Raw genomic sequence first — 72,089 nt, forward strand, 5'->3', positions numbered from 1 at the left:
TTGACCTGTGTCGGGAGAAACATCCTATAGTTGAATAATAAATTATTTGTCTTTCAGGTTCTTTGTGCTGCATTAGAGGATGATTTTATTTCAAATATTTGAAAATATATCTAATTTATTTTTGTTAGACCACAATATGAAAGGCCCAAACCCACGAAAAATATAGGCCCAATGAAATTATTTTATATAAAATAACTCAGGCATGTTCTTTATAAGAACGACCAAGATATTAACAATTCTAACTAAAGTGTTTAAATACAAGACACGATAAAAAAACCAAAAGCGTGATTCAACAAAGAATGACCTAGGTCCATTTTTTACAAAGAACGACCTAGGTTCATTTCTCGCAAAGAACGATTTAGGTCTATTCCTCTCAAAGAACGACCTATGTCCATTCCTCGCAAAGAACAACTTAGGTCCATTTCTCACAAAGAACAACCTAGGTCCATTCCTCGCAATGGATGACCTAGGTCCATTCCTCACAAAAAATGACATAGGCACTTAGAAAATATTTCTAAGTAAAACGCTCAAAGGGCGAGTCTTCGAAAAAGTGGCAAAGACATGATTTAACAAAGAACGACCTAGGTCTATTCTTTATAAAGAACGACCTAGGTCCATTCCTCGCAAAGAACGACTTAGGTCCATTCCTCGCAAAGAAGGACCTAGACACTTAGAAAATATTTCTTAATGCGCCTAAAGGGCAAGGCTTTGGCAAAATGTCAAAGGCATGATTTAATAACGAACGACCTAGGTCCATTCCTCATAAAGAACGACCTAGGTCCATTCATCACAAAAAATGACCTAGATACTTCGAAAATATTTCTAAATAAGAGCACATGAGCTACTTGAAATGGGCCTACGGGCAAATGCGGAATGGGCTTACGGGCAAATACACATTCTACGGAATGCGCATCCGGGCAAATACACATTCTACGGAATGGGCCTACGGGCAAATATACATTCTACGAAGTGCGCATATGGACAAATATATGCATTTTACGGGATGCGCCTACGGGCAGAATGCACTTACAAGCAAAATGTTGCAAAATCAATCCTTTTTATAAGGAACTAATATAAGTGCCGAATTTAAGTTAAAGTCCATTAAAGGTTAACAGCCCAAAAACATGACAAATGTCCAAAGATTACTTGTCATGAACAAGCTTGACACATAATGACATGTGTCTTTATGCATGAGTTTTACAGACACTTGTCACTAAGACAATGCCACGTGTTATGATGGCACCTCTACCTCATGGATCAAATTGCCTATATAAAGATCAAGACTCCCCATTTGAAGGTAAGAGAAGAAGGGTAAGGAAATGTTGTCCTTCTCTCTTTAAATTCTCTCTTTACAATCAAATTTAAAAGGCTAACTTGAGCGTCGGAAGGTTATTGCCGGCAACCCTGGCACCTTTTGATAATTGTTTCTTTTTGCAGAACAATTAACGACAAGGAGACATGTAATTTGAGACACTCGCCTCAAGGAAAAAATAAGCCATAGAACTCGATTTAGAAGAAAGCCCGAAACACAAATCAATCGATGTACATTGAGCAAAAATTTTGCATCAACAGTTGGCGCCGTCTGTGGGGACTTGAACAAAAAGCCAAATTGGCTTATCTTGGGCGTTAATGATAATTACAACTACTTTGATCTTGTGGCTAATGATGAAAGTTTAATGGAGGTGAAGATCCCTTTCCAACAAAAACGATTCTTGGTTGAGTCGGGTAGTGAATCGACAGTTGTATTGCAATTTCCCCCCACCAGCAAAACTTGAATCTTTCTACACAACATGAAAAGTACAGTTATGTAGCCAAACTTCAACGACAAAGAGAGAGGTTGGCCACAAATTATAAAAAAAGTGTACAACGAATTTTGATATTCACCCGATTAAAGAAGAAAAAAAACTTTTGTTGTAACTGTACCGGTGGCCAACAAGCGGCTTCATCGTTGAAATAGAGTATCTTGACAAAACGCTTAAGAGTGTGTCTTATTGCATCACCGAAATGGCATGTCGTCGACAAACGCCGAGGGCGTAACTTAAAAAAAAAAGGTGACCTAGGTCAAATTTCACGAAAATGACCTAAGTCCTTAGAAGAAAGTTCTAAGTAAGACGCCCCAAAGGCGAGTCTTCGACAAAATGTCGAGGGCGCAAAAAAAAAAAAAAGGGTGACCTAGGTCAAATTTCACGAAAATGACTTAGGTCCTTAGAACAAACTTCTAATTAAGGCGCCCCAAAGGTGATTTTTCGACAAAATGTAGAGGGCGCGAATAAAAACAAAGGGTGACCTAGGTCAAATTTCAGGAAAATGACCTAGATCCTTAGAAGAAAGTTCTAAGTAAGACATCTCAAAGGCGAGTCTTCGACAAAATGCCGAGGGCGCAAATTAAAAAAAAAAAAGGGTGACCTAGATCAAATTTCACTAAAATGACATAGGTCTTTAGAAGAAAGTTCTAATTAAGGCGCCCCAAAGGTGATTCTTCGACAAACGCCGAGGGCGTCACTTAAAAAAATTTTACCTAGCTCAGTTTTCACGAAAGTGACCTAGGTCCTTTGAAGAAATTTCTAAATAAAGTGCTCAAAAGGTGAATTTTCGATAAAACGCCAATGGCGCGAGTAAAAAAAAAAAAGTGACCTTGGTCAAATTTCACGAAAATGACCTAGGTCCTTAGAAGAAAGTTCTAAGTAAGACACCCCAAAGGCGATTTTTCGACAAAACGCCGAGGGCACGAATAAAAAAAAAAATGTGACCTGGGTTAAATTTCACGAAAATTGTTAACATATATGTTTCCATAATATTGATTTTGATGATAACAAACAAAGTTAAGAATGATTAATCTTTTAAGCTCAAATTATTTAATATTCTTTTAAATAAATCATTATTTTCACATTATAAATGTTTTGTATTTAATGGAAAAATGATTTTATGAAATTGATTGTTTTTATTCTTTTTAAATAAATCATTAGTTTCACATTATAAATGTTTCATTCTTAATGGAAAAATGATTTTATGAAATTGGTTGTTTTTCAAAGTTTATGGTTTAATTGAAAGCATTTTGAAAACTTTGAAACAAACAAGTATTGCTTGAAATTTTGGTGAAGGACTTATTTGAAAAGTGTCATAGCATTTTGGGCTATAACATAATTTCAGAAAGTTTTGGGATTAACAAAGCATTACTTAGAAATTCTGAAATTGGACATATTTGTAAAGTTTCATAACGTTTTGGGCTATAGTACAGTTTTGTAAAGTTTTGGGGTCAAACTGTAATTTTGGAAAATAGTGCACTGTGCAGGTTACTGTAGCAATCACTGTAGCAAACGGCTAACCGTTTATTTAAAAACGGCTAACCGATAATTTCCAGAAAGCATGTTCTGCAAAGTATTGTTAAAATGATGATTCTGGAAACTAACGGTGAACCGTTTAATGAAAACGGTTAACCGATTATTTCCAGATTGCTAACCTTGAACCGTTTAGTAAGAACGGTTAAACCAAATTTGTTTCGCAGGTCTCTGGAAATTAACGGCGAAAGGGTAAGCCTAAACGGCTAACCGTTTATTTGAAAATTGGCCCAACGGTAACTTTGACCAGCCTAAACGGTTAACCGTTAATGGTTAACGGCGAACCGTTTTCGTGCAGACAATCTATAACGGCTAGTTTTTCAGCTCCAACTATAAATAAGCTCAATCCAATTCAAACAAGAAGAATTCGAACGATCATCATTGAGCAAAATATTGAGAATACAACTTTCATTGAGCTTTAAATCTTTGTATTCATCTCATTCATTCACACATTGAGCTTTCACTTGTGATCAAACACATTGTGTGTGAGAGATTCATTTGTAATCTTTTTTGTAAAATCAAGTTAAAAGATTGTAAGTGTTGGGATACACTTGGGTTAAGAGATTGGGGATAATCTCTTGTTGTAAAGGTCCATTGACACCTTGGAAGTCAATTGTAAGCGTTTGAAGCCTTGGGAGGCTAGCTTAGTGAAATCCTCAAGCCCGGTGTGCTTGGAGGCGTGGACGTAGGCGGGGATTGCCGAACCACGTAAAAATCCTTGAGTTTGCTTTCTCTTCCCTTACTCATTTATTATTGTGCTTTTATTGAATTTATTGTTTTCGAATTTATTAAGGCATTAGATTAAATTGTTGTGTGGTTTGCCTAGGATAATTTTTAAAATCCCAATTCACCCCCCTCTTGGGTTGCCTAGTTAGTATTTCAAAAATGACCTAGGTCCTTAGAAGAAAGTCATAAGTAAGACGCCCCAAAGGCGAGTTTTCGACAAAATGCCGAGAGTGCAAATAAAAAAAAAAAAGGTGACCTGGGTCAAATTTCACGAAAATGACCTAGGTCCTTAGAAGAAAGTTCTAAGTAAGACGCCCCAAAGGCGAGTTTTCGACAAAACGTCGAGAGTGCGAATAAAAAAAAAAAAAAGGTGACCTAGGTCAAATTTCACGAAAATGACCTAGGTCCTTAGAAAAAAGTTCTAAGTAAGACGCCCCAAAGGCGAGTCTTCGACAAACGCCGATGGCGTAACTTTAAAAAGAAAAAAGTGACCTAGGTCAATTTTTACAAAACAGACCTAGGTCCTTAGAAGAATTTTCTAAGTAAAACGCCTAAATGGTAAGTCATAGATAAAACACCAAGGCATAATTCATGAATGACCTAGGTCCATTTTCACAGAAGTGACCTAGGTCCTTAGAAGAAAATTCTATGTAAAACTCCCAAATGGCGAGTTGTCGACAAAACGTCGGGGCATAATTCATTACACATGAATGACCTAGCTCTAATTACTTAAAATTAATTTCTTAAAGAAAGCACCTACGGGTGGATTATGAAAAAAAAAAAAGACCTTTGTCCAATTACTTAGAATTAATTTTATAAGGAAAACGCCTACAGACAGATTATGATAAAAATACCTAGGTTCTTTCTTTCAAAGAATGACCTAGGTCCAACTACTTAGAATTAATTTTCTAAGGGAAGCGCCTATGGTTTCAAAGAATGATCTAGGTCCAACTACTTAGAATTAATTTTCTAAGGGAAGTGCCTATGGGCAGATTATGATAAAAGACAATTAGGTCTTTTCTTTTATAAAGAGACCTAGGTCATTTCTTTTAAAAAGAGATCTAAGCTCAATTACTTAGAATCAATTTTCTAAGAAATGTGCCAACATGCGAATTATAATAAAAAAACCTAGGTCTATTCTTGTAAAAAATGACTTAGGTCTAATTCTTAGAAAAATTATTCAAAGAGAACGCCTAGGGGCGAAGTTCTATGAAACTGCCCACGAGCGGATTATGATAAAAGGACCTAAGTCCTTTCTTTTAAAGGATGACCTAGGTCCAATTACTTCAAATTAGTTTTCGAAGAAAACCGCCCATAAGCGAATTATAATAAAAGAGCTGAGGGCATTTGGTGCTTGGAAAATATTCTAAGTGAAAAATTAAAAGGCAAATGATTGTCTGAAATGCCTAATGACATGTTTTAGATAAAAACATCCTAGAGTTAGTATTGATGAGAAGCGCCTTAAAGCCAATGTCAAAAAGTTAGGGGCAACTGTTGACTAAATCTCCTAAGGGCATATGTTGACTAAAACACCTAAGGATGAGTGTTTAAAGTTTTCGTTGATCTCAACCAAAATGCCTAAGGGCAAGTATCTATGAGAATTGACTAGGGTCACTATCTACAAAATTATTTACCATTGAAGCAACTCGGTTTCAAAAGATGACCTTTCAGGAAAAGATTTGAAATTTTTTTCTCGGATCGATGAGCACTCGAAGAGCTTCAACAGTAGCTCGCCAAAGAACTGTCAGAAAATTCTCACATGCCATTTAGAAAGTCAAGTATCTCTTTTAAAAAGGTACTTTTACTAAACTCCCTACTTTTATAATTTTCAATAATTATTAAATTTTCAATAATTGTTAAATTAAGATAGATTGTAGAGAGCTACAAAGCATTCAATGACGTATGTGAGATTGGTTATAGAATAATTTTAATGGAATAGGTGCTTTAGAGAAATTTCAACCATTGAAATTTAATTTGTAATAAGAAAAGCCCAAGAAAAGCCTAATAAAAAGTACCCTAAAAAAAAGTCTCACTTCTCAAAATTGAAAAGTAAGACTTGGGGGGCCTCTGTTAGACCAAAATATGAAAGGCCCAAACCCATGAAAAATATAGGCCCAATGAAATTATTTTATATAAAATAACTCAGGCATGTTCTCTATAAGAATGGCCAAGATACTAATAATTCTAACTAAAGTGTCTAAATGCAAGACATGACAAAAAAACTAAAAGCGTGATTCAACAAAGAACGACCTAGGTCCATTCCTCGCAAAGAACGACCTAGGTCCATTCCTCGCAAAGAACGACCTAGGTCCATTCCTCGCAAAGAACGACCTAGGTCCATTCCTCGCAAAGAACGACCTAGGTCCATTCCTCGCAAAGAACGACCTAGGTCCATTCCTCGCAAAGAACAACTTAGGTCCATTCCCCACAAAGAATGACTTAGGTCCATTCCTCGCAACGAACGACCTAGGTCCATTCCTCACAAAAAACGACATAGGCACTTAGAAAATATTTCTAAGTAAAACGCTCAAAGGGCGAGTCTTCGAAAAAGTGGCAAAGACATGATTTAACAAAAAATGACCTAGGTTCATTCCTCACAAAGAACGACCTAGGTCCATTCCTCACAAAGAACGACTTAGGTCCATTCCTCGCAAAGAATGACCTAGGCACTTAGAAAATATTTCTTAATACGCCTAAAGGGCAAGGCTTTGGCAAAATGTCAAAGGCATGATTTAACAAATAACGACCTAGGTCCATTCCTCCTGAAGAACGACCTAGGTCCATTCCTCCTGAAGAACGACCTAGGTCCATTCCTCGTGAAGAACGACCTAGGTCCATTCATCACAAAAAAATGACCTACATACTTCGAAAATGTTTCTAAATAAGAGCACACGAGCTACTTGAAATGGGCCTACGGGCAAATACGGAATGAGCTTACGGGTAAATACACATTCTACGGAATGCGCGTACGGGCAAATACACGTTATACGAAATGCGCCTACGGATAAATACACATTCTAAGAAATGCGCCTACGGGCAAATATACATTCTACAAAATGCGTATATGGGCAAATATATGCATTTTGCGGAATGCGCCTACGGGCAGAATGCACTTACAGGCAAAATATTACAAAATCAATCCTCTTTGTAAGGAAGCAATATAAGTGCTTAATTTAAATTAAAGTCCATTAAAGGTTAACAGCCCAAAAACATGAAAAATGTCCAAAGATTACTTGTCATGAACAAGCTTGACACATAATGACATGTGTCTTTATGCATGAGTTTTGCAGACACTTGTCACTAAGACAATGTCACGTGTCATGATGGCACCTCCACCTCATGGATCAAATTGCCTATATAAAGATCAAGACTTCTCATTTGAAGGTAAGAGAAAAAGGGTAAGGAAATGTTGTCCTTCTCTCTCTAAATTCTCTCTTTACAATCAAATTTAAAAGGCTGACTTGAGCGTCGGAGGGTTATTGCCGGCAACCCCGGCACCCTTTGATAATTGTTTCTTTTTGCAGAACAATTAATGACAAGGAGACATGTAATTTTAGACACTCGCCTCAAAAAAAAAATAAGCCATAGAACTCGATTTAGAAGAAAGTCCGAAACACAAATCAATCGTTGTACATTGAGCAAAAATTTTGCATCAACAATTTTAAATTTGACTATTTGAATTACATCGTAACAAGGTTGATCTATGAGATTCCCATAAATTTTTAACTTTTAATTATCAATAAGTTTGTAATGTACTATAAATTATAAAAAAAAAGGTTCTTGTTCGCCTTGAATAAGACTAATTAGTGCTATTTGATACAGTTTCTAACTTAGTACAGTTCTCCAATAAAATTAACAACTTTTAGCTACATTGTTGACTCTTGCCAAAGGGGAAGAGTCGAAATTGGCATGAATATTTGAATTTTATTTATACAACATTAGAAGTTGATTTTATTTCAAATATTTAAGAATATATCTAACTTATGTTTAGATCTAAATTTTCGGATTATGGTACAACAAGGTTGAACAATGAGATTCTCATATATTTTTAATTTTTTTAAATCAATAATTTTGTAATGTAATATATATATATATATGTAAAAAAGGTTAATGTGATTCTTGAATAAAGTTAATTAGTGCTATTTGATGCAGTTTCTAACTTAGTACTGTTCCTAATAAAATTGACAACTTTTAGCTAAATTATTGACTCTTACCAGTGGGGAAGAGTCAAAATTAGCATGAGTATTTGATTTTTATTTATGCAGCATTAGAGGCTGATTTTATTTCAAATATTTGAAAGTATATCTGACTTATTTTTAGATCCAAATATTCGGATTATTGTATAATAAGGTTGATCCATGAGATTCTTATAAATTTTTAATTTTTAAATATCAATAAATTTGTAATGTAATATCAGAAAAAAAAGTTAATTTGATTCTTGAATAAAATTAATTAGTGCTATTTGATGCAATTTCTAACTTAGTGCAGTTCCTAATAAAATAACAACTTCTAGCTAAATTGTTGATTGTTGCCAGTGGGGAAGAATCAAAATTGGCATGAATATTTTATTTTTATTTATGTAACATTAGAGGCTGATTTTATTTCAAATATTTGAAAGTATATATGTCTTATTTTTAGATCTAAATATTCGAATTATGGTATAACATGATTGATCCATGAGATTCTCATATATTTTTAATTTTTAAATATCAATAAATTTGTAATGTAATATTAGGATAAAAAAGGTTAATGTGATTATTGAATAAAATTAATTAATGCTATTTGATGCAGTTTCTAATATAGTGCAGTTCCTAATAAAATTAACAACATTTAGCTAAATTGTTGACTCGTGGGGAAGTGTCAAAATTGGAATGAATATGTGATTTTTATTTATGCAACATTAGGGTCAGATTTTATTTCAAATATTTGAAAGTGTATCTGACTTATTTTTAAATCGAAATATTCGAATTATGGTATTATAAGGTTTATCCATGAGATTCTCATATATTTTTAATTGTTAAATATCAATGGATTTGTAATGTAATATAAAAAAAAAGGTCAATGTGATTTTTGAATAAAATTAATTAGTGTTATTTGATACAGTTTCTAACTCAGTTCAGTTCCTAATAAAACTAACAACTTTTAGCTAAATTGTTGACTCTTGCCAGTAGAAAAGAGTTAAATTGGCATGAATATTTGATTTTTATTTATACAACATTAGAGGTTGATTTTATTTCAAATATTTGAAAGTATATCTGACTTATTTTTGGATCTAAATATTCAGATTTTGGTATAACAAGGTTGATCCATGAGATTCTCATATACTTTTAATTTTTAAATAGTAATTAGTTTATAACTTAATTAAAAAAAAAGGTTAATGTGTGTCTTGAATAAGGTTAATTGGTGCTATTTGATGCAGTTTCTAACTTAGCGCAATTCCTAATAAAATTACCAACTTTTAGCTAAATTGTACACTCTTGCCAGTGGGGAAGAGTCGCAATTGTAATGAATAATTAATTTTTATTTATGCAACATTAGAGGTTGATTTTTTTTTTCAAATATTTGAAAGTATCTCTAACTTATTTTTAGATCTTAATATTCAAATTATAACGTAACAAGGTTGATCCATGAGATTCCCATATATTTTAAATTTTTAAATATCAATAAATTTGTAATGTAATGTTATAAAAAATAAAAAGGTTAATCTGTTTCTTGAATAAGGATAATTAATGTTATTTGATGTGGTTTCTAACTTAGTAAGTTCCTAAGAAAAATAGAAACTAACTTCTAGCTAAACTATTGACTTCTGCCAGTGGAGAGCAGTCAAAATTGCCACGAACATTTGATTTTTTATTTATGATCTTTGTTGTTGTTAATAAGTTATCAGTAATTTTGTGCCCGTTTTATTTTTTGGTCTTTGATTAATTTGGTGGATGGATATGGTTTTGCTCTGTTCTTGTTTTGCATTTTGCCGAGGAGCAAGTGCCAAGTGGTCGTCCGTGATTGTTGCTGCGTTATCCCTTCTTGGCGGCATCTACCTAGTGGCAATGCCATTGAAAGTCTTCAAAATTCTTCCTACTCTCTTCAATACCATTATAAGTTGTCAAATTAATTATGGGATTTAAAATTTTTAAAATTGAACAATTTTAGCTCTCTCTCTTTTGGCCATCTGCATTTTGTACTACCATTTTATTATTATTATTTTTTTCTCAAGAGTCTATTATGCGAATATTACAACAATATTTCAATGATCGAATTAATTAGAGATACAAAATATATATATTGATGTGGTTTAAGATATGTATATATAATCCTGATTAAAACCCACATGACGATCTAATATGTATACGTACAAAGATAATAAAATATACCATATAAAATAAAAAAATAAATTTATATTCTTTGTTGGATTTTTTGGGGTAGGTTCTTTGTAACCCGTGAGTTGTAATCTCTTTTGATTTTTATTTAATATTATTTTCCTTGCTTTATCAGGGTTTATCCCCCCTCCCCCCGAAAAAAAAAGTAGGAGATAAATTTTGTATCCTGCATTAGCTACAATGTATTATTCATGGCCATAAAAGACATATTATTTCTAAAGTTGTGATTATGATACTTTTGGATACTATATCTTATAACTTGGGCATTTTAGATATTTAAGTTTTAATAATTTTGTTAACTATCATATCACCTTACAGTGCCCAGACTAGGGCATTGTACTATAGTGGTTGATTAGGCGTATTTCTCGTCAACATATTTCTTTTATAAGCATATGAAATTTTGAAAAGATGATAGCCACCCATGTTTGCTGTAAAACAAAAAGAGTAGTTTTATTTACCTTTTTGAACCTTTTAACTAAAGGCAATCCCTAAGTTACATTTCATTATTTGCTAAAAACTTATGGTTTACATATTATAATGGAAAAGGAGAAATTATAACGGTCAATAGATGAATTAATATCTTTTTTTAGTTTTTAAAGACCTTACACTCCTTGTCTAATCTATTATTGATATACAATCTATGACTAAAACTTAATTTTTTTATAAATTCTTATTTAATAACTACCTCTCGCTCTATTTGTATTTTGCTTACGAAAAATTCAGTTAAGAAGAGAATTCTCAATAATTTTTGATCTATCAGTTTCAGGTAAAAGTTTTTGATAATTTTATAAAGTTTCTTACCAAATATTAAGAAGCTGTATGATCAGTTCAAATTCGAGTTAAGAAATTAACTTATTCTAGTATGGAGTTATTTTTTATGTTACTTAATAAAAAAGTATTCAAAGAAATTAGTATTTAATATGAGTACAAGAAAAGTAAATAATCAAAATTAGTTTTACAAGTAAAATAGATATATATATATATATATATATAACTAGAAAAAAAGTAAAAAAAAAAAAAAAGGATGAAGAAACTAAAGCATGATGTCATATGATTGGTGTTGCAAGAAAGATCCAAACATCCCACAGCAACAACCACAAATGCAGATTCTGGTAAGAATTCTGTCAGCACCGTCCAACATAAAATTAGCAAATCAAGTGAGAGAAAGCGATCAAAAGAGGGGTTACCAACTGAGGGAGCTGATATTGTGCATCAAATCAAAATTCTGTTAGCTAAAGAATTGTTAAAAATAATAATAATAATAATAATTAAAAAAAAGTCTAAAGAAATTAATTTATTATTATTATTATTATTTCCGGAAGAGCACTAGATGTAATTGTACGGACATTTCTATTTACTGATGACTTTTGTGATCTTAACTCTTGAAAGAACATCCGTCCAAAAAATAAAAAATAAAAAAATAAGAAAAACCTCTAGAAGAGCAGACAATAACGACTGTTTCAGGACCTCAGCCCAATAGAAAATCGACAACGCATTTGACGAAACCACCTGGTTTTACAACACCACCTTTTTCTAAATCAAACCCAAATGTAGTGGTTTTTTTAATTTTTTTCTTTCAATCCTCCTCCCTCTTTCTATAAATATGGCCCTCCTTTCTATTTTTACATAAATAGCAAAAGTTCTGCAGCACACTACTCACTACCTGCTCTAATCTCTTTTTCTATAAAAGTACAGAGATTAGAGAGATACCCAGAAGAAGCCTGCAAGTTTCTTTGTAAAGGATCTCTTTCTAGCTTCTTGATTCTTTGATTATTTTTCATTTTTGTTTTTTTGTTATATATATAAACACACACACACACACACATGTTAATTCTTGATGGTGCGTTTTGTTTGATTGTTTGGTTTTTTTTTTTTTCCCAAAAAAAGATAGCTAATTAAGGGTGTTCTAACTAGAGTGGAGAATTGCTGGTGATAATTATTAATAGATAGTTAATATGGGGAGAGGAAGGGTGCAGCTGAAGAGGATAGAGAACAAGATCAATAGACAAGTGACTTTCTCTAAGAGAAGGTCTGGTTTATTGAAAAAAGCCCATGAGATCTCTGTGCTTTGTGACGCTGAAGTTGCTTTGATCGTCTTCTCCACTAAAGGCAAGCTCTTTGAATACTCTACTGATTCATGGTAAGTGCTTCCTTTTATTTTTTTATTGTTTCAATAAGAATAATGACTCTATATATTTCATGAGTATTTATAGTGTAATAGAAATAAGGATTTACAGTATATATATATATAAAGTTTATTTTGTGTGACTTAATTTCGTCTTAAATTTAATGCATATAACAATTATCATATAAGTACAGCTGGTAGCTTGCTGTGAGGCAGCTTGTGAGACGACGGTGGGAGAGAAGAAAAATCTCAATCCCTAGGAGAGTACGATGTAGTAATAGTAGTACTAGTTTTAATTTTTTTTTTTTTTAATTTTTAACAAAAATTAGGGTATTCTATCTGGTGTTTCTTTCTATATTCATTCATTCATACATAAGAAAAGACTTGTTTGGTTTTGCCAAATAATAGCATAACTATTGTTTCTATTAGTTTACTCCATTTGAGGCTTTAAGATTGATTGCCCATAATAGGCTAGCTTTTTGGGATTTGAGTTGTGTTCTCTTCAGTCTTCTCTCTCCTTTTGTCCTTATGTCTCATGGTCATCATGCATCAAACAGACGGGGAATATGTGTGTGCGTGTGTGTATGCGTGGGTCGGTGGGTGGGTGGGGGGGAGGGGGTTTGTGTGTGTGTGTGTGTGTGTGTGTTACATCACATGCATATGGGTTTTTGATTAAATTTGATTATATTCTTTAGGTCATTTATTCTTGAGCACACTCGTTTCTCAAATGGATAAAGATTCTATTCTTGAGCACACTCGTTAAATGAATGGTTAAAATTGAGTTTTAAATTTTGATATTGATAATTAAGTAGATTTTTTTTTAATTTTATTTACATTTAAACTAATTTTTTTAATCAAATTTGAAAAATTAAAAAAAAACAAGAAAGAAAAAAACAAAGGAGAGAATTCTAACCTTTTGAAAAAATCAAAAATTTAAGACTCAATGTGTAGTCAATTTTTCTTTTCTTTTTAATTGAATGAAATAGAGAAGAATTTACCTATAAACCCACACAATTCTAGGATCAAAGTTTTGGTCGTTTCCTTGTTAACTAAAAGCTTTAATGAGTATTCTTAATGATCTGCCTTGAGCTGTAACAAGAGGCCCGATGAGCACTATCTTTGGTCACTGTTTTTTTTTTTCTTTTTGGATGAACAAGTTCAGCATTATTAGATGCTTCACATCTCTTCTCGGGGGCCAAAAAAAAGTTGCTTTAAATCTGAAGCAAATACAGTTCTAGCTTAATATTAGCATCAAGAGCTAGAAGTTTTACACTTAGTTTTTTATATTAAAAGTACACTTGGTTTTACATTTGAAAGGTTTACTTTCATATCAAAATAATAATAATAATAATAATAGTTAATTCTTAAACACAGCAAGTCTCATCTTGCTCTCAATAAATTTCCATATAATTTTAGTAGTAAGTGGATAAATAATTTTGTTAACTTCAACAATATCATATTCTAAAAAGATGACCAGTAATTTTTTTTGTGTTTTATACTTTTATTTGTGATATGACACCAGTTGGTTAGATTCATGCAAATATGTGTAGTTTTTTTCTCTAAATATCGAAAGAATTAATGTAGAAGATGAACATAGCATTAGTTTTACCTCCACTATGATTTCCTTTTTTTTTTGTTTTCAAATCAATTGCATTTTCAATCTCTTTACATTTCTTGGAATTCTTAACAGAAAAAGAACAGTAAAATATACTAAAAGCAATCGAGTGAAGTAACAAATTGAAGGGGGGAAAAATTATTCTTTCATTCATTTGTAGTTCACACCTCTTCTGAGAGCTTTGCACATATTACAGGGAAAATATTTGCAATAATCAAAAAATGTTTATATATGCATGTGTATTATAGTTTGATAAATTATTAAAAGTCATCTATTGATATCTTTATCACAAATAGTTTCATTCAAAATTAGTGTTTTTATCTTTCTTATCAAATATAATTTTTATAAGAAATTTCTCTTTTGAAATAGTGGATTCTCATGATATTGAGTACGCTGCAAGTTGCAATGAAAACCTTTATCCATGGATTGATTTGATTTTGAGTGACATCTAATCTGCTAAACTTAAATTCTAGATTTTTCAGAACCTATTATTCCTCTATATTTATTGTATTCATTATTTATTTATCTAATTCATAATGGTCAGTGGTTACACATTATCATGTATCTTCCAATGCTCAAATTTATATACTCATTTTGTCTTTAATTATTATTTCTCGTGCGTATATTTATCTATTTTTACTTAAATATACCTAGGTATCTTTTATTCGTTGTAAGTGTAGTTAAATTTCATGAATACGCCTTCAGATTTTATAATATTTCATAAAAGAATAGATTTTTTTATTTGATTTTCAATTATGTCTGCAATTCAACTGTAATTTTCTTCAATCAGAGTTAAAGATTTATTTTATAAAATGATTAATTGAAATAATTAGGAAATAAAAGTTTGTTAGTACTTAAACTTATTACAAAAATATTATGATTTGATCTACTTGAAAGAAAAGTACATCAATATTTTGTAACATCATCATTAGTGTTAAAAAGTTATAAAATACAATAGAGTAACAATTAGCAATATTTTCATAATTTCATGATTTTTTTAAATTTACGATCATACTTACTCTTTTTCTTTTCATTATATTAATTATTCAAATATTTCACATTCTCTAACGATGAAATTAAAAGAAATTTCATAGATAAATTCTAAGTAATGATAGATATCTCAAATTTTTTTATTCTAAATTTTATCCCAAATGATATAGTATTTATTGCATGGTTGGTAACTTTACAAGATCCAAGTGAATGAATGAATCCCAAATCATTGTATTATCTCATCGAACAATTAATGAATGCCACATCATTTAAGGTAATTTTTTGAGATAAAAAAATTGGGATATTTAGCATTACTTATAAATTTTTACAGTGTAATTTTTTTAATAATTTATATTAAGCCCGAGCCCAGCCCTAGCATGTCTTTTGTTAGGCTGACCCAAAAAACATGAATTTTACATTCTATTTTCTTTTAATTTTTTTTCACTATGTTTGATAAATTTACTTTTATGAAAAACTATTTTTGTTAGAATATACTTTAAAAGTTGTGTTTAAAGAACTTAAAACTTTAAATATACATTATGGGTGGGTTAAATGCATGTAAAAAAGTGTACTTTTATTAAAATAGTATATATATTTTTTATTTTTTTAAGCATATGTCGGGCTGCCCTATGTTTAGAAAACATGCTCAACTCGAGCCAAGCCAAAATACTTGGTTTTGCATTGACCTCGAGTTGCGTATGGTTCTTTTCCCATCCTTATTTTTTTGAAAAGTTCTGATTTCATGTCACTTATATATGTGTTTTTTCACTCCTTTATATGCACTAATATTTAACATTACTATAACCCTATAAATTAGCCCATACTCATTAAAAAGCATAGGTTCGTCCTTGAATCTCAAACTAATTGTAATGAAATTTTAGATCTCTCAATAATTGAAAATATTATTTCACCTCCTTTACTTGTGGTTAAGTTTGAGATATACTTGGTCATTGAAAAAAAAAATGATGATAATTTATATTTTCAAAAAAGGAGGGAATTTATAATTATTGTTTCCAAAAAAATCCATAAGGATTTAAGTGTTATTTTGGTTGTAACACTTCTTGCCATGAAAACTTTTACTATGAAGGGTGGCTAATTAAATATCAAGCACAAAACATTATTCCGTAGCAGTGAGCTGGTATTCATTAAACTTCTTATAAACTGTGCATGAAAAGATATAGGTAATATTTTAGTACAAGATCAAAATAAGGGAGATCCACAGTTTTCCTACTGAAATTATTATTAATCATTAATGCTCTTATTGTTTTCACATTGTGTGATAATCCCATCATCATAGTTTTATGTTACTACCCTTATTAAAGCAATGTGGAAAGAGAAACAATGGTACTTCTCAAGTTCGGATTGAGTACAATAATTTTTTAAGTTATTGACTTACAGATTTATGTTATTAAGCCAGTTAAATCCTGATTATTTAATTTAGTTCTCTAATTGCAATTGATTTGATAAAGTTCTTCAAGGTGAGGCCATTAGTTTGCTTTATCTTAAAAAATAGAAAAATTGAACTCAACTTACGTTCTTTGCATGCGGGTTTTATTATTACTATTGTAAGCGTTATTCTTTTTCTCTACCGAAGTATTTTCTCACGAGATAATTTAACATGCACACTGACCTTCTCTTACACGCCCGTATGAAAAGAAATCGAGTCCTGATTTTGGGATATGATTGACACACTTCCCAGAACAATATTTACTAATCGTCTAATTTTTCATTGATTTTGCAGATTTTGAGTTTTGTTCATTCTTACCAATTTTATTGTGATTTTTATCGTCCTTAGCCTCCTTGAGGCGTGTTTCCACTTCATATTGGCTTTCTTTTAGTGCGTTTCATTATTCACTCCCACGGCCCCTTCCATGATGATGTGATTCACATATTCATCACTATTGATGATACCACCATTACTTCCTCCTTTCATCCTCCTTTGCATTGTTACAGCCTTGCGATGGGTTGATGATAGCCATACTGTTTTATTCATCACGAGTCAAAAGCTCATGGATTTATTATGTACTACGTCTGTTCTGTCTAAAATTTTCTCCTCCTTAAAACAATAACAACAAAGTGATCAGGCAACCTATCTGCTTTTTGGTTCATTAATTTCAAAATCATCTAGTGTCATTTGTAATCCCTGGAATGAAGTTGATGATCGTCACCGTTTATTCCCAAATTGGTGTCACAATTTGGTTTGTCCGGAATTGATGGTTAGATTTTTCATGATTTCATTTTTGTATTGTCTTCCGTCTGAATCTCAATTTTAGGCAGATCTTTCAGCTATGTGCACTATTGCCGACGTAGGTGTTTCAACATATAATATACTGTATACAAAATAGTGTATCATGCATTCTTGGAACAATATCAAACCGAATTTTATCATGCATTATTTTGTCTACAACAAGCTAGGCGCTTTGGGAGCAGTGTTAGTATATCGCATTTCAATCTATAAATTAGTCTCACCTGCTCACATGATATTGAAGTTAAGGTCTTTTATTTATTTATTTATTTATTTTTAAAGTTTCATGTGCCATTTCTATCTCAGTGAGTTTCTTGGTAATTTCTTCATTTGTCTTTGGTTGAATCCACGTATATTCTGATCATGTCAGACTGTAGTATTGTATTCATGTCGCTGCAGTCAATAGTTAAGCTTTTGGTCACACAGTTAATTAAGCGCAGAAGATATTTTAATTTACAGATTCTGTTTTAAGTTACAATAATTGGAACAAAATCAAGATTGTTCCCGACCTCAGATTTTCTTCTGTCTTGTTACAATTATGCTGTCCTGTACAGTGTTAGAAACTAAAAATTAAGTCTACAGATTATCAAAGGGCTGCTCCGAGGAACTGGAGTCCCTAATTGCCTAACAAATGATAAAAATGCCAATAGTAAAAAGACAAAGACAAGGGCACAGCATCGAGTAAAAGACGTGTATTATCTTGAATTTTTTTTTAGGTTAACTCTACAAGGCTTCGGCAATCTTCCACTTCAGAGTTAGGTTTTAAATATAATTTAAGCTTATGAGTTTCTATATGGTATCAAAGTCAAACCTATGCATGAATAAGTCCACACTACATTACCATATGAGAAGAATCTGGTCTGCACACAAACTAGTTTCACTTCTCCTAAAACTATTATCTTGCATGTTAATGAATTTGAATTGAAGTTATATGAATTTTTTAAGAGAGTCAAAGCAATAATGTACTACCATGCATACATTGTTCTTGTTAACTACTTTTATTCTAAACTCTTTCACATACTTTTATTTAGATCTCACTTCTCCTGGAATTAGTATCTTAAATGGTAATGATTTTGAATTGTGTTAACTAATATAATTCTAAACTTTTTTGCATACTTTGATTTAGATCTCACTTCTCCTGTGTTAGAAAATTAAGATTCCTTCCAAGATTACTCTAAGTAAATTTGTCAAGTAACAAATTAATAGAAAAATTAAGTGGAGAACAATACCAATATCACAATATAAGATTTACGTGGAAAACTTCAAGTTTGGAGAAAAACCATGTTCATTGTCAAAAGACAACAAAAAAAATATTTACTATGTAAAAAATTGTTACAACCACATTTTTAGAAATAATTTTCTCTCACCCAAACCCCAAATACATCCAAAATACTAAAGCTTCCTAATACTGACTTAATGCTTAACTTGCATTAGATTGTTCAGCTCTCTAGATTTTGAATGCTTCTCTGGATAACATGCTCTTCTTCTTCTCTTCCTTTTATATGCAAAACTTGCCTACAATCAAGGCAAATTATTCAAGGAAGGCACCGAATTTTGGCTGCCTTTCTTAACTTCTTCCTCTTTTTTTTTTTTTTCAATCACACTTTCAACAATCTCCACCATAATACTCAATATAAAGAATTATCATACTCCATCATAAAGAGTATGCTCACTTAGAATTAATTACCAATTCCAAGAATTTTACATCGGCACTTATCTAAATATCTCATTTAAATTTTTGATACAACTTCCATATTGGCTTTTCTGGAAGTTCATCAACCATCAACATAACTTCCACCACACTCCCTACATTAATACCAATCATACCGTAAGTGCAAATTTTTGCGGACCCATTAGTAGTAGTACATTCCCTCTCATGGTGCTAGTGGCATACTATGATAATGTCTTCATCATCTATTTTATAAGGGATCATCGTCTCCCATGACGATGAGTGACTTACCAGTTACCACTAGCAATCAGTCAGTATTTGATTTGGAGCCATTTTCCAACCCTGCTCTATTTCTCGTTTGATAATCTGTTTTTCGGTGTCTCGATTGTCCACACCCAGCTAAGTCTTTTGTCTTTAAGAGTTATCTTTCTTCCAATTTCCTATAATTGCCAAAGACGAGACATCTGTAGTTTTAACACTTTCACTATTCTTCTTTCTTCTGAGAGTAAAGTACAAGTAAGTTTTTCAAGACCTATCGTAGTAGCTTTTTCAATACATGTTGTCTCTTTTCTATATATTAAAGTAAGTAACAAGAGCTTGTAGGAAATTGAAAGTGACACAATAGCCTAAGCGCCTTGTCTTCATTTTTAATTTTAACTCCAATGGCTTCTAGTTCTGTCACAGAACGGTTGAGAATACTGAGGTGATAAAAAAAATTTGTACCTTCAGCCATTAGCAATGCGTGAAATTGCTCCTTCATGTACAACTGATTTGAAATGCTTTTTGTCTGATACAACTTTTCTGGTCTTTCCTAAAGCTCTTTCGCCGTCAAAACATTTCTTACATTTGTAAAATAGTTTTTGCTAGACATAGTCGTATGACTTGCAGCTGTATCATCCAACTCTTCCCAATCTTCATCGCTTATACTAGTTTTTCCAAGGTCACTACTAGAAGCAGGGGGTGGCTTCCCTTTCAATGCCTTGCGTAGCCCAAATTGAATTAATACATCATTGACTTAAATTTGCCACAAGCCAAAGTTGATTTTCTCATCAATTTTTTTATTTCGATTTTCAGTAGACTTGAAAACTTCAATCCCTACATATTTGCTTTGTACAACAATCTTTGATATTCACCAAAGACTATTTGGATAGGCTCCCACTACTTTATGTGAACAGTATTGTATACATCAATAGTAATATATATCCTGACACCAAACATTCAACTAATGGCTCTAATAACACTGTTACAAATTGAGATTCCTTCCAAGATTACTCTAAGCAAATTTTTCAAGTAACAAATTAATAGAAAAATTAAGTGGAAAACAATATGAAACTCAAAATTCAATATTTATGTAGAAAACTCTAAATTTATAGAAAAACCATGGTCATTGTCAAAAGACAACAAAAAACAATTACTATGTAAAAAATAGTTACAACCACATTTTCAGAAAAAAAATTTCTCACTCAGACCCTAATACACCAAAAATACTAAAGGTTCCTAATACTCACTCAATGCTTAACTCGCATTAGATTGTTCAGCTCTCTAAATTTTGAATGCTTCTCGATAACATGTTCTTCTTCCTCTCTTCCTTTTATATGCAAAACTTGTCTATAATCAGGGCAAATTATTCAAGGAAGGCACTGAATTTTGGCTGCTTTTCTTGACTTCTTGAAAGACACCAACTTTTGGCTGCCTTTCTTGCCTTCTTCCTTTCTATTTTTAATCACACTTTCAACATCGTGGAACTGTTATCTTGAATGTTAACGAATTTGAATTGAAGCTATATGATATTTTAAGAGTTTCAATGCATTAATGTACTGCCAGGCATATATTGCTCTAGTTAATTTATTTAATTCGGAACTCTTTCACATACTTTGACCTAGAATATTATACTTCTATGTTCTTACAAGCATAACATTATTTTTGTTTTGGTATCAGCATGGAAAGAATCCTTGAACGATATGAGAGGTATTGTTATGCGGAGAGGCAGCTTCAAGCAAATGAGATTGAACCAAATGTATGCCACCTATTTTATGGCCAAATTCGCAATTCATGAGTTCTTTTCTAAAAGCATCTCGAAACAGTATTGGCATATTGTACTTTATTGTTCGAGCTATATGTTAACAATGCCATATATAATATATATTGTCACAGGGAAACTGGACATTGGAATATTCCAAGCTTAAAGCTAGGATGGAGGTTTTACAAAGAAATCAAAAGTATGCACATGAACGCAAGTTTTCGAATAAATCAATTAAACTATTAATGACATATGTAGTCGTGATATATAATATCTCCAGGCATTTCATGGGAGAGGATCTTGCAGACTTAAGTCTCAAAGAGCTTCAAAGTGTAGAGCAGCAGATTGATTCTGGTCTTAAACTCATTCGATCAAGAAAGGTGATTTCACTATAAAGTATAAGCTTTCATTGTTTGGTCCATTAAACATGCAACTGATTAAATCAGCTTTCATTTGCAGAACCAACTCATGCTTCAATCCATTTCAGAGCTTCAGAAAAAGGTGAGGCCGAACCGCATAATCTTCTTTAATTTTTAATTGTTGTTCATGCAAAACATCTATACGCGTAGGATGTGTGGAGCCCAATTATAGTCTTGACACTGAAGCATTCATGCATGGACTTGAAATTTATTAGTAAGGGTATATTGGGGGTTTCCTTCATGCATTAGGATCCATGTTTGTGAGATTGTCTTGTAAACTCTTCTTATCTTGGTGAACATTGTTAAGGCAATAATCCCACATGATCTAAGATTGAGTATATTAAGTTTGGGCAACTTTGTTCTCTTAAAGGTAGCTTTTCGTATGAGCTAGTTTTATGGGATACTAAATTGTGCTGGAGTCAAACTCTTGCACAAATGGACTAATAATATCTTACCATGTGACATGAACTAGGAAAAAAGAGACTTGAGCAACCCTCAACTTTTGACCTAACTTTTAATTATAAGTTAAGCCGAGTTAGAGCCATGGGCTTCTGTAAAGTTTTGCAGCAGTAGCTTTTGTGGTTAAAGTGAACTCCTATAAAGGATTAGGGAGTTTAATCCTTAACAATATGTATAGGTGAGCTTTAGTTTTCAGCAAAGTTGTTTCATAGGTTTTTATAACTTCATTTACTTATATGTACAGGACAAGTTATTGAAAGAGCAAAACAACTTGCTTGCAAAGAAGGTACACTTTCGCAATTCTCAAATATCAGCCCTCTAGCTATATATATATATATATATATATATATAAAATATCCATTTTGTTTCTGACAAATCTTTGCGTACTTTATACATAATTTGATTAATTGAAACAAGGTAAAAGAAAAGGAGAAGCTACTGAGCCAAGAGGCGCAGTGCAGGGAACAGCAGCAGCAGCTAAATCATGACTGGAACTCATCCAATGTTCATCTAATGCAGACATTGACCAATAGGTCACTCTCTATGGCTCTCTCTTTAATTAATTTCTGCGCCATCAATCAATAATCACATTATTAGAGTACTAAAAATGTGGCAATATTTCTAATACGCTGCATGCATGCAGCTCTTACCAAATGGGAGGGGGCAGCGGAGAGGAGGATGAGGATACTCCGACAGGACATCGAGCTAACGCTCTGCTGCCTGCTTGGATGCTTCGTCACCTTCATTAATAATTTACAGATCATGAGTTCTTGATTACTATCAGTATGTGCGATTCATATTTTGCTTAATGAAATTAAGCAGAACAAGAAATTGATATATGCATATGGACGAGCACTCATCTTAACATGTTATATTATATGTCCAGAGCTGTAAAAAGGTTTGTTTTATGTACCATTGATACTTTGTATAAGGGTATGTACACCATTTCAATATCCACTTTCAGCTTGCATGTAATCTTCTATGTTATAATGGACTGAATCACCGAAGATTTATAGTATTGGATGGTTATTTGAATGATTAGAAATTCAATACATGCTAATTCTTAATGATGTATTAGACTATGTTGTGCGAGAATTTCCAGTCAAAGAAGAGGTTATTAGTTTTGGAGACTTCTTTCTTACTTTGTATTTTGTTTTGATTTGGCTTCTTGTCTGGAGTTTCATTATTTAGGCAAGGACGCAAGGTAGTCTTATTCGAGTAGTTTTTTTAGTCCATGTAGATAGCATAACATGGGTCCTTGGTATTTATTTGAGCTTTAGAGATTTGTTAATTGGATTATTATGAATAACTATAGGATTCAATTTTATTTTTGTTATTTTTCTGTATTCGTTCATCCAACGAGATCTAATATGCTAAATTCTGGCATTTTGTGAATCATCAGAAATTTAGTTTATTTATTTTTATTATTTTATAAAGAATGATAGTATTTAAACCCATCCAAATACCCTACGCACTCATTTTTTTAAATTATTTTTATTACTTAAAATTACTATCATGGACACTAGTACAGAACTAAATTATTTTTATACTGCTCCTTACACCCCCATTTTCAAACACTCTTGTAATCCAATTAAAACTAAAGTGCTTTCAACTCAAATATGTTTTACAGTATTGACAATTAAAGATAGAACAATGGGTTGGATGGCACGTGGCACTGTACGGGTATGTTTTGATGGGGCACGCAGCACGGCATGACACGAACGCGGGTTGGGCCGAGTTTAGAATTTTAGGCACGCGAGCCTTAAAAGCACAGTATGTGAAAAAATCCCACAATAAGCACGCTTCACTCTTTATTAAAAATAAATTTAAAATTTTATGATTTTACAAATAACTTGAAATTGAATCTTTTAAATTCATTTAATTCTTAAGTTTAAAAAAAATACTATAATTGATTTATGTTTATAATTTATTAAATAAATAATTGATATAATGATTTTAATAAATAAAATTATAAATATCATAATTTTATAAATATGTATTAATATTATTGTGAACTATGATATACGACTTTATGTAAGTCCAAGTTAACAATTAAGTTAACTTTTAAGAAAAATTTATTATTGTTGTTGTTATTAAGTATTAAAAAAGAATTCTAATACCATAAGGTCAAATTTAGTAATTAATATTATATTCTCTTACTACTATTAGTTATTATTATTGAATATGGACTTGAGTTTTAAATTTTCAATTCTATTAAATTTGAATAAAGGTACACGGTCCCAAAAAAAAGTATATAGGCTTGAAAAAGTATGCCGACAACTTGGCATGCACTCTTAAAAAAAATTTTAAAAAAATTATTAGGTTTTTTTTTCTTAGCCACAACACGTATGGGGACAACACATGTGTGGGGCTGGGCTTAAGCAAAAAAAATTGACACGGCATGGCACGAGTACGCATGAGCCTTCATTTAATGGCCGGGCCATTGGGCATATCTATTGATGATATAATGGAATTGCCGAAAATAAAATTAGTTACCACACCTTAATCTCAATTTCTACTAGCAATAAAACCCAAAAACAAATGTTCAATTTAGTTTAACTAAAGCAAGTAATCGTGAACCAGTGATTTTTAGTCTAGTGGAAGAACTATTGTACTGATAATATAAAAAAAAATTATTCAAGCCTCCATAAAATATTATGGATAGGGTTAGTTATATAGTACTATGAAAGCCTTAAATTAAAAAGTTCACACCGGATTGCTGACAGACATTGATTAGCTATGGAGTTCATTAATTGATTTATTTCTTATTTAGGCATGGAAATTAATAGATTAAGGACAAGTGAAAGATCAAGCTTCATGATTCTGACTTGTATCACACAACTGCAAATTCAAGCATAATTTATTAATTTGTACGGTTAAATCTATTCAATTCCAGCATGTGTTTATTGCATGAAATGGTGATATCAAACTTTTTACAGTTAAATGGAGCCGAATATATTAATTAAAATTAATTAGCTGCCAGCATTTAATTTTTTTTATCCTATTCATTCCAGTACTGCGCTTTCAATGGCTGTGCAAATAGATTTGATGGGGGTTTATTTAGTAAACAATGGCTAAAGAATTTAATTAAATGAGGACATATTTGTAATTGGAATTAGAGTAGGTGTACGGAGTAAAATTCCAAATTTTAAATCTAATAGTGAATTTATTAAATAAAGAGACACGACGGGTATTTTGATAGGTTCAAATATCACTAATTTTTTTAAAAATTACTGAAATATCAAAAATATCTCTTACTTACACATTATCATACATCAATCTACTATTTCACTTATTGAACGTCCTAATTAAGCGGATCCCTTATAAACAGCCCATGCGGCATAAGTAGTTGAATTTGCCATATGAAGTTGGTATTATTATTTCGCTCGCATAAGATTCAGTGACAAATAATCAACGTTCACGGCTGAAATAGTTAACAAAAATCCAATTCCAAACTGTGAACCACCATGCTTTGGCTCCATCCGTATCAGCATTAATTAAAGATTGCTGCAAAATATGTAAACGGCCAATCTTTGTATCCCAATGAGAGTCATCCAATCTTGACTAGGTATCTTTCCCCAAGTGTTTTTCAGCCTCCGCATTTTTGCAGTGCATGCCCATTATTCAAAAGGATAAGAAAAGGGGGCTAAGCTAAAAATGGCTCCGAAAAGGGTTTGTAGATTTGTGGGTTGCACGTAAAAGAAGTCGGAGAGAATTGAGGAATAAATGCAAGCCAGTCATGATCGCATACAAACATAAATTGAATTCGGCCGAAAATATTGGAGACAGTTGGATTAAATTAAAATTTCTTGATGGTCCAATTAAACAATGACAGAATCTTGATGTGGTGACACGTCTATCAGCAACACTTCATGCGGAAAAAAAAATTAAAAAAAAAAAAAACATGATAGATACCGCACATGATGCATGAAAAGTGAAAACTGATGTCATCTCCTTAATCAGTTTTCTATGTGTAGTTAATTATCAGTCTTATATTATTATTAATAGCACATGAATGCTGTTGTAGCAAGATTTGACAACTAATCCTGAAGGTTTGGAATAGCTCCACCGTAGTAGTCATTTCCAATTAATTAATTATGAATCCTTTTTCTTCTTCTTCTTCTTGTGTGCAATAATGGAACGCAAAAAGAATGATTCTTGACATAAAATAATCAATTTGTTATCATATACCAGCATTATAATTAGAGTCCATATAAAACTTAATTATCTCATTCCCTTTTCAAAAACCTTCACCACCTACCAGAGCAATAGCCTTGGCAAGAATGCTGGACCAATTTTTAAAATGATTTCAACATTCGTTCAAAAAGATCCCAGAGATTCATATGCTTGATCTTTCAAAAAAAATGAAACAGCAAGAGACCACTCCCTAAAACTATTCTAGAAAACGAGTCAAAATCATTAATTATTTCATTTTTAACAAATTGGCAAACTCCACGACTTAAAAGCAATAAGATTCAAGACGCCAACCTATGCACAGTTTCATTCATGGCCAGCACGTTCAATCAAGAAAAGCCCCACCACACAGAAATCAAAAGAAACAAACAAGAATAACGTTGACCAAACATATACATTAACACTTAAAAGTCAAACATATAATTGCAGCATTATTGAACATTCGTCTATATAAATTGCTAGCTAGCCAGCTACGTTCCCACACCAAATTAAAGAAAATTATGGCCAAGTCGCATAGCAGATCTCCCAGACTGTCCATCAGTCGTTCCATTTCTCGTGTTCGGGTGCATTCGCCGTCTCTTCAACGTAAAAAAGTGTCTAAAAATTCCGTTGAAACTGATCAAAACGTCGAGTTTTTGGGCGGCGGCAACGCTGAGGAGGTCGAGTATGTAGGCAATGAATCATCAGGAAGTGAGAGGTATGGCAACAAGGTGATGGTTGTGGCTGATTCGAGTCTTGATGCTAAGGGAGCTCTTGAATGGGCGTTATCACACACTGTTCAATGCCAAGATACCATCGTTCTTTTATATGTTATTGCCAAGTCTTCCAAACAAGGTTGTCAGCTTAATTGATTTCATTTTAATCACTTTAATTGCATTGCAAGAAGTAATTAAGTGCAAATTTATCTGATTAATTTGATGTGTTTCGGCTTCTGGGACAGTTAAGGAGACCAAAGGGAAGAAGCTTTACTTAAGGGCTTATGAAAAGCTTCATTCCATGAAAAGTACTTGCCAATTGAAGAAGCCTGGGGTAAGTGATTTTCAATGTAGACATTGGAAAATGCTAACAGAATTAAGTTTGTAGACAAGTCAACAATTATTATTATTATTATTATTTTTCTTGAAATGTCCTTGTCTGCCATTATAATTCTTTTCATACAAATCATTGCAACAAGTCAACAAATGGCCAAAATAATTGAATCCATATGCAGCATCAACCAAAAAATTAGTAAATTGCGAAACTCATTTTTAAGCCACATATGTTTATCCCATTGCATGTCAAAATTTTATACATTCAACTTTTGATTTTTTGATGTGCTTTATTGTTGTTGTTTCCCAACAGGTGCAAGTTGAGATAGCAATAACGGAAGGGAAAGAAAAAGGACCCATAATTGTAGAAGAAGCAAAGAGGCAGAATGTGTCACTGTTGGTTCTTGGGCAAAGGAGGAAATCAATTGTATGGACATTGATGAATAGATGGTCAAGCAAGAAGAAGGCTGTAGGTGACATTGCTGATTACTGCATCCAAAATTCTTCACGCATGACAATCGCCGTGAGGAGGAAGAGCAGCAAGCTTGGTGGCTACTTGATTACCACTAAGCGTCACAAGAATTTCTGGCTTTTGGCTTAGTAATGTTTAGTACAATTTGTTTACTGAATTTTTTTGCTTGCTGGAGTAATTGTGTGTACTTGGTACATCAAATTGTATGAGTGACGCATCAGCAGGCAATTCTCAAGGGATCTTTCCTTTATTTATTGTTTGATATCACATTCAGTCAAGTACCTCTCAGCTTTCCTAATGAATGAAAGCTAGAAAAATGCATACTGAGAATATACCTTCATAATAGGAATGACATACAGCTGATTCTTTTTCTTCCCTGTCACAAAGTTGAGAGAGATCCAGATGATTTACAGACTATGTTCATTGCTAACACCATGAAGGTTGGAAGCATTTGAATTTGTAGATTGAACCCGAAAATATGCAAAAAATTCAATGAATTTTAGGTTGTCTTTCTTATTGGCGAAAACAGAAAATACCACATCATAACCTAGAAGCTTCACCGAGGAAAATGATTTGCATAAAACTGAAAATTCTGAATTACAATTTACAAGTGAAATTTCCATTTTGGTAGATGCACATAGCCCAAAAATCAAATAAAGAACAAAAACCACAAACATTGACGGCTTTAAGATTTCAACAATTTCTTCATCCGCACTTATTATTTACTGTCCGTTTTACAAATAAAACAATTATTTATTGCAACTGTACAAATTGAGCACATGGAACCACTGATTCCCTCATAGGCATTCAGGGATGAAGGAATACCCCACTATATCAACATTTTCTTCCTCACCTTCCCTTGCCCCCACTTTCTGCGTATTTGCTTTTACTTGTACTTTTTAAGTCCCTAAATTTCTATCACTTTATGGCTTTGAATCAATCAACTAAGACCTACACTAGTTCACAAATTCCAAGTACAGAAGTCTTGTTACAGTACCTTTTGACGTGGCTCAAATATATAACCATGCCTATATGCAATTCGATGAAGCTGATCATACCCAGCAAGAACTCCAGCCCCGGCCACACCGAGAAGCATATTTGCAGTAACCCCTCGATACAGCGCTCTGAAACCCTCAAGTTTAATGATCTCACGTAACGCGTGTGCAGCACCGTCATACTTAATGGGTTGTCCAGAAGTAAGCATCATTCTCCGTCGCAGAGTGTCAAAGGGGTAGGCACAAACCCCAGAGACACTGGTGATGCTCCAACCCAACAGAAAACTAGCAAAGAAATTCCCCTGCAAACAAGTGAATAGCTTAACTTAGAGTACAAAAGGCTGGAATTGTTTGCCCGGTATGACCAAGAAACTGACAGCACAATCTCCTACCATGCATGCACTTATGCATAAGACTAAGAAATAAGTAACTTAAGATAACAAATTATCACAAGGACGATTATAGCAACAACTATATGATGAATCTTGTAAGAAGTCTAAAATGTGATGTTGAAAACCACTTGGCCGTTATTTTATTTATAATAGGATATAAACTGAGAGGGCCCACATGTTATCAGCCTGCAGCAGTATACATCTGTATAAACATCCATGTATATACATTAAAACCATGTTTCAGCTCAAAGTCTGAACTACATTCAACACTTCTTGAGCAGACAGCTACCATGAAATACATGGTTACAAGTTTAAGTTAATTAAGATGTAGAAAGTTACCTCTAAAGGCCCCACCAAAATGATGGGTTTCATTGTGTCATAGAGTCCAAAATACATGCCGCGATAAAAAGTGATTCCAATTATTGAAACCCCAAATCCCCTATAAAGGCCCCCTATTCCATCACTTGACAATGTTTTACTGTACACATCTAGTAGCCCTTTAAACTGACGTTGACCACTGATAAGGCACTCCCTCGCGTCAGTGCCTAAACGGGTACGTGCATAATCCAAGTGGTACAGAAATAATGAAGTTGTTGCTCCAGCCGCACTTCCTGATGCTACATTTCCAGCAAACCACTTTATGTAACCATCTTTCTCTTTTGAGCGGCCAAAAAGGATTTTGAAGTAACCCTTAAATGCAAAGTTAAAAGCCTACGGACAATCGAACATCTGTTCAGTGATAAAATTAGGGAGGTAGTACGGATATAAAAAGTGGGATGAAATCAATACAGACCAAAAGACAGTGTTTCTTAATCAATAAAAACTAGAAAGCTTTCTAGATCTCCTCCTAATTTGTTCTCTTTGACAGTTCAACATGTCATACTTTGCAAAGTTGCATAATCATTCGTAAAAGGAATCTCTTCTATTCTTGCACAACTGGAAGAGTTCAACAATCAAATGGCAATGGAATGAATTATCTTACGGTACACACAAAATATCTGCTATCAGTAATCTTGATTAAACAAGGTGCTTGCAAAAAGCTTGTACTCAGGTCAAGTAAAATCCATCCACATTTCAATGGATCTTATTAAACACTTTTAAAACGTGACTTTCTCATGGAGAAATTACAGAGTTCCACAGTGAACTAGCAAGCGGTGGAAGTCGAATGAATAAATAATTGTAGCCAAACTATTTTCATTGAAAAAGTATGCCTCTCAGATTTGCAAATTGTGAATTGATGTGAACAATGAATCAATGACAATGTCTTTCCACCCACATGCACAGAAACAGAAAGTTTTAGTTCATGCGTTTGATGAAATTACTGAAGAACTATTTAATTAAGCAATGCTTATAATTGCCGCCTCAATTACATGTTTAAGATCTCTGTCGAGAAAGCCAGTTGAAGGCAAGTGATGAATAATAGAAAGAAAATTATGTTAAATTGAAAAGAAGTTGTGGCAGAGCTCAAAGAAAAAACTCAACAAGCCGGAGATATCTGCGTAAACCTTGCTTGAACGTTTTCCAAACCAAAACAACCAAAATACATTCACCAGAAGGTACCAAAGACTTTCTCATGGAGAAATTACAGAGTTCCACAGTGAACTAGCAAGCGGTGGAAGTCGAATGAATAAATAATTGTAACCAAACTATTTTCATTGAAAAAGTATGCCTCTCAGATTTGCAAATTGTGAATTGATGTGAACAATGAATCAATGACAGCGTCTTTCCACCCACATGCACAGAAACAGAAAGTTTTAGTTCATGCGTTTGATGAAATTACTGAAGAACTATTTAATTAAGCAATGCTTATAATTGCCGCCTCAATTACATGTTTAAGATCTCTGTCGAGAAAGCCAGTTGAAGGCAAGTGATGAATAATAGAAAGAAAATTATGTTAAATTGAAAAGAAGTTGTGGCAGAGCTCAAAGAAAAAACTCAACAAGCCGGAGATACCTGCGTAAACCTTGCTTGAACATTTTCCAAACCAAAACAACCCAAAATACATTCACCAGAAGGTACCAAAGACAAAATGCTGTTAGCCATTTCATATGCTTAATAAGCTTGTACCAGTAAAGCCCATAAATATTGCCTATGTAGAGAAGCCTAGATTTGGATGCCTTAACTAGTTGCTATAGTGAGTTTTTGTAATTAGATTAGTGGGACAGTATCATTGGAAGTTGTTTAAATTTCTTTGGTTTTTAGTGGTATCATGATTCATATATGAAAAATGAATAACTTGCCAAGCTGATGACAACAGTGTGCATCACACAGTTGTGACAAAAAAAGGTTTGACAAATTTCCATCAATCTAACACGCAAAAGTTTTGACGGCAACTAATAAAAAAAGAATTCAATGGACATTGAACTAAATGACACCGTGTTGAAAATGAACACTTTTAGCCCAAAATATCGATATGAATTGCCGTACCTGTTGGTACCAAATGCCAGTTTGCAATCTATAGGAAAATAAAAAGATATGACAGCAAATTGCTAAAGAATAAAAGAATAATACACACAGTCATGTTCTACACACATCCATGTTCTACTCAGCTAAAATCATCACTTTAATATCAACATATTTAAATTAAATCGAATAAAATTTCTCCTATAAAAAACAGAATTTCCAAGATGCTGGTTATGAGAACCAGCTAGTCGACCCGGCAACCCCCATCAAGCTATTCTTAAAGTAAGCAGGTGGTCCCAAAAGAGAGGATACGAATTCAGTCGCTTTTATGAGAAAAATTGCACGTTTGTCTACAAATAAAGACTATCAATAAAACATTTTGGCTAACTAATTCTCATCAACATCTCCATGGAAAAATGGGGCACATACTTTCAAATCAAAATTCAAGATGCTAACCTAGGAAATCCACTCCTTAAGAAAAAAGATCAAACAGCAGGCTCATATAGAAGAGAAAATCACAATACCTGAGTGGGGAAATATCGTATGACATTGGCCTGGTTACCTCTCCAAAAGGACAGCAGACCATCCTCTCTCAAGACCCTCCTAAAGCAATCACCAACACCCATATAAGGCCTCCTGAGTTGACCTCTCTTAATCATCTCTCCTTGATTTTGTAACAAAAGCTTCACTCTCTCAATTGGCGCTGCAGCACTCTTCGCCATAATTGCTGCAGCGCCTCCCATTACAAAATCTGTAGAAAATCTCTCAGATGTTTTTGTCATTTCCAATTGCTCTCTATGCAGCCTGTGGTTATAAAGAAGGTTACAACTCAAAAAAAAAAGCATGGCAGTAAATACTAAGATAACAAATTTCCCAAAAATCTAAAAGGAAAATGCTGAAGACGTCCACAAAAGAATCTTTGCCCTCAATAAATTAAAAACTCATCACCAAAAATAAATTAAATAAACAGTAGTTCTCTACTTGTGGTTCATTCTCCAAAAAGGCTACTATCTATAAAATTAATGTGTGATCCAATATTCATAGAGAAGAAAAAAACTACAAAACTCACGCATCAACCAACCACCCTTGAGCGCACAAAGAAGAATAAGGACACTTAATTCAGACTTCAGTGACCAAGCAAGCCAACAAAATTTAACCAACTTTTTGCAAATTTGACTTGGTACAAATTTAGCAAGAACTTTGATTTAATCAAAATCATCCATATCTATGTTGAAGCTGGAAACTGCAACCTATACTATTGCAACTAGCTGCTAAATCATATTTCCTAACTAATCGATACATGCCATGAGTACTTCCAAGAACAAAATTTACTTTCATTACTTATTTGAGAGCCATGAATGCTGCAATACCCACAAGCTGAAAAAACTCAATCAATCTAGTGAATTCAATTTGCCAAGCTTCAACACACTGAAAAGCAAGCAAAGTTATGTTTTTTTCAGAGCTTTATATACAGTGGTTCATTCAAATCAACATGAAAGCTGTTACAAGGAAAAAAAAACATAAAAGGGCCACCATAATGCACCATTAAACTCAGTGAAGTAAAATCTAAGAAACTTCATTACTGAAAAACCCACCAAGATTCTCAAGTTTCTAAATTGAATCCCATGAAATAAAAACTCTATGCATTAATGCACAACCGCATTAAATTTAAAAGAAGCGATAAATGAAATTGAAAATAAAAATACAATAACATATAAAGAATAAGAGACGAAAATAACCAGGTTTGTAAATCTCTGTAATCGAGCAAAGCGAAGCGTGAGAGGTTGAGTTGGTAGTTAGAATCGAGAGCCAACTTGGCAAGTTTGAAACGCAGGGGTTTATTCGTGAAAATTGAGAAACAAAGAAGATAAATTTATAGTGGCTTCCGTAATATTTGTAAAATTGCAGATACTTCCCATAACATTTTTAATATTATTCTTTTTTATCTAAGAGTCTGTTTGACACGATGTATTATATTATATTTTATTATTTTAATATAGATATAGTACATTATATTGTATTGCATTAGTAATATAGTATGATAATATTGTATAATATTTGATACTATACTGTATTGTATTAATTTTTTGTGATTAATTTAAATTATGTATTTAGAAAATAATATTTAGCAGTACTTAAAAAAATACTAAATATATAAGTCTTAAATTTTAGGAATTTAACAATTTTTTCTTAGTGTAAATGTTAAAAAAATCATAATTCTTCATAAAGATCAAATGTTATATCCTTTAATTTTCAGAAGCAAAACATTTATTTTCAGTATTTTCTAAATATATAACCTGTTAAATATCGAAACAAATAATTTAATCAAATAATCTCTAAATAATATAACAACAAAAATAAATAATTAAAACCTACAAGATTAGTTCAAAAGTAATTTTTGAATGATAGAATAAAAGTTCATATACACCACAAAAATAATCACAAAATGATAAAGTGACACAATTGTTATAACATATTCAATAACAAAATAAATTGTGCTAAATAATCCAACTATCCAAGTAAGAGTTATGAAACATGTGTAATAATATTTTTATATTATTATTAATTTTAAATTAATATTATTAAAATTTATTCATATTTAAATATTTATTATTTTTATATTAAATTATTTAAAAATAATTAATTTTTATATATTAATTATATTACAATAATTAAATAATGTAATGTTATATTATATTTTATATACTATTTGAGTATTTATTATTAATCAAATTAAATTATAAATTTATTAATAAATTATAATGTAAAAGTAAAAAATAATATTATATTATAAATTAAAATATAATATAATATTATTGAATAATAAATTATTAATTTATAATAATAATTATAATGTAAAATAATAAATAAAATTAATATTATATTAAATTAAAAAATTATATTTATTATTATTGTAAAGTAAAAAAAAAAAAAAAAAAAAGACAAGCTACTGCGGCAACTACCACGTTAGCACACCCCCCAAGAGCAAGCACAATGAGTTTCAATCAATTCTCAAATGTGTGATATTGGACCCACACCTAATACTATGCAACATCACATACCAAACATATCCTAAAAGAAATCCATACAGATTATAGAATACCCAAAATTATACATATAATAAATTCCGTAAGAAGTATATAAAATTGTTTTCGTGCGTTTGAAACGAGTAGCACATTAGTACATTAAAACATCCATAATTGATTTATTTATAAGAGCGTAAACAACTAGTTAAATTACATTGAACTTAGTAATATAATATCCTTGGAGAAATAAGATACTTCATGATCGATATCTCCATCAACCGACAACGTGCATGAGAAGTAGATCTCCAACAACAATTTCTTTGTAACTCTTTTACATTATCTGGGTTGTCTCTTTCAGTTGGTCCTTCGATCTTCTGCGGTATGAAATTCTTCAAATATTAGTGTTAGAGACTTCAATACGTACAAAATGTAAAAACTAACCAAAAAAAAAAAAGAGAGTTGTTGATTGGGCCAGTTTTGTTTACGATACAAAGAGGAGCATATGAATAATATTCTCTCATTATGTTTTTTTGTATGTAGATTTGATTTACTGCATGTCTGAGATGACATTGTTTTTTTGTATATAAATTTGATTTTTGGTATGTCTAAGATACTCGTTTATCTATATATTTTAAGTTAAGTATCTATTTAGTTTTTATATTTAAAACAATACTTTAAGAAACTCCTATGGTTAAATATGTTACACTCTTATCGTTATTTTTTTACTTTCTTTTACAATAATACCCTTTCAACAATATTCTTAGGATATTTATTAAAAGAAAAAAATGATAATTTATCAAATTAACCTTAACAATAATATAAAAATTAATTTAAAAAATTAATTTTTTAAAAAATAATTATTAGTAAGATTGCTGCAATAATGTTAAACAATACTTTAAGTTGGCTGATATTAATTTATTTATAAATAATTGTTAGCAAAATTGTTGCATAAATACACAAAAATACTAGTTGTTACATAGTGATATTTATAGATTAATTTACTGGTAAATAGCTATTGGTTAATTTGCTAATCAACTTTTTTATAGATGAATTAATTAATCTCAAGAATCTTATTCGAAGGGTGTTATTGTAAAAAAAAAAACAAAAAATAAAGGAAAAAATGTAACATATTTGACTATATTGGTGTCTTGAGTTATTCTTTAAAATAAATGGACTAAATGAATACTTAAATTAAAATATAAAGATTAAACAAACATTTACCTTTTTAATCAGGGGAAAAATATCAATCCAATACATTTGGCTGAAAGTGAAGCATATATACCTCCTAGCAAGTTCTCTTCGTAGCGATGCACAAACCACACCAAATTTAAATTGTGAACAGAAGCTTGTTAATGCAGTATTGTTTAAGATTTGTGCCGCTGCATTAAAGAAAATAACAAGAATTTGAGGTAGGACAATCCAAAAAAAAAAATTGTGGTGAGGTTATCAAATAATGGGAAATTGAGGAATGGCTAGGCCTTCAAGAAAATAAGGAAACTTTAAAATTATACTTCATTGTCAAGCATAAAACTATAAACAAACCCTAGTCTTCTAGATTGTCAACTTTGGTTCCACTTTTTCTCTTTACCAATTGAGGTAGAAAAAGGGAGGGAAAAAATACAAAAATAGAAAGTACCCTATAGAGAATCACATATACGATACAAATACAAAAACTCAAGATTAAGGATCAGTTTAGGATTGCAGTGATTGATGAAATAAATTGCTTATGTTATATGGATGAAATAAGTATTTATTTAAAAAAGTAGTTTGTTGTTTAGTAAACTGTGTTATTATAATTGCAATGAGTTTGGAAAATAGAGTAGATGCATTTGATAAATTTTAATATAAAAGTGTTGTTTTATTATATAATAACTAAAATAGGCAAAGTTTAAATTGCCTTTATTTATATATTGGATTTATAAAAGAAATAAGATATAATTGTCTTTTTGTTAAAATATTAAAGTTATAATATGATCTTTAAAAAAGTAATTCTTACCTACTTTTAAAAGTTGTTATCAAAGTAGAGAATTTTATAAAATAAGTAACTTTAAAAAAAAATTACCAAGTATCATTTTTGTCAAAACTTATGAAATAAACCACTTAAAGCGTTGCAATCTCAATTCTAAATGGGACTTTAATTTATTTACTATGAAACATATTGAAATTACAATATTATATCAATGATTATTTATTTATTCATTTTTTTTTCTCTCGATAGTAGCTCAAGCTCTGCTCTTCCTTTCTAATAGAAGGAAAGTTTCAAATTTCAAACTTCTTGTACAAAAGCTACCTAGCCATTTTCATAAAATCATTATCAAAACTAACCATGTAATAAAATTTCTTACCATAATAGCCACATATAACCATTTTGTGTTAAATTACTCTTAAAACAAGCAAAACAAATTCTAAATCCACAAGCACAACATTGCCTACACCATGGTTTTACTAGCTTTGACAACGACTTCCTTTGACTGCGGTGGCTTCCATCAACAACAAACTTCTTCTTTTAATGTTTCAACTTGATTTTATTAAGATTAGGTTGTGTCACATATGGCATATTAGGTGTCCGTTAAAATGTCTCCATGAAGATTATTTCAACTGCGTTGTTAAGTGTGCTGGACATATTCAATTATGTTGTTAAGTGTGCAACAAAGAAATCAAAACATGACAATTAGGGCATTAAGCTCCATTCACATGGGCGTTGGGCTCCATCGTCACCATTCTCACTGCCGATGGTTTCCATCACCCGTAACCAACGTAGTCAATGGAAGCCAGCCAGTACAGGGGATGGCTCCAATTGCCCGCTACCAATTAATGCAGGCGATAGTTTTTGTCACGCGCAACCAATCAACGTGGGTGATGGTTTTCATCGTGCATAATCAACCAAGTGCATTTTAGGATAATTTAGTCCAAAATGAGTATAAGTTTTTACTGTAGTAAGAAATTTTGTTTCATAACTTTAATAATAATTTTATGAAAATGACTAAATAGATAAGTTTCCCAAAAACTAATTATTCTATCCAGATGCAATAGTAACTAATATTTTACTTTAGTCAAATTGATAGATATTTTCAATGTTCTTTTAAAATTTATTACACATATAGCAACATGTCACTTGAATCAAATCGTGTTCTAGTAGTATACTGCACTATGAACTAAGGTAGTGTTTACTTGCTGGAGTGGGAGTGAGGAGTCTGGATTCCTCCCACTCTATTGTTTACTTACTAATTTTAGGGGGGAGTATGAATCCCACTCCCATGGGGGAGGTGAGAGTGGGAATCCACTCTCCCCTCTTCTATTTTTATCCTTACATTTAATCAAATAAAATAATATCATATTTATTTATATAATATTTTATATATTATACTTATTAAAAATAATAATTTACATTGATTATAAGTTAAAATTACTTAAAAATTATATTATTATACTCATAGAGAATTAATAATATTACTATATACTCTTTTTATTTGAAAAAATAATATTATTATATTTATTTAAAAATAATAGTATTATATTTATTTAATATTAGTAATTAATAATAATCAATATTTTATTCTAAGAAAATATTAATTTTGTATTATATTATTAATAATAATGTTTCATTTGTGTTGCTCTTAATAATAATTTTTTATTTACATAATTAAAATTAAAATTAATAAAAAAATTTATTTACATAATTAAGAATATTATTAATTTACAAATATAATAAAATAAATATTTAATTTTTCAAATCTATTTTTTATTAATTTTGTAATTAAAAATTATAATTCTTTAAATAAAGATAAAACAATAATTTAAAATCATTTACTCCTAATTTCATGCTCTCATTTCAATGTAAGTAAACAATCCACTCCCACTCCCACTTCAACTTCACACTCCTAATCTCAGGATTCCCACTCCAATTCAAAATGTAAACGCAACATAAATGTTTTAAGTTCATTTTAATTTATTTTGGTAAAATCTACTGGCATTTAAGGTAATACAATCAATTTAGAAAAGTTTATTGGAACTTCCATAATTTGCCGCTTGAAAATAATTATGAGGGAAATAAGCATGGTAACTATGTTAAAACTTGCTTGCTTAAAACAAAATTTGAAAAATAAAAAATAAAAAAATGGGAAGAAGCTATCAAGCTATGTTAAAAATTGACAAAAAAAAAAAAACATGCAACATTGTGTACCCATTACATTCTTTCATGTGCTGGCTTTTGCCCCTTCTTGTTTCCCTCCACTTATAAGAATCTGACATCTAACAGCCACCAGAGAGCACTTGACGCCCTTGAGTTCTTTTGGTTAAATACTTTCACTTCATTCTTCACGGTTAAATTCTTTCACTTCATTCTTCACTGTTCACACAGAACAAAACCAAGATCACATAACTTGCCACTCTTTCAATTCTAGATTCTTTAACCTCCCTTGCAAGTTAAAATCTTTCTTTTTTCTTGTTTCTAAAGTTTATTATTATTATTATTATTATTATTATTATAAAGGCATCAAAGGGCCAGGCCAGTTTCATTGATCAAGTAAGAATTGTATGGTGGAAATATTTTTTTTGGCAAGTTTCAATGATTTTTTGGTCGAATCTGGTAAATGGGTCGGCTTCCAATCTTGATTTGGTGTTGAGTTGTGGAGAGATTCACTGAAAGATGCGGCGGCGGGCGGCCGAATATCGGCGCCCGGTTCGAAGGAGGCTTTCTTGTTGGATCTGGGCTCTTCTTGGGCTTTTTTCAATTGCAGGATTGGTTTTGTTTATAGTTCAACATAATCATCATGAAGATCGTTCTAACCCGCTTGCACTGGTTAGCAAATACAGAACCCTTATCTTGTTTTGATAAATTGTTCTTTTGGCTTTTAGATTGGATATGGATTAATTTTTTTTTAATACTTTTGGAGATGCCCATCTGATCTTGGTGCTCGGAAAGTCTATTATGTGGAAATATGAGTTTTTTAACTGGTTTTGGAGTTTTGATGGTATGTTGATTAAAAGCTTTGATGAAAGACATTTCTCTGGGTATCTTTTTGTTTGTATTCTACTTCTGATTAGGTTCAAATTTCACATGTGTGCACTTGTATATAGGCATGAAACTTGTAGAAGCTAAGTATATGTATTCATATGCAGACATAGATATAAGTTCTTCCTTTTCTGTTGGAATGGGGGAGTGGTTTTATCGACTTGCTAAACTCAAGTTTTTTATTGCAATATTGTTCTTTCTGTTATGAGGACTGCAAGTGCTGAATTCACTAAGAGTACTTTTGCTAGCACTAATTTATTTTCTTTGTAGATCACCCTCCTAATGAGCAATTTATTCAAAGTAAATTTATATTTATTAATTTTACCAATGTAATGAACAGGATATTAGGAACTGATTATGAGATCGTCATTTCTTTAATTGATTAGGATTGAAAAGGTCTTAGTTTGAATGGAAAAGAAACATGAATTACTTGCGAACTATAGGAATTAGGTTTGTGATGGTTTAGCTGTGATCAAGTATTTTGTTTCATTTATTACTATGCCAACTTGTTTTTGATTAAAGAAATCAACCATGTTAAGAAATTTGTTACTGCTTCATTCAGATAAATCTCATGAGTCTTGATAAAGTGCAAGATGATGTTAATCTCATAAACCATGGAGTCATAAACTTTTAGATTTTTGTCAATCTCTGTAATAATGGTGTTCTCCGTATATTGGGTCAGAGCTCACAGATTGGGCTATTACGGTTTTCTAAACTATGTATTATGTAGTGATGTGAATTATTTACCTATGCTGCTTCTTTTGCACATTAACACATTATTCAAGTAACTTTGGTGGTGGGGAGTTTTGTGTTTTGGCTGCACCCTTTTAGGTAGTATTGGTACTTGTGAAGAAACTATTGATCCCTAGAGAAAAATAAATGGAAAAAAATCTGCTTTGAAACTCATCGCCATCTTGTCCTGGACCACTTTAGCCACTGTACTGCTAGATACAGTGCCTGCAGCCACTGCACTTCACCATACAACTATTGTGCAATTGTCACATCACAGCCGCTGTCATGGTTGCTACTGCTACCAGTATTACTGACCATCTTCAGTGCTCCGATATTACCACGACTCCACCATCAGCAATGGCTGTGAGCTATTTCCTTGTGGATATTGGGCTTCCTCCATAATTACCTACTTTTAGCTACCACCAATCCTAATAATTCCTCTAGGTACTACGTATGCTATGTATTTTGCGTTCTTAACCCAATAGTCAATTTGCATTCCTGTACCTGAACATACCCTTTTCAGGATTTTCTTGACTGATCAGGTGTGTATAGATCTGTAGTTTTTTTAGTTAGAAAATAAATCAATTCAGACATTGATTCTTTAATCAAAATAAATATCACAGTCTTGCAATTATAGCTACTGCATCATTCACTGCTCTTTTTGCTTAGATTTTATCTATAGTGTTGGACCTTTTCCTTTTCTTATAACGTCATCCTTTTTGCATTTCTTGTATTGCTGTCCTTTTTGTGTTCCTTGCTTGGGCTCCCTTCTGATACACCGTAGAAAAGTTAATATTTTAAACATTGTTGTGAATCATACAATGACTGAGACTACTGAATAATTGATATATCTGATTGCCCATTGCTTTTGAATCAATTGTTTGAGGACTTACCCTGGACTAACCTCCTCTTCCAGGAGAAAAGTGCAAGAACAGAGCAGGTTGAACGGAAGGTTTTAAATTTTACAAAAGAAATCTTGAGTGCAACCTCGTTTTCACGGCAGTTGGCAGAGCAAATAATACTTGCTAAGGCTTACGTTATCATTGCCAAAGAGCACAACAACCTTCGACTTGCCTGGGAGCTGAGCAAGAAGATCAGAAGTTGCCAGCTTTTGCTTTCTAAGGCTGCCATGAGAGGAGAGCCTATAACTCTGGATGAAGCAGAGCCAATTATTAGTAGCTTATCATCTCTCATCTTTACGGCACAAGATGCTCATTATGACATTGCAACAACAATAATGACCATGAAATCTCATATTCAAGCCCTTGAAGAGCGTGCTAATGCAGCAACAGTTCAGAGTGCACTTTTTGGGCAATTGCTGGCTGAATCACTACCAAAGAGCCTACATTGCCTGAAAGTCAAGCTCTCAGTAGATTGGGTTAGAAGCAAGCATATCCAAGATCTTGCGTCTGAGAGGAGAAACTCTCCTCGACTTGTAGACAACAATCTCTATCACTTCTGTATATTTTCAGATAATGTGCCGGCTACATCTGTAGTTGTCAATTCCACCATCACTAATGCCGATCATCCAAAACAGATGGTCTTCCACATTGTAACCAATGGGGTCACCTATGGAGCTATGCAGGCTTGGTTCCTCAATAATGACTTTAAAGGGTCCACGATAGAAGTGCAGAATATAGAGGAGTTTTCATGGTTGAATGCTTCTTATGCTCCCATTGTGAAACAGCTTCTTAATGCTGACTCACGGGCTATCTATTTTGGTGAATATCAAGATTTGAGGGTTGAGCCGAAATTGCGGAATCCTAGGTATCTGTCTTTGCTAAATCACCTTCGCTTTTACATCCCGGAGATTTATCCGCAGTTGGAGAAAATAGTTTTTCTTGATGATGATGTTGTTGTTCAGAAGGATTTGACACCACTTTTCTCATTGGATTTACATGGAAATGTGAATGGCGCAGTTGAAACTTGTCTTGAAGCATTTCATCGTTATTACAAGTATCTCAATTTCTCAAACCCAATTATTAGCTCGAAGTTTGATCCACAGGCATGTGGATGGGCATTTGGCATGAATGCTTTTGACTTGATTGCTTGGAGGAAAGCAAATGTGACTGCACGGTATCATTACTGGCAAGAACAAAATGCTGATCGGACACTGTGGAAGCTGGGAACTCTTCCTCCTGCTCTTCTTGCCTTTTATGGACTCACAGAGCCTCTTGATAGGAGATGGCATGTTCTAGGACTGGGGTATGATATGAACATTGACAACCGTCTAATTGAGAGTGCAGCAGTTATCCACTTTAATGGAAACATGAAGCCGTGGCTAAAATTGGCCATTAGCAGGTATAAGCCTATATGGGATCGGTATGTAAATCACAGCCACCCATATGTCCAAGACTGTGAAACGAGTTAAAATGTGCTACTTCTTGATTACAAGCAATTTATGCGATTTTGAATATTTTTATACTCAACCTGTGATCGCATCATTGTAGAGACAGAAGTAGAAAGTTTTGACTTCTTTAGAAGCTTTTCTTTTTCTTACCATAGTGTCATGAAAGAAAAACAAAATTTATATACACTAGAAAGTTCAAAGGGACCAGGTGAAGAGTTCCGAGGGATTCATTTTTGGTTGGGGTTTTCATTTTCCCTTTTTCACAAGCTGTAGAATTATTTGTTCTTTAGCATTTCTTGTAATAATTTATCAGCTCTTTCCGTTTTTAATGTAGTTGAACCCGAATATTTTTTTTTTCACCTTTTTCTGTAATTTAAAACAGTAACCATTATTGTGAATTAGTGAGATAATTTCTGGAGTTGATTATTATGTAGCCCTCCTGTTACAGAGAATTTTATTCAGGTAGTGAACATTCACTTGCTACCAATCTATTTCTTTTTTTGTTTCAGTGGTTAACTGGTTCCCTTTAGTTTCACTTTCAGAAAATGAGTTTCTTTGAACATTCTTCAGCTGTAATGTAAGCTTTTTGCTGTTTTGATTCAATTGATCCTTATGAAAGAACTGAATCCTGTTAAAAGGCTTGGTCCTAGTGGTGGTAAGCAGCAATATGAATAAAAATATATCACTTATCCAATTCACCATTGAGATGGATTCGTCCTGGTTAAGAATTTGATTGCTACTTATTGGAATGAGTAATACTACACTTATAGTCGGCATCATAATTGACGGAACCTCGATCCTCGATTTATATCAGCAGTACTTTGTTGAATGTTGCACTGCACTGCTTAGGTCTGTCAATTTACATCTGAAGCAATTTAATAAAGCAATTCTCAGTTCTCTCAAACAGTGTGATCTGCCTCAAAATGATCAGATGAAGATTCAACAGGATGCAAGTACACGAACTTTGGACCATACATTTCACTTCAGTAATGCTGTAAAATTTATACCACCTCCTGTATGAGAACATCATATATGTAGCTAAGCCAGGAACATAGCAGGCTTAAATAAATTAAACAATTAAAAATTATCCATCTTTTCAGTTTTTAAATATTAATAAATAAAAATTTTATAATTATATACAGAACATATTTACAATAATAACTATTAATGTAACGAGTAAATACTTATTTAGTCATTATATTTTAATTTAAGTACTCATATAGTCCCTATATTTAAAAAATATCTAAAAAAATTACAATTAAATATGTTCATTCTCATCCTTAGTTTATCCTTTCTTTCCTTTACAATAATATTCCTCCAACAATATTCTTGAAATTAATTAGTTTATCTATAGAAAAAGAAAAGTTAACTAATTAGTGTGAAAGAACTATTATTTTAGCACATGTGCAACAATCTTGCTAATAATTGTTTATAAATAAATTAATATCAGCCAACTTAAAGTAATGTTTAATATCCTTACAACAATCTTACTAATAATTATATTATAAAAATAAATTTATCAAATTAATCTTAAAAATAAAATAATAATAATAAAAGTATTTGTGTAAATTTTTATGTTACTTTTAAGATTAATTTGATAAATTATTTTTTCATTAATATCCACAAGAGTATTGTTGCAAGAGTATTATTGTAAAAGGAAAGAAAAAGTAAAGGTAAAAATGGAACATATTTAACAACAAATGTGTCTTGAGATTTTTTTTAAAATATAAAGATTTAACTAGTACATAACTCAAAATATATAAGCTAAACGGTCATTTACTCTTTTCAAAATTAACAAAGTGAAAGAAAAGCCGAATAATTTACTATTTCTTTAAGCAATTGATGGCGCAAAATTTAGATGTGAATTTCCTTTTAATTTGAAGGCAATTTCTTATCCGAATTTATAAAGCATTCGTTATTTCTCAGTTAGAAGTTTCAATTTCTCAATCACAAGTTGCTGCTTCAAATTTCTCAAACGAAATATTCTATAGGAAGTTAGTGGACATGGGACCATAAAGTTAAACCTGAATAATATAATGCATTAATAAATTTAATTTCATGTTTCCAACGAATAAGAAAGTTAATTGTATAAGACAATAATTTGTGTCAATTAAAAAAAATGATAAATTTGTTTTAGAAAAAGGTGCCACAATCATATCATGATTATGTAATCTAGCAATGATTGGAACTAGGTGGTAAGATTAGTACTAAAAAATTTATGTATTGTTTAATTATCAATGTCTTGAGTTATTAGGTACAATTTTTTTTCTCCTAATGTAAGTTACATAATTGTTGTGAAAATTTTAATATACTCGCAAGCGCACGAATCTAGAGATAAAATAGTGGTAACGAGGTCGATCCTATAGGGATTGTTATAAATTGAAAAGTCTAATTTAAATCTAAAATTAATATTAATTCTAACCTAGTTGAGCAAATTGAGTTTTAAGATAAATTAAACTAATTAAACTAAGAAAACAATTAAAGCAAATGAGAAATCAATAAGACAAATTACCAAGGTTTCAGAATCCACTATTATTCAACTAGTAATTATCTAATTATTAATTAACCCCCAATTTTAGAGTGACAACTCGAAATCAATCTATGTCATCTCATAGATATAACAATTAAGCCCAAGTAATTAAATCTAATGTAGGTTCTTTTTCTGCTTGATAATATGACATCTAAGAATTTCATGTAAACAGATTGAATAACAAAGAGTCAAAGTTTCCTAAGCACTCTATGTAAACAATTTAATGAAAGACATAGAATCAAAGATAATCATGTATAAACTTTATAAATCCAAGCATAGATTTAATCGAATATTAATCCTAACAATCAATAATGCATGACAGAATTGATGAAAAGATTTTATTAACATCCAATTATTTATGTGAAATAAAAACCATAATCATCAAAGAGCATATATAGGGAATTAATTAAATAAAAAGATAATTATTTCATTGAATAGGGTTTCATTCTTAACCTCAGTATAAGAAAATCAGCTAGACATACTTGAATTGAGAGTAACACAAAAAATAAAATCAACCATTAAGTCGAACTGCTGCACTCGTCCTTTTCTCCCCTCTTCTGCCTTGTGTTTGCAGCACTCCCCTCTGGCGGCTCTCTTCTTGCAAAAGCCAAAGTTCGGCTTTTATATTGTAACACCTTCCAAAATCCTCAAATCAAAAGGATTTAAAACAAGCCAAGCACAACCAACTTTAAGCCCATGCACGTGAAGCCCACTTGAAATTAATGGTCAATGCTTTTCTAACTATTCACGTGAGATGCACAAGCCAATTATTCTCCATTAAGCATCTTTTGTCCTCTTTTCTTTTATTCTTCACAAGCGGCAATTATTTCCATAAACTCTAATTTGTTTCCTTTTTAAGCTCCCTTTCATGAATTGCTTCCACAAATTAATTTAATCTTCAATATTGTCCAGTTATTATTCCTTATGCATTTTTCATCCATAATCTCTAATTATTTCCCTAATCAATAAAATAACTCAATTAATTAAAAGAAACAAACAAAAATAACTAGCAATTATATAATTAAGGGTAAAATATGTATATAAATTATGCTCATCAATAATCTAACTTAATCACACCTATACTTACAAATTATTGCGCAAATTTTAATGGTACAAACTCATATGCATTTTTGCTTATACATAAGAAATTAATTGTGAAGTGACATGTGACCATAAAATGAACCAACAAATATCGAGATGGAATATCCATACCATTAATTTGAAATGGAACTTATTTGCCATAAATTATCCTCACTATATGCAAGCATTAGAAATTACCTTCTGTTATTAATTTAACCATTAATGAGTTTTTTAAAAAATTAAACCAAATTCTCTCTCTAATTCACTCTCAACGACTAATTTAAGGACTAGATTTGCAACTCCAAATTTTAAATTACTTGAAAAGTATTCTAAAGTAAATGCACTATTTGCCATTATTGTTTGAAAACTATATATACAGTACTACTAGGGGTGAGCATGGGTTGGTTTGGGTTGGATTTTAAGTCAATCCAAACTAAACCATAAAAATTTGGATCCAACCCAAAAATTTTTAACCCAACCCAAACCAAACCATTTGGGTTTGATTTGAATTTTATTATCAAAATAATTTTTATTTTAATAAAATTTAATTATATCAAAATTATAATAATTATTAATTGTTATAAATTATTAAATTGATATTAAAATATAAAAAATATAGTGGATAAAAATTATAAATTTTACAATAACTTAATCCTTAAATTAAAGAATACTAGAAAATCAAAATAAAGTTTAATCACAAAAATTATTATTTCTCAATAAATAAGAATGTACACTTTAATAATAAACTTTCACAAACATGACATTAACAATCTAATAATAAATTTTGCTACTTGTTATTTATTTAATTATGGAATATTTATTTTTATTTATCATTTTAGTAATTTTGTGTTATGTTGTCTACTTATATACTTAATTTTATTTACATTCTGATTTTATATAGTGTGTATGCTTTATGTTCTAATTTCATTATATGGTAAGCAAAGTTTTGTACAGGGCCTAATATGGGCATTGCATTCAATTATTGACAAAAAATTAGCCGCCATCTAGCATATCAAACCAGTCCAAGCCGAGTTATTATTGATCACTAGTAGAGTCTCTTGCTCTTTCTATGATGATCATTCCATGTGGGAGGAATTATTTTTGTAAATAAGAAAAAAAATTATGTTATTTACAACAATATTTATTTAATTTAAATTTATTTTTACATATTATTTTCATTTTCTAACTGTTGACAATTGATCACGCCGTAAAAAATTTAATAGTGTCATTTCACTTATTTGTGTTCATTTATTTCATTTGAAAAATTTGAGTGTTGGGGTTTTGTCCATGACCCATGGGTAACCATACCCAACCCATAATGAAATGGTTTTCTATATAAAACACACATATAATCCATTTTCATGATTTATCCAACCCAAACTATTTAATTTGGTTTGGGTTTGAGTAAACCCATGGGTTGTGGGTTTATGCCCAACCCTATGTACTACGTTTTCCGATTTTTTCTTTTTTTTGGATAGAACGTTTACCGAAAGTCCGAAATATAATTGAGTAATAAGGGGTGCAAAACTCGCATCCTGATTATTGATTAAGTTTGCTTGTAAATGTCTTTAGCTTATGACTTAAAACTCTAACATCGATTGACGTAATTGCAGATCTGTCATTAAACTTTTTTTTTTTTTTTTGGTTTTCTTTCCTCTTCTCGCACGTAATAACCAGTGGCGAAGTATCCTTTTAACTCTTTCTATAAAATGGCACCACTATATTCTCTAATCTCAGCCCAAAGTAATTAATTTAAGCTCTCTATTTCCCAAGTCCTATCTAGCTGCAAATAAAAACAATTCTTCTTCCTTATGGGCTGTTCATATCACATTCCCAAAACCAACATTGATCTCGAAGAAGAAGATGAGGACTCCGTAGAAACCCTTACCTCTTACCAATGTCTCGTTAACAAAACCAATGAAGATAACCTTCACTCTCAGCAAAACCTTGTTAACAAAACCTGTGATGAAGGGAATAAAGAAGAGGCATATTACCAAAAAACGATCAAAAGATTTGAAGAGCTCGTGGCATCACTTCCCAAGGGAAAAGGTTGGATGACTGAACATCTAGTCTATTACAAAGGCTGTTGGCTAACAGCGTATGGAGCCCTAAAAGGTCTCATGTTTATCCAAGATCATTTTAAGGCTCAACCTACTGATATATTCTTGGCCACCTTCCCAAAGTGTGGCACTACATGGCTCAAAGCTCTTATTTTCGCCACCATGAACCGATCTCGCTATGATTTTCCATCACATCCTTTGCTCAGCGCTAGCCCCCATGATTGCGTCCCCTTCTTAGATGCCTACATTTTTCAAAACAATCCCGTGTCTAGTATCCACTCTCTTCCTTCACCTCGTCTTTTCGCTACTCACATCCCTTATGATTTGTTACCTAACTCCATGATATCCTCTGGTTCTCGCTTTGTTTACATATGCCGAAACCCTAAAGATGTTCTTGTTTCCAAGTGGGTGTTTATGAACAAGGCGAGGCCTAAAGAGCTGCCACCCCTGTCACTAGAAGATGCATTTGAGCTGTTTTGCAAAGGGGTTTCTCATTATGGTCCGTTTTGGGATCATGTTTTGGGATATTGGAAAGCAAGCTTAGAATCTCCTGAAAAAATCTTGTTTTTGAAATATGAGGAAATGATGAGGGAACCCTTTGTTCTTTTGAAGAGATTGGCTGAGTTTTTGGGTCAGCCATTTTCATTAGAGGAAGAGAGTGATGGTGTGGTTCATGAAATTATTAGGCTGTGTAGTTTTGAGAATTTGAGCAGCTTGGAAGTGAATAAAACCAAAGTGAAAAGGTTCAGCAACCAACTTGTTATTGATAATTGTGACTTCTTTAGAAAAGGAAGAGTTGGAGATTGGGAGAATCATCTTACCAAGGAAATGACTGAACGCCTAGATCAGATCACAGAAGAGAAGTTAGAGATGGTTCTGGATTGACACTTAATAATTATAGTATTAATGCGTTGCTAGAGTTGTTGCATAACATGCTTAATTATTAGCCTTGAGCGTTTAATTTGTTCCCATCTTATTTGACCAATTTGTGCTGTTTTTTACTCTTGCAGTAAGTTATGAATAAAGATTCATTTCCTTTCAAAATCTTATTTTTATTTTCTCTTATTATGTAAGAGAAGGAACAATGATGATACTACTTATGTTTTCAATATGGATTCTCTACTCATCTTGTCTTAACTTGTCTTTTAAAAATCTTGTGGCAGATATACATTATTAATTTGATATAGTTTAAATATATTTATTTATTGTTTTTTTTTTGTTAACCATCAACCAATAATTGGATCTTAAAAAGTCAAACAAAAAGAAAGATGAGTAAAAGATATGAATCAGTGTGTTTCGTAAATATTCATTCCAAAAATTTAGAGAAACAAAATGAACTTTATTTTTGTTATTCAACATGGCTAAAAGACATAATTTATATTAAAAATTGAATAACTTAAAAGGAAAACATTCAAGTATAATAATTTGTGGAATCTACCACATTTCCATTCCATGATAATTTCTTAAAATCATTGCGTTTCATGATGACTCGCTTGTCATATAACTCATTAGATAATTTCTAGATATTTATAAATGTCAAAATAATCTTGATTTCGGCCATGATTATCTAATTGAGAAAGATCATCTCATTATGATCTTGATATTTTGAATCTTTATTTCATTCTTATATAGAGTTGTTAATGAATCATACGAATTTTTTATTTGAGACAATTAAAAGAATAATTTGAAGCAAGATTACATACATTCATACATATATAAGTACGTGTGTGTGTGTGTGAGTGTATATATATATATATATATATATATATATATATATATATATATATAATATGATTCATTTTTAGCAATATTAAAAATCATAATGTTTGAGTCGCACTTGAGTCCATAATCAATATGGTAGATTTACATTTAAATTTTATTTGATAATAAAGATTTGTGGTTTAAACTATAGCAATTGTGAAATAAAAGATAGAACTGTCAAGGTAATGCTTATTATGGGTGTGAAGTAAACAATATTTCTTTTTTTTTTTATATACAAGTGGACGAATAAAAAAGAAGAAAAATAAAAATAAAAAACAAGCTCAATAGCTAAGAAATTCATTAGGACCAAACACTCCAGCAACTAGACTGGTAATTAACCAGCTACCGTGAAAAAGAGCCAAATAGGCCTTTATTAACCACATTAAATTAGTTATTAATGTTAACATGATGTATTTATCACATGCGTTTTAGCTTAAAATGAGATTTGCGCCCAGATTCAAATATCAAGATTCCAATCATTATTATCAATTTTTTCTCTTTATTCATTACGTACCACGTACGGTCGAGCTAAAGTAAAAAAAAATAGAAAAAACTGACTTGCATTGGCCGAAGCGCATTAATGTTTTGATATCTCAATGTATCTGGGATCACATGCATCAATCAAGCAAAATCCCGTTACTTACCACCGAAGTGATAACACCTCGCCGTTGCATGCATTTCAAGTTTAAAAAACGAGTTCAGTTGATTAATTAATATCATTTTTAACCCTACTATTCGGATTGAATAGATTCACAAAACAGTAAAATGCTCTCCCTATTTCATTATCTTGTATCGAACATGAGATTTACATTTTATGTTGCGAAAAAGTAAAATATGAAAGAACAATTAATAATTATTGAATAAAAGTATAAATAATTATATATTAATCAAAAAATAACATAAAAAAAGAATGCATAAAACTCAAGACATATTTGTTGGTGGTAAAGTTTGGATCATACAATTAGAACCACGCTACATTAGCACCATGAACAATTGGTCCTCGCAAAATATGAAGAGGAAATTCAAACAGTAGGGGTAGAATGGAAAGATCTCAAGAAAAAAAAACATTAACCGCACTATCAACGTAGAAAGTACATAAATTGTCTCTCAAAATATCTTGAGATTGCCACATATTGATGGAGGGCCACTATAATAATGACAGTCCTTCCACTAAAATTGCTACATGTTAGTAAGATATGATCCTGATCACATAGATCATCTCAAAATATCTTCCAATAGTCACATGCACTAAGAGTGAGAGAGGGAACCAACTCAACAGTTATATGAGCCGCCAAAAATGGAATGAGCTACTCCAAAAGCTCAATTAGCTCATGCTTAACACCTGCTATCACTAAGGATAGTCTCACAATTGATGTGTGCCCAAAAGATATTAAAAGATTTAAGTTGAATAGTCAAACTACCCAAAACCCTATCTGATGATGGAAATGACTTATTACAATTTGCCACATATCCAAAAAGATATTAAGATGCCCTAATGGGCATTTCCTATGTAAAGTTAAGTTAGTCTCAACAAAACAAATTTAGTTTTTTCCTCACAATTCTCAATTTCTCACTTATATTAGGGTTTCTTTGAAACTCATCATCCTTAACAACACTTATCTAACTTTAATACAGAGTGTTGTTGTTGTCGTTGCCTCTAACAGTTTTTTTCTCTTATTTTCAAGATTGTCTCAGCTCTATTCATCCCCATAAAATTATTCTAAGGTGAAACATCTCCTACTATTCACAAAACCGCTCCTAAAAGTTAAGCTCTCATAATAGTTTTGCGCTGAATAAAAATTATACCAAAATAACATATAATTTCAGCATAAGTTTCAAATTATGATGAAGTGGATTAGACAAATAATATATATTGAAATCTCTACATTCCGATAGTGCCCACTTACAATTTACTTCAATTTTCATTTTTTTTAAGCTCTTAGTTTTCAAAAGTACAAAGAGTTGTTATTAAGCAACGCCCCTAATTAATCTTTCCATGTAAGGAAAAGGGACGTGTCCCCAATACCTTATAATTATCTGGCTCCGTGATCACACACACACACACACGCGCACACACAAAATTTAATTAAAAGATCCCGCGAAACTGGGAAAATAACATGAATGGAAAAGGCCAGTCAATCGTATAGTTCTTTCTAAAGCTTTGTCTCTATTGCGGTAGTTTTCCTATAAAAATAGACTTACTTGGAAAATTATGTAATTTAAATTTTTATGGGATGTATATACAATTGGGCACTGTATTGCAAAATATAGGGAAACATATCACTGCCCACTTTACATATTGTCACAATTTTGTCTTGATCGATCCTCTTGGATAACGAAACCAAATGTGGATGATTGAGTATGATCGAGGACAATTGATGAGAACACTAATAAAGAAATTAGAGCTTGATAAAAGGCTAACAAAACATAACTAAACAACCTCGTTTTGTGTGAGTTCAAGAAATACTACAAAATAATTGATTGATACGTAATTAAGCAGCAATAAAAATTACATACAACATTAATGGAAAAACTAACATTAACGGAAAAACTATCTTTTAGTTCCTAAGTTCTGATAAAACATAACAGAAAATTGATTAGTTGAGAAAATTGAAATAATGGCCAGTGTAGAAATAATTTTAAAAATTCTTGGTTGCTATTTATAATTTCGATATTTAATACGTGGATTTTGTAGATAATTTCGTTGGTATGCTTTAGAATCACCAAGTAACGCTTTAAAAGTTCAAAATTAGTTCTTTTTTTTTTTTCTGATAACTATTATTGGCAACTTGCAAGTGTCAGGAGTGTTTTCAAGTTCGAATACCATTCAAAAGTTGAAATACAATTATCTACTAATTTGAACGACATCAACATTTAAGCCGATTGAATAGGAAAGCATTTTTCAAGTAGATATGCAATAAGAGTAATTTTTAGATACCTCTCCTGAAATTTGAGGATTTAGCTTTGAAGCTAAGTTAATGTTAGAAGATAAACTCATAAAAGCTCATTTAAAATTTAAAAAATCAAATATTAATAAAAAAATTCAATGGGTAATAGCTAAAATTCTCTTTCATCAAACTAAATTTCATCAAAAGAATTTTTACTTAAATTCCAGCGATCAGCGCTTCAAGTAGTGATTGTGATCGGTCAGAAAGATAGCCCCGATGATAGGGAACCAATTGGTAGTAGTGGTGATTGATGACGCTTGGTAGAAGGTAATGAACAGAGGTTGTCGCACTTGTTATTTCTAGCGAGTTGGGAGCTAAATGGTGGCAGATCTCGGCTGGCATTTGGTGGCTGGCTTCCCTTGTCTCCGATTATGTGTCCGATCGATTGATGGGGTGGCTGGATGTTGATGATGTGGCAGTCAAATATGGAAGTTATGGTGGCTAGGGTTTACTAAGTTGGGGATCTTGTGATATATATATTTTTTTTGGCTTTTCTGATTTTGATGAGTATGCTTAAATTTTAACTTGTCAAATGAACTTGGACTGTTAGAAGGGGCATGTATTGCTGTGTGGTTTGAAAATTTAATTGAAGTGTATTGATTGTTTGATCTTGCTGGTTTGTATAGAGTTATTAGGAACTGTAATTATTACTTGAGCTTGCTAGTTTGGTATTAAGTAATGAAGTGTATGATTGAGCTTGATGGTTTTGTGTGGAGTTATGCAACTCTAGGTTACTTGAGTAAACGTGGATGCTGCTATTCAAATGTTAGACGCGAAAGCTGGTTTAGGGGTAGTGATCAGAGATTCAACTGGCAAAATCATAAGTGCAGCAGTTCAGAGAATTTGTTTCAAAGGGAATGTGGCTTGCATGGAGGCTGAAGCTGTGCTTTATGGTATTCAAGTTGCTCAACAAGCAAAATGTATGCCTTTTATCATTGAGTCTGATTCGTTGGAAGTGGTGGAGCTCTCCTTGAACAGGAAGGGTAGCATGTCTGAAATAGTCTGGATAATCAAAGACATTCAAGCAAGTTTGAAGATTCAGAGCAAATAGAGACTGTGTAATGCTATTGCCCACTCTCTAGCAAAAGTTGATTTAGAGCACGAGTACCCTGTTCTTTGGCTGGACGAATTCCCAATCCAAATCATGTTGTTATTTTCTAAGTTTAACTAATCGAAAGCTTTACTTTCTCTTAAAAAAAAAAAAAAAAGGTTACTTGAGCTTGCTAATACTAAGCAGCAATTGTGAAGAACAGAAGAGAGTGGGTGTAGTTGTATTTCTTAAATTCCTATTTGTTTTTTATTTACTGAACTTGTATAGTTATTGTAGCTTGAGAAGAAAATGAAAGAAATGGGTTGTTTTTTGTGCTTGGAATAGAGCAATATATATATAACTACTGATGCTACAGCAATAATAAATTTTTGTTTTTCTGATGATTTTTCAATGTCATTATTTTTAAGTTCTCGGTTATATGCCATTTAATTTAGGGAAATTATCCACCGTCCACCTGTTTTTTCACCGTTTTTCAAAAATACACAATTTTTTTTTCTGGAATCCACCTGAAATTACATTTCTTTTTATTTTTCCACTTCCGTTTGGAGACCATTATAACTTTGCTAACATCATAAGGGTAAAATCGCCATTTCAACGATACAGTGGTGGATAAGTGTAAAACAATACAACTTCGAGTGGAGGTCAGCAAAAAAAAAATTAAGAATTGTGTATTTCTAAAAAAATGAAAAAAATAAGTGGTCGATGGATAAATTATCTTTTACATTTGAGGGTAAAAAAGTCATTTAAGCAATATTCCGTTAATTTCCTTAACGGATTCCAAACGAAAGTGGAAAAGTGAAAAGAAATGTAACTTCAGGTGGATTCCAGCAAAAAAAAAAAAAATTGCGTATTTTTGAAAAAGTTGAAAAAAACGGGTGAACGGTGGATAATTTCCTTTTAATTTAATTATGTAATGTATCTTGCAAGAAAACATATGGCATCCTTCTATTAACTAATAGAAACCTCTGTAGCTGGGATCAATGGCATTCTCATCTTACGATGCATAGTCAAATGAATGGTTATACTGACAACATAGGAAGGTATATAATAATAGAGGTAAACTTGTCATTTAAGTGTAAATACGTAAAACCTCATGGGAGCTATCTAAAAATTACCCTACATAATAAATATTAATATAGGTGTTAATACATATATAAGTATAAACATTTTAATTCTGTGATTTTATTTTTTTAATCGGCAACTAGACAATGATTCATAGAATTATTTAATTATCATGTGTTAAAATTTCTTACAAACATTAGAAAAGATTAGATAAGGAAGAATCCAAATCCACGCTTAAGTTGCTAAAGAGAAGAGCTGGTTTCATAGGAGAGTAGGAGAAAATCCTGAAACACATTGTCAACACCTTATCTACTTAGTTGTTAAGAAAAAGAAAAAAAAAGTCAAACAGTCAAACACATGTACAAGAAATATCCAATTTCTGTTTCCTTCCTGTTTCCTTTTTAATTCATTCCTACGTGGGCACCGTGGTCCATTAGCGGCTAAGCCAACGTGGCAGCCATTAGATCCCCCGTGTGCGCGTTCATCTCGCGCCCACATTTCAAAATCTTAACTTACCATAAAGTCCATAACTATAAATACAGTGCCGACTCTGGCAAAAACAGACCGAACAAATACAAACAAGTCAAAAGCCCATCAAAAGTCACTTCTAAAATTTCAACTTAAACTTCATATCAATGGATTGCATATCGAGTCAAGGCGAGCTGCTCACTCACACTCAGACAACGAAGTTCAACTACAGATTAGCAACGAGCAGCCCTAAGAAGCGAGCGGGGCGGAGAGTGTTTAGAGAGACACGTCATCCGATTTTCAGAGGAGTCAGAATGAGAAACAATAACAAATGGGTATGCGAGCTGCGTGAACCCAACAAGAAATCACGCATTTGGCTAGGTACTTATCCTACGCCAGAAATGGCTGCGAGGGCACATGATGTGGCAGCATTAGCCCTGAGAGGGAAATCCACGTGCCTGAATTTCGCTGACTCGGCATGGAGGTTGCCGGTGCCGGCTTCGGCGGATGCTGATGATGTAAGAAAGGCTGCAGCTGAGGCAGCAGAAGCATTCAGGCTGTCCCATGATGATGAAGATCAATTTGAAGAAAATGGTTTGTTGCCGGAGAAAAATGTGTTTTACATGGATGAAGAGGCGGTTTTTGATATGCCGGGACTGCTTGTGAACATGGCGGAGGGTTTGCTTCTTTCACCACCGCCACTACTTATTGGATGTGAGTATGATGATGATGATGATACGAAGTGGAATGATTATATATGGGGACATTGAAGTAATAGCTAGCTCTGTGTCGTTGCCTCATTGCCTGTGGATCGGAGTCCTTCGATTTGATGTGCGTCTAGTTAATTAATGCTGTAGAGTTGTGTTTCTTTTTGTTCTGTCTGTTTAGTTTCAGCAATTAGGAAATCTTCAAACAATTAGGATACAAATACTTCTTGAAAAAGAGACATATTTCCTAACATAATCATCTAACTTTTGTACATTTCATTGTATTGGTATTCTGATATATAAAATGGATGAGAAGATTTTGGTACTCCTTGTATATGTATATGTATATGTACTCTCTCTCTCTACTATTGAATTCTTGCCACATTACTTATCAGTCAAACATTTAAATGAGGATGCAATATGTCCCCAGCTGCAAGGACAGGGAGATTATAAATATATAGCTAGGTAGCTGATTTATATCCGTTAGATAGAACACATGACAGGTGTTGATAGTCCATTTTTTTAGGGTTAATTTTGGATTATCTCCTCATAAATCGATTATCATTAAATCACCCCTACTTTAAAATTTTTTATTTATCCTCCATTTTTGTTCAGAAAGACAAAAAGATTTTCATCAACCCACTCTCATTTTTTTTCTTATCTTTTGAATAAAAGTGGAGGTAATTTGAGGTATTTAAAAATAAGGGAGTAGATTTGTCTTGAAATAAGCTCAACTAAATTATCATGGATGACAACTCCGAAAATCTCAGAGGTGACGAAAACCCTAACTTCGACGGGGCTTTTCCGCCGCCGTTTAGGGAGACAAGAACGATAAAAAAAGCACGCTTTCGTGATGAGGAAAACGATAGTGAAACTACTAAACAGGTCTCCTACAAAGAAACACTGGTAAATTCATCACAAGCTATGGAGAATGGCTTTAGAGGAGGCGAAGTGGACTGGGATTTTGAGGAAGGAGATATGGTTGAGCATAATGATGGATCCATGCCGTCAATAAATTTTTCGGATAGGGTTCATGCAAAGTTGAGTGAACCATGGAAGCACTCTGTTGTTGTCAAGTTGCTAGGCCGAAATATTGGTTACAAAACGTTATGCACTAGGCTGCATGCGTTGTGGAGAACAGCCATGACATACTCGGTAATTGACTTAGAAAATAACTATTTTCTGATTCGTTTTCGCTCGGCTAGGGATGCGGTTGATGCCCTAACTAATGGCCCTTGGATTATAATGGGGCATTATCTAACAGTTCAGCCATGGTCACCCTCCTTTGATTTCACCAAAACGGTTCTTGACCAAGTCACTGTATGGATTCGCTTACCTGGCCTTGCGGTCCATCTCTACAACCAGAAAATTCTGCAAAAACTTGGTCAGATGGTGGGTACGGTGATCAAAATAGACCCGAACATTGCTTCTTCTACTCGCGGAAGGTTTGCTCGCCTTGCAGTAAGTGTTTCCCTAGACAAGCCCTTAGTTTCACAATTTGAATTGGATGGGAGGATCCAAAAGGTGGAGTACGAAGATTTGCCTGTAATTTGTTTCTCTTGTGGGAGGTACGACCATAATAGCAATAACTGTAAGATTTCGGCTACTGAGAGAAAGTCTGACAACGTTGTACAACCTCCATCTGGTGTGCAAAGCCAAAAGGATCCTGCCTCTTCAGAAGCCAACCGTGACGATGATACTATGGTTGAGCCATTCGGCCCTTGGATGATTGTAACTAGGAAAGGAAGGAAGCCCAATAATGGACAAAACCATGAACCTAATGGGGTGAGTGAGTCAAGGTTTCACATTTTAGCTCAGATGTCAGATCTGCATGAAAACCCTGTGCATGAAGCTTCCACAGACGTCCCCTCCACCTCAAAACAACCAAGTCCATACAGTTTAAACCCGATCTTTACCTTTAACAATGATAAAATAATTAAGCCTCCTGTTAGACGTCAACAGAATCCAAAAACTGCTGCCTCGAAGCCACAAACTAGGAAACCATCCACTCCAATGAACCCTACCCGAAACCCTTTCCAGACGGCTGCCTATCACGTAAGAGGAAAAAATATTATTTCCACACCCCATGCAAACCCTAGCCAAATTCCTTGCCCCACTACACATGTTGTCTCTAACAACCAACAAGCTCCTTCTGCAGCTACCACTTTGGATCCTACAAAGCACACGGTGGTTTTTTATTTTTCACAAATTCGTCCTTATGGAGATATGAATGGTGTGGGCACGGAACATAGAGATCGTGAGGAACTTGACCCTCAACATTTGGCTGATCCTCTAGATGGCCATAGTGTCTCTACTACAAATGCTTTTGAGCATACCCATACACTTTTCGTTGCTCCAATGAGTGGAGATGATGGGCAGGAGATATCAGATGAAGAAGTCTCGATGGTTCAAGAATCACCTTTGGTGATGATGGATGACATTCACGGCCAGTAGCTTTGGTATTTTGGGCCTTTGGTTTTTCTTTCTTTGCTTATATTTATGACGATTAGCATATTGTTTTGGAATGTCCAAGGAGCGGCCTCCGGAAATTTTCGGCGCTCTTTTAAGACTATTGTAAAAAATTATAACCCGTCCATGGTGGTTGTTATGGAACCTCGTATAAGTGAAATGAAAGCAGATGCATTTATTAAAAAAAGCCGCTTTGAATTCTCTCATCGAGTGGAAGCAGTTGGTTTCTCTGGAGGAATCTGGATCCTGTGGCGGAACTGTGTTAAGGTGGAGGTGGTATTAAATCATATGCAATTTATTCATTTCAAAGTTTGTAGAAATAATATTTTTTTCTCTTAGGTAACAGCTGTTTATGCTAGCCCAAATCCAATGTTGCGGAGACAATTCTGGAGTAGTATGGAGAGTCTTGCCGGTTCCGTTCATGGTCCTTGGTTGATTGGAGGGGACTTCAATTCTATTTTGTTTGCGTCTGAGAAGCAGAGGGGTGCTACCAGGAATTTTGGAGTGTGTGGTTTATTTCGGCAGTGGTTTGATGGCCACCAAATTTTTGATTTAAAGTTTAAAGGCCCTCGTTTTACTTGGTCTCGTGGCTCTCTTTTTAAACGGCTTGACAGGGTTGTTTGTAATAATGATTGGCTGATGAAGTTTGCTGATAACATTGTTCTCCACCTTTCGAAAGTTGCCTCAGATCACAGACCGGTACTGGCCCGATTTGAGGGTGCTGATTACCGACATCAGGGTAATAGGCCTTTCAGATTTTTAGCTGCTTGGTTAACTCATGAGCATTTTAATTCTTTTGTCAAACAGGCGTGGGGTTCTAATGTCCACTATAGTACTGCAGCTACTAGCTTTACCCACGCGGTGCAAAGTTGGAATCGCGACGTTTTTGGTAACATCTTTCAGCGTAAACGCGGATTATCGGCTCGAATTAATGGTATTCAAGCAGCCACAAAACAATACAATTCTAGAGGGCTGCTTCGGTTAGAGGCTCGCTTACGAAGTGAATTGGAAATGGTGATGGCTCAGGGGGAGATTTTTTTATGGCAGAAATGTAGGAAAGATTGGATCCTCCACGGGGATAGAAATACTACCTTCTTCCACCAAAAAACTATTGCTCGTCGCAGAAGAAATCGAATTGAGGCCATTAAGGATAATATGGGGAATTGGATCTACAATGAGATAGATATTCGCAGCCATGCGGTTGAGTATTTCTCCTCTCTTTTCAAAAGCGAAGCTCAATTTTATCAAACATACTCTGTTCCGAATTTTTTTCCAGCTCTGAGTGCTAATTATCTTGATTGTGTTATTGATCCGGTGGTGGAGGAGGAAATTAAAAAAGCTATTTTTGGCATGAAACCCCTTAAAGCACCGGGTGTTGACGGACTGCAGGCTATCTTTTATTAATCCCAGTGGAACACTGTTGGACCCTCTTTTTGTAAGTTTATCATTGACATTTTTAATACTGGTAAAATCCCTCAAAACGTAAACAAAACTCTGTTGGTATTGATTCCTAAGGTGGACCATCCTACCAGTATAAAGATTTTTCGGCCTATAAGTTTATGCACTGTCGCCTATAAAACAGTGACTAAAATTATTGCCACTCGTTTACAAGAATTATTACCTGAGCTGATCGTGCCTCATCAGACAAGTTTTGTTCCTGGACGACACATTGTGGACAACATTATTATTGCTCAGGAAGTGGTCCACTCCATGCGCAGAAAAATTGGTAAAAGAGGGCTTATGGCTATTAAGGTGGATCTCGAGAAGGCATATGATCGGTTGAACTGGTCTTTTATTTTTGAAACTCTTCAATTGACGGGGCTCCCGATTCAATTATCTCGGCTCATCATAGAATGTGTTAATTCAGCTAGCATGAATATTTTGTGGAATGGCGAGGTAACTGAGGAGTTTTTTTCGGGAAGAGGTATTCGGCAGGGTGACCCTCTATCTCCATATATTTTTGTGCTCTGCATCGAGCGTTTGAGCCATGGAATATCCCAAGCTGTGGGGGATGGAAGTTGGAAGCCAATTCGGCTGGCTAAACATGGCACTCCCCTTACCCACCTTTTTTTTTGCTGATGATTTGCTTTTATTTGCAAAAGCTTCGATTGATCAAGCTCATATTATTGATGCGGTTTTGGAGAATTTTTGTCGAAGTTCTGAAGCAAAGGTTAACAAAGTGAAAACTACAATTTTCTTTTCGAAGAACATTGCTGCAAGAGAGGCCAAGCTCATTGGTTCTGCATTGGGGGTTTCGATTACTCATGATCTGGGAAGCTACCTTGGAATGCCGTTACTTCATTCAAGGGTGAATAAAGCTACGTATCAATCTATTTTAGACAAGGTAGACATAAGGCTCAGTGGCTGGAACGCGGCTCATTTATCCTTTGCTGGTCGTGTTACTTTGGCACAATCGGTGATTCAAGCTATGCCAATTTATGCAATGCAAACGACCATGCTTCCTTCTTCGGTGCGCCATAGAATTGATAAGAGCTGCCGTAGATTTATTTAGGATGGGAAGTCGAAGAGTCCTAAGATGTGCATGGTGGGCTGGGATAAAATCTGCTTGCCGAAATCAAGTGGTGGCTTGGGGTTTAAAAACTTAGAGGTGATAAATCATGCCATGTTGATGAAGATTAGTTGGGGCATTATCTCCAACTCAGATAAGTTATGGGTGCGGGTTCTCTGTTCCAAATATGGATTGGACCCATGCAATTTGCCGTCTTCCCTCCCCGACAAACAAGGTTCGCGTATCTGGTCTGCTATAACAAAAACGTGGAATGCAACCATGCATGGAGCTCGCTGGGCAGTGTGTGATGGTGCTCGAATTCGTTTCTGGCTGGACTGTTGGGTGACGAAATATGAGCCTTTAATTCACCTAGCTCTCCAACCGATCCCTCAGGCCTCTCTCAATGCTACGGTTAGCGAATTTACTAATGAACATGGTGGCTGGAGATGGGCGAGCTTTGAATTCCTGCTGCCCCCTTTTGTTCTTATACAGATTGCCTCGATCATGCCACCTGCTCCGCATCTTGGTCCTGATAGACTATATTGGTGTTATAATCCAAGAGGGATGTTCACTGTCCGAACTGCTTATGAGTCTCTTTGCTACCATAACTTAGACGCTCAAGATAAAGTATGGACCTTGCCATGGTCTTGGAAAGGGCCCCAATCTATAAAGCTCTTTATTTGGTAGACTTTGCATGGCAAATTGAAGACCCACAATGAGCTTAATAGGCGTAATATCCCCGTTTCTGAAGTTTGTGTTAGGTGTGGGGTTTCAGCTGAGGACATTTTTCATGCTATGAGAGATTGTAGTTGCATTAAGAATCTATGGCTTCGTCTTGTTCCAGCCTGTCATCAATTTGCTTCTTCCAATCCAACTTACGTGCATGGGTTGCTGCCAATATGCAAAATAAGTGGAAAATGGATTCGAAGCTTCCTTGGGATTGTATTTTTGGAGTGGCTATTTGGAGATTATGGTTTTGGCGTAATCAATTTATTATGGCTGGGAATTTGGTAGATAGCAAGACAATATATTCGGATATTATGGCCAGAGCTAGTGAGATTCATAGAATTAATATCTCACTTCTCAGTCAACAACCAAGGCGTAAGGAGATTTTTATTGGTTGGTTGCCTCCTCCATGGCCATGGTATAAGTTGAACACAGATGGTTCCTGTAAACATACAGGAGCAGCTGCAGCGGGTGGGGTTATTCGCGACTCCGTTGGTAACTAGGTCTCAGGTTTTAGTATGAATATTAGGGAAAGCTCAGTGATTATGGCTGAACTTTGGGGACTGTATCAAGGATTGTCCCTCGCCTGGAATGTTGGAATCATACATCTTTTGGTGGAAGTAGACAGCCTCTGTGTAACTCAGATGATTTCTCAGCAGATGGTTGTGCCTAATGTCTCATACGCTTTAGTGGTGGCAATTCGTGATTTTTTAAACAGAAATTGGCAGATTAATATCTCGCATATCTACCGTAAAGCGAACTCAACTGCGGATTTCATGGCAAAGATGGCCCATTTAGTACCGCATGGTTTACAATTATTCTCTAACCCGCCTGTGGGTATTTATTCTATTCTTTCACAAGACATGTATGGGGTTTGTCAACCCCGCATTATTTCTATCTAGCTCGCCTTGATGAGCCCCTTTTAATAAAATAAAATAAAAATAAAAATAAGGGAGTAATTTAAAGATAATCGATTCATAAGGAGATGATCTAAATTTTGCCTTTTTTACAAAAAAGATTAAAAAAAAAAAGTTTAAAATGCTGTACTGAATGGTTCACCAGGCATAAGCTAGGTACATTTGCCCGAATCCCATGTCTCCATCGTTAGATTTCAATAATGGTCATGATTAATTTGATTTTTTTTTAACTTGGAACTTTTGCAACCGGTAATTAAAGAGTGTCCATTAGATTATAAATGCTTACAATATATCTAATGGTTGACATTCATCCACATAATCTCTTTGAATACATACATTCTGTGTCTCTGAAATTTAGACTCTTTGATCTCTTTATAAAATTCACACATTCTCTAACTTGTAGTTTGCTTTCTCTCTCTGTCTCTCTCTCTCTTTCTCAAAATATAAGTATATATAGTTGGGGTTTCTTCATTAACTCCAAAGTTTTATACAAATTTGGGGTTTGTACATTGCAACTGCGGTTTGAAATTTATTTGTTGGTTTTGGGGTTTGCACGTTCACTCCGAGGTTTGATCTTGTTCTTGTTGATACTGGGGGTTGTATGTTAACTGCAGAAGGATTGATGTTATTTTTGTAAAACTTGGGATTTTCACTCGTCATTGTGGGAATAAAAATATTTGGGGGCGATAGGAAAACTAAAGCAAATTTTTTTTTTGTTCATGCTTGCGTTCCTTGACCATTTTTCTTTATCTAATTGAACCTTTATGTTTGTACCATCTTTTTTACTGTGGCTGACTGTGTAATTGGCCGTTCAATAATCCACATCTTAATGCAAGGAAAGAGTAAAAATCATAGATTGAGGGAAATAAAAGTCACTCTTCTTCTCATATCAAGCACACCATAAACTAATTTTTGATCCACTAGAATATAGAGTGGCTGAACCAAGATTTTGACTCAACGAATTAAAACGAAGAAGCTACAAATTTGAGGACACTAAAATAAAAGTTCAAACATAACGTGGGTAGTGATATCCCACCATTCACAGCATATTCCTTTGAAGTTTTTAAATATTTTAATAAACTTGTAACTTTCACAATTAAGTATTTAAGTTCTTTTCAATTTTCTCTTTGTCTTTTAGGTCTCCTTGACCGCCTGTGAACATTAAAGTTGTCTTAAATTAATTATTTTGCCTTTGCAACATCGAAGGAGTATATTAGTAAGAAAATAAAATTAACTTTCGTAAAATTAGTTCCATACACTATAATTAATTGTGTGCCCCAAGTCAGCAAGTACTCTGAACATGTAGCCTTGTTCATGGCAGCCCTCGTCAGCGCTCAAAACAAGCAGACGAAGGAATCGAAAGAAGCTACAACAACTACAGAGACATAATCGATCGCAACCCTTCCAAAAACCAGAGTCTGTAGTTCTATATCATGCTTTGATAATTTCGTTAAGGAAAGGACAAAAGTTAAATTTCGATGGGCCGGGAGTCTTTCAAACTCTGCCAAATAATTGAGAAAGTGGAACCACCACTAAAATGTTATAAGGCCCACCAAAATAAAAAATAAAAAATATAATATATGTTTTATTATATTATATTAAATCAAATCAAATCATAAGATATTATTGGTTAAACTATTGTAAACTTGTTAGCATTCATAGAGAAAAATCCTGTGGTCCGGAATACCACTATCACAATGCTGGATCCATTAAAAATGTTCACTTATGAACTTTTTTGGTTGTTTTGTAATTATTGTTTTTAGTGTTATTTCGATAGGGACAGGTCTTTTGGGCAACTTTTGGGAGTGGGTACTTGCGTTGAGTCCCAATTAATTTGACTATAATGATGGTGCATAGGGATGAGGGATGATGGAATCATCAGCTTACTGGATAAAGTCAGGGGATCTTAGAAATTTATTTCTTCCTTCAAATTCAGTTACTGTGTTGTGTTGTATTTATGGGCATTGCGGTCTCTCTCTCTCTCTCAATTTTTCTTATTGGATATGGTCCTCAATCTCACATACAATAGTATGTATGTCAAATATAATAATCATATTTTGCTTGTTCCTAGTTACTCTATATGTATGTCAAATATATATGATTTATTCAAATGAATTAATGTGAGTTGGCTCGCCAAATTTCGTCCGTTTTTTCTTGTCGTCGATGATAAAATAGTTCAGCTAACTCACATGTCTAGTCACAGTTTATTAGTAACTTACTATTATTAATTATCAACTTAATTACCGAATCTCTTATATAATATGAAAAGTAGTAACCAACAGAGTAAAAAAAAAAATAATTGTGTCGATTGTATTTTAGTTGCTGTAGATTTAATCACGTTTAAATGTGAATACTTATATCTGTCGATAAGAATAAAGAAAATAGCGAGTCATTGAGGAGAATTTTATTAAAAAACGACACTGATTTCTTAGGATATCGAATGCATACAAAAAAAAAAAAAATCAAACGCAGCATGGTATTTGTATATGTCCTTTACCACAAAATGAAGAGGACTCGGCATGATGCCGATAAGATCAAGCATGAGGTTGCAATATGTCGTCGCAAGGGCAGGTGGTCCAAAGATTACAGTTGGGTGATTCATATCATTAACTAAAGCTAGAGATAGTGCATTTGAAGTTGTATAAATACATACATGGGAAATTTTATCAATATTTCGTCTACCTTTAGCGAAAGTTCGAAAATACACAATTTCTTCTGGGAATATTACAGTTCAAAATCTTGGGGGGCCAAAAAAATGTTCTTGAAAGCGTAGCGATGTTGCAGAGTGGTACGGTACCATGTCGGTTCTTTTGTCTTTCGTGACAATGCCACTGTAAATTTTCCTATAACCCCTTTTACTCATTTTTATTTGAAATTTTCTTCATAAATATTTAACTAATTTCTACCTGCATCCATAGGCACATTTCAATTAGTTCCTTATGCTATTTGATATCTACAATTTTTTATTCTATACTGCACCTGTGTCACAATACCCCCTCTTTATTATTTTGAGACTAAATCGTTGACATGTTTATTTTAGAACCTTTTACTCCTTTTTCATGACAATTTATGCTAAATATCAAGGTATTTATTTACATCCACTATTAAATTTTATTTAATACTTTACACTCTTTTTATTGACATTTTTTTATAAATATTATAGTATTTTTTTCTTACATTAATAACAAATTATGTAACTCCAATAGCTTTATTACAAAAATTATTATAATTTTTTGTACTCTTATTTTATCATGTTATTTAATTCAAGTATTCTTATCTTATGGGTACATTTGGTTTGTCATTATGTGTTGCATTAAATTGTATTGCATTTGATTTTTTAGTATTTTTATCTTACACATTAATATTTTATCACCTTAGGTTGTACTAAGCTATAATTTAGTAAAATATTTTATGTAGTATGGACTGACATTATATGTATTTAAATTTATTTAATACTTTACACTCTTTTTAATTACATTTTTTATAAGTATTATAGTATTTTTTCTTACATTCATAACAAATTGTGTAACTCCAATAGCTTTATTACAAAAATTATTATAATTTTTATACTCTTATTTCATCATGTTATTTCATTCAAGTATTCTTATCTTATGGGTACATTTGGTTTATTATTATGTGTTGCATTAAATTGTATTGCATTAGATTTTATAACATTAGGTTGTACTAAGCTATAATTTAGTAAAATATTTTATGTAGTATGGACTGACATTATATGTATTTAAATTTTTTTATTATATATAAAAGACAAAATATCCTTTAATAGTCTAGTTTATAATTTAAATAAACCAACGGTTTGAATTATGTCTTATCATTCTTTACAAGTGAAGTTGTTTCTTGTTCTTGATTAAAGATGTTTCTTGTTCTTGATGCTTCTCCATAAATTTAACTGGAGCATGTGCTTAAGAAGGCACTTCAACACTTTGCTAATTTTGTGTTTTTTTTTTTTTTTGGGTAAATTCAAGTTCTGGTTTTCTTTGACTAATGAGAAAATGCTCAAAAGTCCTTTCTCAAATATTTTGGCATGCATTTATAAACGGAGAAAGGTGGGGTTTAGTGGGAGATTTTAATTTTAGATCAAGATCTCCACCGTCCATCTTTTCCTTTATTTTGCACTGTTAGATTTATAACTTCTTTTTGCTATATTCGACTTTGGACTCGTGATTTTATTAGTAATCATGTGCCATTGATTGCTATATTTTCAGATTAGGTAAATAGTCTTTTCTAGTTTTTTTTTTTATGGTTTAGCATGTAGTTCTTCATGTAACCATATACTGATTTTACTCTAGATCAAGGGTAATTTTATTTTTATTTATTCTGGAATTATATTTTGTAATAATTATGGACACATGGCGCAATATATATTTTAAAACTCAAATTATATGTTTACTAATATTATTTAAATTTATTAATTAAAGAAATTTTAGTAATTAATAGATATAAATATTATTTTCATTAAAAAATAGTAATTATCATAATTTAATTTGATCATCAACCACTATATCAATTTGGCAGCCATATTATGGAAAAAAATGGGCAAATTTTGGTGTTGGTCTCATTATTACTATTAATTACAACTTATGTGAATCAACGCAACTAGGAAATATAAATATGAATTAGTTTGTGTTTCTTCTTTCTTTTGATTAATGGTCAGTTTCTACTTTACTCACTAATATTATACCAGAGCAGAAAAAGAATAAAAATTACATATTCACAAGGATTGGGAATTACCATTGATTTTGTCATCAATTTTTATTAATAATTTGATTATCTATATATATAAAGCGTAGACATGTGGCTGCGTAGTTGCAGTAGTCCATTCAAATGGGGAAAAGGAAGAGATTCCCATCATTTTCAATGTTACTACCGCTTACTTTTTCTATTTTGCTATTATAAATAATAATTCATCATCTCCAAATAAGTGCTAAATAATAATCCATTAGATATATATACGGTATAATGTTCATGAATCATGAAGACCAAAATTTACTTTAATCTTCCACTCCATATCAATATTGGCTACTAGGCATTATATGTTTTAATATTTTTCTATTGGGGTAATAAAATTATTTAAATTTATTAACAAAAGAAATTTTAGTAATTAGTAATATAATAATTTATTAGAAATAGTAAGTAAAAAGAGTGGAGGTGTTAAATGAAATTAAAAAAATGGATATAAGTAGAAATTACCCTAACATATATATGCTATAAATTTAAATAAATGAAGGGTGACACGACTCAAGAGTGTTGTTTACTCCCAAGTATAAGAGTTTCTAGTTATAATATAACTCACTGAGTCCGAGGTTGAACCACAGGGAATTTACAATCAAGTATTAAATAAAGAAAATTAAATGTATGAAAAGAAATTAATAGGGGTCAATTTAAAAATATGCTAAGGTTACGGGATCCACTCTCAGATTTCAAATTATAGTTATAACACTCTCTTATATTTATATTTTGCATTTATTTTACCAGTTAATTATTATATCATTTAATTTTTAACTAATCATTAGTGTGATAAATATAGGACCAAGTACCTAATGTGCCACAACTAAATTGAAGTATTGACATTATGTCAAAGTCCTAGATAAATTTGAAGAGATCTAGATCTATAAAATAAACATGACATAAAAGAAACTGGTAATGAAGAAAAATACGATAAAGAAAATAAACTTTAAGACTCACTTGAGAGAGTAAGTAATCAATAATTTGAATTCTTAAGCTTCGCCTTTCACCTCAGCTCAGAAAATTAGCCACTCATGTTGAAAAATAAAACACTCATTTTATTTAACAAGCTTTTGAAATATATTACAAGAAATTGAACTACACAAAAGAAGAAATTTTTCTTAAGCCTTAATCTCAGCTTCCTCTATTCTCTCTAAATTCAGTTTTGTAAAATCCTATGAAAAGCTGATAAATAAGCTTTCCAACGATATGAAGATCGCATTCTGATTCTATTTCATTCGTTCTCAATTGAATTTTGAAGTTCTCTGCTCTGCGCTGTGTGTCTATTTCGTAAAATATCATGCATGTGATTTCGCTTTTGGTATTTTCCTGTATATTTCTGACTTGTTTGAGTTGGTTTGTGTTTATTTATTGATTTGGAACGAAATCTATGATGGTTGGTGCATTAAATTGGAATAAAATCCTCTTTATTAATTCTTTCCTTATGTGAGTTGGATTTCCAAATCTTACTTGAACAAGACAAGTTCTTCTATATAAGGAAGTCCCTAGATCATTGTTTTGCATTCAAGTTTGTGGCTTCCTTCTTTCTTTCGGCTGGTCCATAATTTTTTATTCTTCTTGTTTAATTTTTCCTTGTTTTTAATATTCCTCTTCCATGGCTCCCACTCTCTCTAAGCTTAATGTAAGTGAGAACTCTCATGCTCAACCTAATTCTAAGAGTCGTCACAATCTTTCACCCTACCTTTGTTCTAGGTGTGGATGACCTCATGAGATTCATATGCTTGATGATGATGAGGATTTTGGTCCCAAATTTGGACAAATACCTCTTGAAGAATCCATGCATTCAAGTGAAAATGATTCCATGGAAAGTGATCCTAGCGAAGATAGTTTTCACTCTGGACCTTCCATCTTTGACCCTAGGATCACTACCACTGCCGCCATTGTTCATGCAGCCGTCACCGACCACCAGCCGCCACCACATGCACCGTCACCAGTCGAGCTCCTCCTGGTACTCTTCATGACCTTCCTACTTTTGTTGCAGCCTCTGTTCGCTCTTCTCCTCCATCTACTTCTTTTGCTCTTAATCTTGCCCATCTCGAGGCTACCATTTTGAAACAAGAGCGCGATATTGCTGACATTTCTACTTGTTTTGCTGAATTGCATGCCAAACTTCTTCCATCAATAGATGTCAGATAAATTTCCATCATTTGCTTCCAATAAGAATAATTCGTCCCATCTAGTACAGGTGGACAAGCCAAAGAGCCTCCCTCTCTTTGCAAACTCATACCTGTAAAATAGATATAGATTCCAAGAATCTCACAAAATAAACAGTTAGTGTCCCGCTCTGATACTAATTGAAAGGAATTTAGATCTATCGCAAATAGATGTAGGCAATTAAAAATTAAAAATTAAAAACTTAATTAATTTTTAGAAATTTTGTTCATTGTTATTGTTCATCTGTATAAAAAATATTAATTTTCTAAAAACACAATAAATTACAGAAAATTAATGACATGAAGATTTTTACGTGGCTAGAATTAATCAATCCTACATCCACGAGGCCACGCCCAGATGAAAAGTAATTCACCAGGTTGAGATATTACAACCTATGGATTTACCAAACTTAAGACTCCCACTTACATTTATCACCATACAGTTTACTCAACCTTAGACTGAATCTGCTTCTCTTGAATACTTACTACCCTTCTTGATCCACGATCCTCAAGGCAGCTCGCAAAGTAATCAATAATAATTCTTCAATTATTCAATGTCTAGTGATTCAAGATCCACATAAACTCTCCACAGAGATGAAAAGAAGATTAATAAATAAATCAATGCAACATTATGCGCCAAATCCGGATTCTTTAGGGAGGAGGCCGAATTTTGCTTCTTTACTTTATGCTCTGTGTTGTGCGTGTGTTCAATTGTGAAATACCTCTCTTTATATTGGTACTGGGGTTTCACTAAAATAGCAAATCTTAAAAGACTTGGATTCTTTCCAAATAAGAGTTTCTTTCCTCTTTTAATTCCCATGAATTTGAATATGAATAAATATGATCTTATTGCCTTACTTGTCTCCCAAGAAATATATAGAGCATTTAATCAACTTCCTATTTGAACCAACTTCTCGCTTTAAATAGATCTCATGCGCCAATTATAGAATCATATCACTAATAGACTTTCTAAATTAGACATCTAATTAAATTAGGAAACAATATTCCTAATAAATTGGAATATCAGTAAATTAGGGAATTAATAAATTAATCTCTATTACAAGAAATGCAATAAATAAAATTTCAAATTAACTAAACTTGTCATAAGATGCCAACTCTATAAATAACTAGGAAATAGAACCGCACTTCGTGCGGTTTTAAAAAAAGAATTTAATATTATCTTTTTTTATTGTTTTGCACTCGATGAAACTGATAAAAAATATGACTTATTTTTTTTAAAGATGACGCAACCTTATAAAACTAATGTTATTTATGAAAGTTTATTATTATTTTGTTAACATTAAAAGAATATACTAATGTATATAGTTAAGTGTACACAACATTTTCATCAATAACAATCATGTTCACACTAATCAACTCTCTATTTTTCTTGGTATTAACAGACTCGCACATCTTACAAAACCTAACCCTTATCATCCAACTATCTTTATCATTGTTTAACTCATGAAGAAAAGAGTACTCCATGAAGCACACAATACTAAAAATTTAAATAAGTCAAAAAAATAAAAACACAATAACATTTCTAAAGAGGATGTTGGTTAAATAATAAAAAAAAAACTCGAACATAACAAATCTTAAATGCTTAATATTTATAGAGTTTGAAGAAACCAAAAGACACTAAATAAAAAGTTGTATAATTAAATATGAGATTATGACATTAAAATTAGGTCCTAATGGCATTGGTGGGGGAAGATGAAAAAACCTTCTTTCCTATATTAATTAGTTGATGGATTTTAAACCACAAAAATTTAGTTATTGGCTTAATAAAATAAATGAATGTTTCAAAACTTATAATTAATTTATTATTAATGGTTACATATTGTTGAATTTAAATAGAAAGAGTAAGAGACATGTAATCTTTTGTAATCTATTAATTATTTTCTATTTTTAATATTTTGTAATACAATTATTTTTTTAATCTCAACCAATATATTAGATAATAGAGAATAAAAAAAGATGAGAAATAATGATGCCACAAATCTTAACTACTTAATATTTATAGAGTTTGAAGAAGCCAAAAGACACTAAACAAAAGGTTGCATAATTAAATATGAGATTATGACATTAAAATTAGGCCTTAGTGACATTGTTGAGGGAAAATGAAAGAACCTCTCTTCCTATATTAATTAATTCATGTATTTTAAGCCACTAAAGTTTAATTGGTAGCATAATAAAATAAAAAATAATTTCAAAAGACTTATAATTAATTATTATTAATGATTACATATTGTTGAATTTAAATAGAAAGAGAAAAAAAAGTACAAAGAATATCTA

The 72,089-nt window shown here is 32.6% G+C and overlaps 6 protein-coding genes across 10 annotated transcripts; 5 read left to right on the forward strand and 1 right to left on the reverse strand.

The window, feature by feature from the left end:
* Positions 1-12,010: 12,010 nt before the first annotated feature.
* LOC102612359 (truncated transcription factor CAULIFLOWER A) lies at positions 12,011-23,053 on the forward strand. 4 transcript variants are annotated; one of them, XM_006477652.4, is made up of 9 exons: positions 12,011-12,176; positions 12,356-12,581; positions 21,024-21,102; positions 21,240-21,304; positions 21,386-21,485; positions 21,565-21,606; positions 22,228-22,269; positions 22,401-22,516; positions 22,627-23,053. In XM_006477652.4, exons 2-9 carry the CDS (start codon positions 12,397-12,399, stop codon positions 22,730-22,732), a joined length of 735 nt encoding a protein of 244 aa, XP_006477715.1. In that variant the 5' UTR covers positions 12,011-12,176; positions 12,356-12,396; the 3' UTR covers positions 22,733-23,053. The 4 variants fall into 4 exon arrangements, with proteins under 4 accessions (XP_006477715.1, XP_006477716.1, XP_006477718.1 ...); XM_006477653.4 differs by having other exon boundaries at positions 12,015-12,176; positions 12,329-12,581; XM_006477655.4 differs by having other exon boundaries at positions 12,017-12,176; positions 12,388-12,581.
* A 3,584-nt stretch (positions 23,054-26,637) lies between these two features.
* On the forward strand, positions 26,638-27,927 carry LOC102613274 (hypothetical protein). Its single transcript, XM_006477656.4, has 3 exons — positions 26,638-27,011; positions 27,118-27,206; positions 27,519-27,927. The coding sequence occupies exons 1-3, from the start codon at positions 26,678-26,680 to the stop codon at positions 27,804-27,806; spliced, it is 711 nt and encodes a 236-aa protein (XP_006477719.1). The 5' UTR covers positions 26,638-26,677; the 3' UTR covers positions 27,807-27,927.
* A 305-nt stretch (positions 27,928-28,232) lies between these two features.
* LOC102613562 (ADP,ATP carrier protein ER-ANT1) lies at positions 28,233-33,363 on the reverse strand. The gene is made up of 4 exons (XM_006477657.4): positions 33,207-33,363; positions 31,992-32,271; positions 29,404-29,775; positions 28,233-28,974 (listed from the first exon to the last, which is right to left on the reverse strand). Exons 2-4 carry the CDS (start codon positions 32,247-32,249, stop codon positions 28,666-28,668), a joined length of 939 nt encoding a protein of 312 aa, XP_006477720.2. The 5' UTR covers positions 32,250-32,271; positions 33,207-33,363; the 3' UTR covers positions 28,233-28,665.
* Positions 33,364-38,736: 5,373 nt separating this feature from the next.
* LOC102613860 (hexosyltransferase GAUT11) lies at positions 38,737-43,022 on the forward strand. 2 transcript variants are annotated; one of them, XM_006477658.4, is made up of 2 exons: positions 38,737-39,294; positions 41,156-43,022. In XM_006477658.4, the coding sequence occupies exons 1-2, from the start codon at positions 39,142-39,144 to the stop codon at positions 42,608-42,610; spliced, it is 1,608 nt and encodes a 535-aa protein (XP_006477721.2). In that variant the 5' UTR covers positions 38,737-39,141; the 3' UTR covers positions 42,611-43,022. The 2 variants fall into 2 exon arrangements, with proteins under 2 accessions (XP_006477721.2, XP_052294124.1); XM_052438164.1 differs by lacking the exon at positions 38,737-39,294 and adding an exon at positions 39,305-39,466.
* A 4,704-nt stretch (positions 43,023-47,726) lies between these two features.
* Positions 47,727-49,236, forward strand: LOC102619105 (cytosolic sulfotransferase 16-like). Its single transcript, XM_006477672.4, has one exon. It carries the CDS (start codon positions 48,011-48,013, stop codon positions 49,142-49,144), a length of 1,134 nt encoding a protein of 377 aa, XP_006477735.4. The 5' UTR covers positions 47,727-48,010; the 3' UTR covers positions 49,145-49,236.
* A 6,394-nt stretch (positions 49,237-55,630) lies between these two features.
* Positions 55,631-56,590, forward strand: LOC102622031 (dehydration-responsive element-binding protein 1B-like). The gene has a single exon (XM_006491794.3). The coding sequence runs from the start codon at positions 55,717-55,719 to the stop codon at positions 56,317-56,319; it is 603 nt and encodes a 200-aa protein (XP_006491857.2). The 5' UTR covers positions 55,631-55,716; the 3' UTR covers positions 56,320-56,590.
* The last annotated feature ends 15,499 nt before the right edge of the window (positions 56,591-72,089 follow it).

This window comes from Citrus sinensis, chromosome 3, assembly GCF_022201045.2.
Source record: "Citrus sinensis cultivar Valencia sweet orange chromosome 3, DVS_A1.0, whole genome shotgun sequence".
In the NCBI taxonomy this organism is placed as follows: Eukaryota; Viridiplantae; Streptophyta; class Magnoliopsida; order Sapindales; family Rutaceae; genus Citrus; species Citrus sinensis.

Bases quoted from the DNA above. Each gene is read 5' to 3' on its own strand.
- LOC102622031 (XM_006491794.3), top strand. From the start codon at position 55,717: ATGGATTGCATATCGAGTCAAGGCGAGCTGCTCACTCACACTCAGACA.
- LOC102613562 (XM_006477657.4), bottom strand. From the start codon at position 32,249: ATGACAAAAACATCTGAGAGATTTTCTACAGATTTTGTAATGGGAGGC. The intron at 29,776-31,991 runs GTATTGTGATTT...GATTGTCCGTAG, and splicing joins TACGATATTTCCCCACTCAG to GCTTTTAACTTTGCATTTAA. The intron at 28,975-29,403 runs GTAACTTTCTAC...ACTTGTTTGCAG, and splicing joins TTTTGGTGGGGCCTTTAGAG to GGGAATTTCTTTGCTAGTTT.
- LOC102613274 (XM_006477656.4), top strand. From the start codon at position 26,678: ATGGCCAAGTCGCATAGCAGATCTCCCAGACTGTCCATCAGTCGTTCC. The intron at 27,012-27,117 runs GTTGTCAGCTTA...CTTCTGGGACAG, and splicing joins TGCCAAGTCTTCCAAACAAG to TTAAGGAGACCAAAGGGAAG. The intron at 27,207-27,518 runs GTAAGTGATTTT...GTTTCCCAACAG, and splicing joins GCCAATTGAAGAAGCCTGGG to GTGCAAGTTGAGATAGCAAT.
- LOC102619105 (XM_006477672.4), top strand. From the start codon at position 48,011: ATGGGCTGTTCATATCACATTCCCAAAACCAACATTGATCTCGAAGAA.
- LOC102612359 (XM_006477652.4), top strand. From the start codon at position 12,397: ATGGGGAGAGGAAGGGTGCAGCTGAAGAGGATAGAGAACAAGATCAAT. The intron at 21,103-21,239 runs GTATGCCACCTA...ATATTGTCACAG, and splicing joins CAAATGAGATTGAACCAAAT to GGAAACTGGACATTGGAATA. The intron at 21,305-21,385 runs GTATGCACATGA...TAATATCTCCAG, and splicing joins GTTTTACAAAGAAATCAAAA to GCATTTCATGGGAGAGGATC.
- LOC102613860 (XM_006477658.4), top strand. From the start codon at position 39,142: ATGCGGCGGCGGGCGGCCGAATATCGGCGCCCGGTTCGAAGGAGGCTT. The intron at 39,295-41,155 runs GTTAGCAAATAC...CTCCTCTTCCAG, and splicing joins GTTCTAACCCGCTTGCACTG to GAGAAAAGTGCAAGAACAGA.